Genomic DNA, 72089 nt, shown 5'->3' on the forward strand with positions numbered 1-72089 from the left:
ATGTAACTAGTTCCCGGACTCGGGGGGCTTGCTCTCCAGCAACACGGCCCCAACGGAAACTACGCCGAGCCTGAATGGCCCCACCCCCCGCCCCGCCCCTCCCCCCGCAGCCGGACCCCGTGCGCCCCTCTCGCGTGGAGGGAGTGCCCAACACCGCGTGCGCCGCGCCCACGGACGGAACACACATCACACGGCACAGGGCACGAACACACGAGGTAATTAATCCCTTAGCTGCCAAGAGATGGGCATCAGGGAGAAAAAGACACATCTGACTACGAGGCAGAAGGCAAGAGGAATAACGTAAAAAACTACGAAATCTTGCCTGAAAGCTGGTCGGGTAGGCTGGTCTTAAATGTGTTAGACGAATACAATCGGCACCTGAGGGGCCCACGGCACGAACGGCGCTGTGGCAGCGCCCTGGAGGCCCTGCGGTGGCGGGCGCCCCGCCCACTCCCGAGGCGGGACGGGCTCAAGGCGTGCTGCGCAGGCACCGCGGGCGGCGTGGTCAGCACTGGGACGCGGTGGCTCGCCCAGCGCGGCCCCCGGGGCCGGGACTGGCCGCACTCTCCCTGTCGCTGGCACTCAGGGCAGACAGGTGATTCCGGCCTCTCGCAAAAACGGGGTAGTCTACAGAGGATGTCAAACTCAGGGGCCTTCTGAGAACATCGTTTTTTGGTTTTGTTTTTTTTAAACTGGCAATTAGGTCAACGGGACAAAAACCTAGAACGTTTCTGCTCTGAGGTGACGCCCTCCACAGTTAGAGCGCACGTGAACACAGGAGTGGGGCCCTGAAGCAGGTGTGGGTGGACAAAGCCCCAAACCCAGAATACAAATAAGTGCAGAGACAAACTCCCCTTCCGGCGAGCAGTGAAACAGAAATGACTCTAACATTAATGTGCAAATGAAAATAGCTGTGTGACCTCCGTTCAATTAACAGGCGTGTGAGAGCATGCTACTGCCCGATAAAAAGGCTCCTTTCCAACCCTTTTTTTCTCAACTCCGAAAGTGCCCGCCGCCTCGAACGAACTGTGACCGCGTTTCGCCCGGTGAGCGAGGCGCACTGTGCAGAGACCGACAGCGTGAACACCACAGAGAACGACAGCACTCTGAAAATCCAGTTTATTTTCCATGTTGTGGACAGATCCAGTCAGTGTGGCCAGTTGTCTGCACGTGTAATAATTTATCAAAATAAGTCTTCCCACAACACTCTCTGCATCACCTCTGAAAACCCCGGTCTGCCAGCACAGCCAGAGAGCTCCGGCGAGTCGCCTCGCCCCCCCGGGAAGAGCGCGTGGCCAGGCCCCCGTGACAGTTCCCGAACTGCGGAGGCTGGAGAGCAGAGTGCACGCTGACAGGGGCGACTCGCGCGACAGCCGGGCCCGCGGTCCCCGCGCCGGTGCGCTCCGCTCCGGCGTCGGCCGACATGCTGCAGTGTCCTTTGGGGGCGGGGGGCGCACAGGGCGGGTCCGAGGGTTTTCCACGGCACGGGAAAGACACGGCTCTGCGAGCAAAGCAGTGCAAGCTGCCTTTGTTTCTTAAGACCTGGACATTTTAAGACAGAAGCTTTGCAAAACATTACACAATTTTTTATTATTAAATGAGAAAACCTCATCTGTTACATCGTCACATTGCTAGTCAGAGAAATGCTGCAGTGATGGAGGGGCCGGTGCCGGGTCGGCCGGAGTCCGCGTTCCCACGACACCCACGCACAGAGAGTCACGCCCGACACAGCCCAACACGGCGCTCCTGGCTCCTTCGTGCCGAAGTCCCCCCCCAAGTTGTCTTCTACTGGGGTGTCTCACTACGCAAGGTACAGCTCTCCAGCCGTGCCCCGCCCACGCCACGGGAGAGGCGCGCGGGCCGGCGGAGCCACGGCTCACACGTCGTCGTCGTCCGACGTGTCGCTGCTGCTCGTCTCCGAGTCCTCGTTCTCGATCGTGGGCCTGAAGGTGCAGTTCTTCCAGGGCCCGAACTTGAAGTCACAGATCAGGCCGTTCTTCAAAATGCCGTTTTTCCTCAGACCATTTTTCCGTAACTAAAAAAAAGTCAAAAGTACAAAATTAAATAAACTAATCTCCAAGAGTTACCATCAAACGAAGAACACTGGAGTTAAATGGAACCATGCGCACAATAAGGGCAATAAAACTGCGTCTGACCCTAGAAGTGCACAGGTGACGCCACCACCCCTGGAACCCTAGTCTGACACAAACCCTAGCCCGACGCAGGCGGTCGGTCCAGGTGGCCGGACAAAGCCTCTTGGGGTAGGAGCCGCTGCCCTCGGGAAGGCCGAGCTGTGACCCGCCCGGCCGCGGGGAGAATGGTCACAACTGCCCCCAGAGGCTGCCCAGACGGGACCGGCAACCGCTTGGCCCCAGCTGTCACTCTCCCGCCGGACCGGCCCGGGCCGCCGCGCCCTCGCCGTCCGCGTGGCTCACGCTCAGCAGCACACACAGGGCACAACCTGCCCAGGGCGCGGCGGCGGCACGCACAACCAGCATCAGGCAGGGCCCTCTGCTTGACCACGAGATGAAGACACTGGGGAAAAAAGTTCCTGTTTCTGAAAATGGAACGTTAAAACTAGGATTAATGATGGTGATAAAAACTGGGTCCAAAGATCACCTATGGGGGCAGGGACTGACCCAAAACAGAAACCACTGAAAAAAACACAAAGTTAGATTAATAATAATAATAATAATAATAATAATAATAATAATGTGCAATCTACTAATTCAGCCTTTAAAATTTTTATCATAAAGATGCTTGACGTTCTCGTAATTTTCATCAACATCTCCAAATACAACCCCTGTCAGACCCAACCCAGCTACCACAGCGCGCTAGCGTCTGGGACTGTTCCCAGACGTGGCCGCCCGGAGAGCACCCTGAGTCTTGGGGCCCGGGGTGAGGCTGAAGGCAGAGGGGTCCCTCCCACCACAGCCGGTCTCTGGCCGCCGCAGCCCTCGGGAACCAGACACTGCCGGCCCGGGGCGCTGCGCCTCGCTTCCCTGCTCCCCACCGGACCCAAGCCCCCGTGCTCCACCGCAGACGCCCTTCCTGCCTCCATCCCACAGCGCAGGCACCTCCTTTCACTCCGACCCACCGCCACCTCGCGGTCCTCAGGAACAGAAGCCACCTGTGCACCCTGCTGCTGCTCTCGGCGGGACGCCCGGGAAACCCACCTGTGTCCCTCCCTCAAAGGTGCGTCTTCCCCGCCCCCGAAGTGCCAGCCTTGCGTCCCGTGGCGCGCAGCCCGCCGCCCACTCTCCCCAAAGCCTGGAAGCACCTGAGGAGGACTGCGTGAAGACCGCACCCGAATCCCCACCTCTGACTTCCCCAAATGCCCGCGGCGTCCCCAGAACACCGAACTCAGTGGCGCGCTCCTCTGCATCCCTGTTGATGACGGGGTCCCAGCCCTCGGGCCGGGACTTCAAAGCCCTGCTGAGTCGAGCCCAGACCCTGCTCCCATCAGGGTCACCCCTCACCGTCGCTTCTCTACGTGAAGTCCCCGCTCGTCCCCACCGAACCGCCGCAGTGCACTCCCAGCCATCCCCCCGACTCCCGGTGGGCACTGCACACCCACCGAGCCGCCTCCTCCTCCCCGTGCACACGCGACGGCCGTGTCCCGACCCCGACCAGCCCTCGGGGCCTCCTGCGCCCGAGCTGGGAGCCCAGGAAGGGCCCTTCCCTGTGAGCTCTGCAGCGCGTGGCGTGGGGTGAGCGCGCAGTGAGCGCATGCTGACCTGGACCCGGGCTCTGCGGTCCCCAGAGACAGTCCACGGGGCGGGCAGAGGCAGTGGACGTGCGCGAGTGGGAGCAACAAACAGAGTCCACTCGTGTGTTACTTATTTACCGCCGCGTCACTCGTGAACGTTACTCCTGCCGTCCTGCAGACCCTTTCACAAACCGCACCAGACCCCAGTGATTCTTCAAAACCCTCAATGTCAGATGATGCCGTCACTAAAGTCACTGTGTCCATGTCTTTGTCACCGGCCAGGAAAACAGACGGACGTGCACGCCACTGCTTCCCGGCACAACGCGTGTCTGTCGGCTCGTCGTTGCCCTGCCAGGAGGGTCCCAGCTGCCGTCCCGGGCGCCCCAGGACGTCAAGCCCGTCACCCTGTCCCGACAACAGGACGCTCTCCTTGAAACCCCCCTCATGGGAATGGTGCCCCCTCATGGGAACACCTCTCGGGCCCTTTCTTCACGGTCCAAGCAAACCTTCCAACAGACACACTGGTACCTGCATTCGACGGGCCACACGACTCAGCCAACAAGAGTGACACCCGGAAGCGTGAGAACAGCTGATCTGATGCCCAGAGTGCGGGGGTCCGGTTGTTACGACTGTGTGGGAAGGCAACACTGCAGGCGCAGAGAGCGGGGGGGCGGGGGGGGCTCGGGGCTGGAGCTGGGCAGGGAGGGGGCGACCTCGAGGGGACGCTGGGACACTGCCCAGGACAGTGGCCCACACCCGTACACAGCCACACGTCAGTGGGGAGGCGACCCCGTCACTGTGCAGACGGGGCAGAGCGCGTCACCCCCCGGGGTGGTGTGGCCGCTGCGGGCTCTGCGGGCTGGCCCGCCGCGCCAGGGCGCAGCTCTGCGCAGCACGTTCCTCTGCTGCGTGCTGCAGGCACCTGTCCCAGGGTCGCCCCCGTCTCGGTCACTCCAGTGGCCCCATGTCCTCGCACGGGGCCCAGGGGCCCAGGGCCCCACCAGAGGTCGTGCGGCAACATGCTTGAAGACCCTCGGGCGGGTCTGGGAAACCGCCGCGCCCCCGAACCTGCAGGGCTGAGGGGGCAGCTCCTCGGGGCTGACACAGGCCGGAAGGGGGCTAACGGGGGCCGCCGGCTGTGCGCTCGGCCCAGAGGTGCCACAGGGGGACGGGGGCCTCCCGCCCAGCCCCGCAGGCCCTGGCCCCCTCCGAGAAAACCCTCCTGAACCTCGTCCCTCCGTTTCGTCGGGACACTCGGCTCCATCGGAGTCTGACAGGACCCCCCCACACCCCGCGCACACCACCCACCGCTGGCCAGCTGCTATGAGGCTTGTGACTGTACATCTACGTTTGTCAGCACTCACGCAGCTCTGTGCTGACAGTGAATTTTTGTAGGGAAATTATACAATAAATATGACAAAAAATCTTCGAAGCCATTAGCAACCATCAGCCACATAACTGTTCTGTTCTGCAAAAAGCAACACGGTTTGCTAAGAACGTCTGAATGAAAAGTTAAATTTAACTAGAAAGAAGGAAACGTGAAACTGAAATACAAGTAAAATTACAATTATGATTAAAACCATGACCTTGTATGTAGAAGACCCCAAATAACTGACCACTAAATACAGCAAAGATAGACACAAAAATCAGTTGCATTTTTGTAACAAACAGTCCGAAAAGAAATTAAGGAAACAATTGTACTTACAATAGCAGTTAAAAGAATAACATTAGTAATGAGTACAAGGAATAAACTCAGCCAAGGAGATAAAAGTCTCCTCCTTCCTAATGAACTTCACGAAGAAAACACCAGTAACTGCAAAAGGAGCCCGTACTCACGGATTAGGAGACTCAATACTGTGCAGATGTGCGCACCGCTCAAAGCGATCAGGATTCCACGCAACCCCTACCCAAATCCCAAAGGTCATTTTGGGAAAAATCAAAACCCACCACCCTAAAATGCCTACGTCATCAAGGCCCCCCGAGGCCACAACAGTCTCTGGGAGACAAAGTGGGCGCCTCACAACCCTGATCCTAAACCCTGCAGAACCTCGGCATCCAAACGGCGAGACAGCAACCTAACACTCACGCTCTGGACCCTGGAAACGGGCCCTGGCACACACAGGCCAGCGGTCTCCACGGGGGGGCCGAGACCCCTGTCTGCAGGAAAGCACAGGGTCCGACCAACGGAGGGGGAGACGGCGACCGACGCGCAAGAACGAGGGCAGCCCCTTAACTCACGCCTCGTACGGAAGTCAATTCAAAATGGACCAAAGATCTGAACTGAACTAAAGCTGTGGAGCACTCGGGAGAAATCACAGGGAAAGCTCCACGCCACTGGGTCTGGGGAGGATTTCTTCAGCACGACATCACCACCACAGGCAAGCAAAGAAAACTAGTGTCCTGGACTGCATCCAGATGTAAAACTTCTCTGCAGCAGAGGACACCACAGTGGAAAGGAGACCTGCAGAGCGGGAGAAAATACTTACAGACCGATTGTCTGGTGACAGATGACCATGCAGAACACACGAAGTGACACAACTCAGCGACAACAAAGCCCAGTTTAACAACAGGCAAAGGGCGTGAACAGACACTTCTGCAGAGACAACACACAGACAGACAAGCAGCACAGGGAAAGCTGCTCAGTGTCACCAACCAGCAGGGAAACGCACCATCTCTAGAAAAACGACACACCAACTTCCAGCCAAGACAGAGGCGCAGGCAGACACACTGTGCCTCCTCGCACAACAAAAGGAGAACAGCAATTTAGAAACAAAAAACACCCAAGCTGCCAGAAAATCGAACTGTATGCAAGTCCGACAACCGAGGAGTTAAACATTCATCTAGACCGGCAGGAGGGGCAGAGACCGACCGGCAGCTGGGGTGCAGAGGACTCTCGGCAGGGCGGTCCCACAATCCTGTGCAGATAAACCGGGAGGAACAGCTGGGGAGCGAGACGGACCACACAACCCAGGCTTCCAGGCAAGAAAATAAAGCCTCCAAACCTGTGACTGAAACCGCCCGTGGGGGTTGTGGCGTGGGGACAAAACTCACAGCCTCACAGGCAAGTTCGAGGAGAGACCCACAGGGTCACAGAACATACACAAACCCACCCACTCAGGAATCAGCACCACAAGGGCCCAACTTGCTTGTGCGTAGTGGGGGGAAGTGACTGAAAGCCGTCAAGAGCCAGCAAGCAGCACTGTTCCCTCCTGGACCCCTCCCCCACACATGGCATCACCAGGCAGCCGGGTGGGCTGCCCCGCCCTGGTGAACACCCAAGTCTCTGCCCCTCACTACGTACCAGGCATGCTGAGACAAAGAAAATTCCGGCCCAAATGAAAGAACAGATCAAAGCTCCAGAAAAAAACACAACTAAGCAACAAAGACATAGCCCACCTATCAGATGCACAGTTCAAAACACTGGTGATCAGGATGCTCAAAGGATTGGTTGAGTACGGTCACAAATAGAGGAAAAGGTGAAGGCTATAGTAAATGAAATAAAGGAAAATGTACAGGGAACCAACAGAGACGGGAAGGAAACCAGAACTCAAATCAGCAGTTTGGAGCAGAAGGAAGAAATAAACATTCAACCAGAACAGCATGAAGAAACAAGAATTCAAAAAAAACAAGGAGAGGCTTAGGACCCTCTGGGACAAGTTTAAACATTAACACCCGAATCATAGGGGTGCCAGAAGAAAAAGAGGAAGAACAAGAAATTGAAAACTGATTTGAACAAATAATGACAGAGAACTTCCCCAATCTGGCAAAGGAAATAGACTTCCAGGAAGTCCAGGACACTCAGAGAGTCCCAAAGAAGTTGGACGCAAGGAAGCACACACCAAGGCATATCATAATTACATTAGCCAAGATTAAAGAGGAGAGAATCTTAAAAGCAGCAAGAGAAAAGGAGATAGCTACCTACAAAGGAGTTCCCATCAGACTGTCAGCTGATTTCACAAAAGAAACCTTGCAGGCAAGAAGGAGCTGGAAAGTATTTGAAGTCATGAAAGGCAAGGACCTACATCCAAGATTACTCTCTACAGCAAAGCTATTATTTATAACAGAAGGGCAGATAAAGTGTTTCCCAGATAAGGTCAAGTTAAAGCAGTTCGTCACCACCAAGTCCTTATTATATAAAATGTTAAAGGGACTTAGCTAAGAAAAAGAAGATGATCAAAACTATGAACAGTAAAATGACAACAAACTCACAACTATCAACTGAACCTAAAAAAAAACAACAAACTAGGCAAACAACTAGAACAGGAATAGAATCACAAAAATGGACATCACACGAAGGGTTAGCAACAGGGGAGTGGGAGGAGGAGAGGGGGGGACAAGGTACAGGGAATAAGAAGCATAAATGGTAGGCACAAGACAGACAGGGGGAGGTTAAGAATAGTACGGGAAATGGAGAAGCCAAAGAGCTTCTGTGTACAACCCATGGACAAGAACTAAAGGGAGGAGGGGAAGGGAAATGCTGGTGGGAGGGGGAAAGGGTAGGAGGGAATAAAGCGGAGAAAAAATGCGAACTGTAATGGCATAATCAATAAAATATATTTTGAAAAAAGAGAAAGAAAAATGAGACACCACCTCTCACCCCCCAGGTCCGTCCATCCGTACAGAGGCCCTGAGCACACCCACCATGGGGATGGAGCAGGTGCAGCCACTGGAGAAACACAGTGGGGGCGGCCCCTCACAGGCGCACACACGAGTGTGCAGAAGCTGGCTATCCCACGTCTGGGTGCACCTCCTGAAGAGCTGAGACCAGGAACTCGAGGTCTGTGCACACCCACGTTCACAGCACCATTACTCACAACAGCCAAGGGTGGAAGCAACCCAAGTGTGCCCACCGTAGATGAATGCACAGAGAGCAGGACACGCACACAAGACTATTATTCAGCCTTGAAAAGGAACCCTGACACCTGCTCCGTGGGTGACGACCCCAAGTGACACAAGCCAGTCACCCAAGGACAACCACTGCAGGATTCCACCCAAGTGCGGTCCCTGGGGCAGCTGCGAGACAGAAGGCAGACCAGGGGACCCCTGGCGCTGGCGGGGCTGTGGTGAAGCGCTGTGGGTTAACGGGGAGGGTTTCCGCTGTTCACAGAGCAAAGACCTCGGGGGGGCATGGCTGCACAACTGTGTGACCACGCTCAACGCCAAGGACCTGTACATTTAAAAGTGGCTAAGTGGAAAAGCTCACGTTCTGTGTTTTGTGCCACAAAGTTTTAAATGCTGAGAAAAAAACATTGAATTCATCCTTAAATTTTCTAGTTGGTGTGACCATCTGCATTTTATTATCAAGTGACTACTAACTAATTTCCTCAAGATTTAATTAAAAACACTTCAAAGTGTAAACGTTTAACATGTCCATTTAGGGAAATCACTTCTGTGAGACCACATTAAAAAAACCGTAATGAACTTGGAAAACCATATCAACTTTCTGACACTAGTAAACATTTCCTAATCCTCTTTCTAAGAGAAAACTACGGAGACATTAAAGCAATTCTGGCCCATGACGCGACGTCCAGCAAGTTCCTACCGGAAACTGGGTGGCTCAGCCCCGCCCTCCCCAAGACGCTCCGCGAGAGCCCGCTGCGCCGACGGAGGACAGGCCCACTCGGGCCTGCTCACCTGCTCGCTGATGGCCCGGAACTCCCGCATCTCGTCCTCAGTCAGGGGGGCGCAGGTCTCGTCATTCTCGCTGTCTTCTTGCCAGCCCATCTCCTTCAGCAGCCTGGGGGAGAGGGAGGGGTCGGCACAGTTAGAGCTGCACCCTGAAAGACAACTCCACCCATGTCAGTGCAAGACACTGCAACCCGCTGTGCACCGAGTCCCCAAAACACACGGAGAAGGGTCTGAGTTCGCGCTCTGGATGTCTTTCTGGAAACGGACGAACAGGTGGGATTAAGGCCAATGAAGTGTCTCAGCGAAGACCAGAACGGGCTGCTCAGTGGCTTTACTTCTGGTGCCAGAGCTTCCCCGGGCTAGAAACTCAAATGCGCTGAATCCCTGTAACCAAAGCAAATGTGGTTCACTTCCTCATCTGCTCTAATGCCACCACCATCCATCCCACTGCAGGTGACTGTTAGGTCTCCTCCGCTGAGAAGAAAGGGTTGGGCTATGTCACCCGTTTGGCATGTCATAATTTACTGACCCACGGACACTGCCTCTTGTGCATGCCAGTCCTCACCCTCGACACGCAACTTAATGTGAGCGGGCAGCTGCGTCCCACAGCCGCAGAGAGACGGCTGTTTCCATCATCACGGTCCCTTAGGCCAACCAGCTTCTGTGTAAAACGACCAGCACCGTCCTTCTCTTCGCCGTCCCATCTTTAGAACGCCTCCGCCTTCGGCACAGAAGGCCAGCAGCGACCCAACCGCTTCCCCCGAGCCGGGCAAACCTGAGCACCTGGCCACAGCGGCCTCAGATTTCATCCTGATCTTACTGTGCTTTAATGACATGTCTTATTTGTTACTATTTATACCTATTTATCTCTCAACTTGAGCCTGCCACACATTCGCTACACTTTGCAGACTTTTCCACATTTTTAAAGCAACCCCAGAGAATACTGGTGCTCAGAGACTCCCAAGTAAAACTTAACACTATTCCTACGCTTCACAGATAAGACATCAACATCACGCAAGTAAAATTATCTGCACACCTGAGGCCGGAGGAGACAGAATTCTGGTTTTTTGCTCACCAGACCCTGCTGCCTCTGCACCAGAATGTCAGTCAGAGCCCATTACTACTCCTCTCCTCCCTTCTCCAGGGCAACTGCCCGCCCTCCCTCTCTAGCTTCGCTCCCTGGGGGATGGCAGCTCCAGCCCGCTGCCCCCCAGTCCAGAGTGGTAGGACGATCTCACTTCTTTTGCTACTACTCGTACCTGTTTCACTGTGAGAAACTGAACCTAACAATGCAAATGGAATGAAACAAATTATTTCAAGTGTTAACAAAAGTCAGGGATTCCCACCTGTGCATTTTTTCCCTTGGTTCCCTTATTCCCAGAGACTGCGGCTGTTACCTGTTTCTGGAGCAGCTTTCAAAACAAATTCTCTCGTGAGCCTCCCATTCCCCACAAGCAGGACTGCACCTTAACAAGGTCATCTCTAATTCCACAAAGGACCCCCCACTCTTGTCAAGACGCCCACCCACTGCCCCTGCACACAACCCTCAACGCCCCTCTTCAGCACGACCGCCCCGCGCCCCTGTCTGAGTGGGCCTCACCCTCTCAGGGCACTCTTGCAGAGCAGGCGGGCAGTGCTGGGGCCGCTCCATCCCCACTCGTGTGCCACACCGACACACACAGTGAACGCTCGGTGCTAGACACAGCACTGGGCGAAAGGGGCAAAATTTCTGTCCTCACAGAGCGGGGGTTCTTAACGAAGTTAAAATTAAAAATAAGGTTTTAAAGCATTGCTCTATAGTAGGTTAATAGCCCAGTTCCCTACTATACTAAAATTCAACGAAGAGTCAAGTCAATTAATCAACTGGGCTGTTAATGGGTCCTGCCCCACGCTGAACCTAGCCCCACAGGGTGGTAAGAACGTCCTGTTGATAAACAATCCAGTTTTACACAGAGCAACGCAGTTACGTAAGTAGACAACAAAAGCCCTCAAGCCCTTCACATCATGACACTGAACCATGTGGCTTATTTCAAGACCACAAGGAAGGTAAATCACTTCTGCAGAAACACCTGCTTATAACTGTGAAATCACGGAAAAAACCACAGAAGTCTACACTAGACTTGAATACATCAACTCGGAGACTGAATCGCTTACGAGTGCACTATATAAAATATGTAAAATGACAGTGACAGAGCAGAAAGTGCCCTTGAAGGTTCACAATGAGAAAGCAAACCACATCTGGGGACACCTGGATGGAGAGCCACACGGAAAAGGACGAATCGGGACCCGCGTCTCACCACACAGACGGAACATGCACAAGCGGTGAAGAAAATGTGATCACACGGACTTTGTGGAAATTAGGTTTTTGTATTTCAAAAGGCACCATTTAAAAACTGAATAGACAACTCACAGAATAGAAAAAACCTGCAAAATACATATATAAAAAACCTATACCCAAAATAAAGAAGGAACAACTTATAACCCAGTGAGATCAAATAATGCAATTTAAAAATGGACAAAGAATTTCAACAGGTATTTCTCCAAAGGTATACAAAATGCTCGTAAGTACACATGAAAAGATGCTCAACACTATTAGTCACTATGCAAATACGTATCAAAAACCACGAAAGACACCGTTTCACCTCCACGAGGACAGCTGTGATAAAGACAGGTGGTAACAAGCACTGGCAGAAACCTGCAGAAACGGGCACGTCCACGTATTGCTGCTGAAAACATCAAGTGTGCACTCACACGAGTGGTAAGTTTGGCAGTTTCTCAAAATGCGAGCACCTGCTCCAGCAACTCCACTCATAGGTGTGCACTCAGAACAAAAATGTGCCCCTGCAAAAACGTGCACACGCACGCTCACAGGAGCACCCTCCAGGGCACTCCGAGTGTGCACACCACCCACCACCCACCACCCAGCCGACGAACGGGGGCCACACGGTGCACGCCAGGCGCCAAGAAGGAACAAAGGAATCTGTGCCTGTGCTGGAGCATCGGTGCCGTGGGCAACGTCATGCTGAGTGACAGCAGCCAGACACGGAGGACAAAGTGTCGTAAGAGTCCCCTCCCACAGAACACCAGACGAGGCAGGTCTGCAGCTGCTGGAAGGAGCCCGGGCCTGCCTCCGACAGAGGCGGAGAGCCAGGAACAACCGCGCATGGGCGCGGGGCTCCTCCTGGGAGCGAGGGAAGCGCCGGCACGTCCCCGGTGGTGAGCGCAGCGTGACTCTGAGTGGCAGAATCGCAGAATCACACACCTGCATGCGCGAGATGCACGGGACTCACGGTGTGCGAGCTGCAGCTCCAGAAAGCCGTTAAAAAAGACACCACCACATTCCTGCAGGACCCAGTCCTGGGCCTTGCAAGTGCAGGAGAAAGCAAAGGTGAGTGCTAACCTGTGCTCTGCCTCAAGTGAACTTGAAAGCACGTCGGTCTGAGGACAGGTGGACGAGCGGACGACCTGCTGGGAAACCACCACAGCGTTGCCGTTCTCCTGCGGGATCTCGTGCTCATCGAAGTTCCGGTTTATGTCCCTCTCCTGGTGAGCACTGTTGCTGTTATGCAGGTTAAACGGGTCGTCATCCTGGTTTTCAGGGAGTGGAAGAAGAACGGGTTGAGCACACCACAGTCAAAAACTTGAACAGAGCCTGGCTAACCTCTGCCGATGAGGCAGAAACGCGGTACTCAGAACCATCACACCCGACATTCTCACAGGACGCAGACGGAGGCTGCAGCAGACACCCAACGACTCTGACTCCAAGATGCACATCTACTCAGCAAAGGCAATGCACCCCCAGAGGAAGGGAGGCGACGTGGGAGAAAGAAACATGTGTGGACAGGAACTTTTTGGGTTTCCTTTTGCACAGGAAACGCAGAGCGAGAAACGCCGCCCCCGCGCAGACAGCCACTGAGGCCTGCGCCCACGCGCAGCCCGAGGCCCGCGAGCGAGGCGGTCACCTTCTCGGAGCCGGCGCGGCTCCCGTCCTCGTGCTCCTCTTCCACGCGGTCCCGTTTCAGGGCCTTCAGGAACTCGCTCTTCTTGTCCGTGCGCGCCCGCGTCAGCTTGGTGAGCCGGGGCTGCTGACTGAGTCTGTCCACGGGCGAAGAGGAGTTGGAGCGATGGCACTGGGAAGAAGCCAGACACGCAATGAACAGGCGCACGGAGAACCAGTGTGGGTGGCCACGTCCGGCCGCCACCGCCCGCGCTCGCCTGCACTCACGGCACGAGACCGACTCCCCCACCCCGGTGCGTTCCCGCTACACCACCGTGGGAGTCACGAAAGGACCTTCTTATGCCCCCGAAACAGCTGCGGTCTCACCAGACCACTCTAAATTGGGAGTTCGCTATGTTTTAGATTTTATTTATGTTTTAGAGATAGCGGAATAGGAGGAGAATGAGAAGAGAAACATCCGTGTGTGGTTGCCTCCTGAGTGCCCCCTACTGGGGACCCAACCCTCAACCCAGGCGTGTGCCCTGACTGGGAATCAGACCAGCGACCCTTTGGTTCGCAGGCCGGCGCTCAGTCCACTGAGCCACACCGGCCGGGGTAAATACTATTTTTATTAGATAGACCCTAAAATTGTGTGAGTGCTCCAACAGCGCACAGAAAAGCAGTGTTCTAAACTGTGCTCTCCAGGGTCTGAGGTTGCGCTCATTCACACGGGGGGAGGCTTTCACCAGAAAGACTTCCGTGGAAGGGCAGGAAGGAAGAGCACAAGGACCACATTCTGGCGTCACGCCGTGGTCAGTGTTTCGTCTGGGCGGTGGGACACAACACAAAGCAGAGCGTGAGAGCGCCACGTCAGAGGCTTTCACCGGGGCAAAGAGCCGTGACGCTGGACCGGCGCCACGCCACGGCCGGCCAGCCGAGACTGCGGGTCCTCCCACCAGGCTCCAAAAGCCTGGGACCGAGAGCCAGTGCACGAGGGGCCCTGACGCTCCCACACGGCGCCCCGGGCACTTCCAGTGTAACTGCAGAGCCACAAGTGTCCTCTGACCATGAACTGGGCAGGGGACTCCCTGGTATGGACGTTCCAGAGACCTGGTCAATGCCCCAGAAATGCCTTGCTTACCAAGCATCTGAAGTCAGCTCGACATTACGCCTCTTTCCTCTCCCCTCCTCCCCTCTGTTCCTTGAATTGTGAACATCAGTAAAATTTCCATCAGCCCCCAAAGAAGATGAAATTATACAAATCCTCAAATTAAAGTCAAGGTTCAATCATACGCCTAGCATTACTCTACCCCAACTATCAAAACTGTGATTTTCCTAATACGGTATTTTATGTACATTTTGGGATATTTGGAAAGTTTCATTAGAACTTTAAAAAACTTATTCCTACTTAACATTCCAAAGTGTTAGCGAATACAGGGGAAGTATCTGAGTGAAGTTTTGAGGAACAACTACGTCTCCTTTTGATTCATTCATGTGATGAAACTATGCCTTCCGCTGCGAGCGAGCGGAGCACGACCACAAAGCGTTGCAGTCCTCAGGAGCGACGCTCAAGGCCATACCTACCTCCTTCGCGGGAGCTGCCGACGGGCTGAAGCTCTTGGCAGCTGACTTAAAAGCACTGAAGTTGCCAGCGCCGTATGCAGACTCGTGAGAGAAAGCAGCGCCCCCTTTATTCTCTTTAGTTTGGCTTTTCCACTGTGGAGGCTGAAGAGAAACACACACACACACGTTACTGTGCATCACACACAGATGACCCAGAGGAGCGAGAACACAGGGAACAGTGTAGCGGAGGTGACTGCGCGGGGCTCACAGAAACTGCTGTTTAGTATTGCTATTAATCACTCCCACCAGATTCTCTGGCATCTTCTTTTGCATTTCAAATTGGAAGTGTGGTTTTCAGATGAAAACATCTGACTACACTGCTACTTTTTCCGTTTTAGAAGCCCACAGATTTCTTTTGCCTAATGTCAAGAAAACACTAGTGGGAGTTTCAAAAAGCTAAGGCCAGAACACCAAGCAAACAGCAAATGAAAAAACCTAAGCAAATATATCTCAAATCCATCTAACAAAAGTGTTACAGATTTCATTCCCTACTAAAACGAGAACACATACATGGACACACACACACACACCCTTGAAATAATGACACATAACACACCAACTCTTTCTACTCAAAGGTCAGCGCCTCACCAAATACCCCCACACTTTGGTGTAAATTTCCTAACCCTGTTTTCCCGGAGTAGCTCCACTGACACCTGGGTGAAACGTGCACTTCCAACAACGCAGGACTTACTTTTGAAGGCGGAGCAGCAGGCTTCGGGACTAGCCCTTTATAGACACTCGGACCAGCCCCGTTCTTAACTGGCTGTGACGGAAGATTTCCGACTCCTGGGAACCCAGAGAGCTGGAAGTCTTTTGCGTTCCCTTTCTTAATGACCAGCATCCTTGGAGCTCTAGATTTAGGGTTCGGAGGGTACTCTGCATAAATAAAGCACGAGCAGGAGTTACACACAGTTTACCTTTTAACACAGAATTAAAGCACCAAATGCACAGCACACTCTAAGCCTCAATCACGCTGAGAAACCACCGCCGCCTCCCGGGCGACGCGAGCCACACTCCCCCCTGCGAAGCCCGGCTGACGCCCGGACAGGCCACAGAGGCACTGTGCAGTGCCAGCGACCACCGCGACTGCAGCTGCACAGTGGCCCTCAAAGGCCCACAATGTCCACACCAAGGTGAACTAGAGTCTAACATATTTTAATTACTTTTTTAATTGCAGTTTTCATCCTAATGGCTCTTAACACTGGGAATGTAAAGTATATAGTCCTTTTTTTCCCTTTTGAAAGGAGAATTGCCCTCATTTCTTTTCATTCTTTTTGATCTCACTTATAAAGCTGTTACCAATAAGCAGGGAACCACAGTTCCTCTATTTCTACTTCAGCTACAACTAATGAGAGAGTTCTGTTTCCACACCACCAGCCCACTCATTCCAGGCCTCACTGAGCACCGGACTGCACTGCCCTGAAGGCATCTGTAAGCTGCAGGGCGGCCGACCCAACCCCAGCTTCGGAAGTCAGCACAAGGACTGACAGTTGCTGACTACAAGCTTTCCTCAAGATCGCGGCAGTTGTCAAAGTACGAAAACCTACTCGCAGAGTGTAACTGGTGTGTCTATAGTCAAAGAGATGGTACCACGTGAGCATGCTCACGATGATCACAACAGACGGTTCTGAGAGCGTCAGCTCTGTGGAGCTCAGAGCACACCCAAAGGAGCCCAACACCCACGGAGGGACTCCAGACGAAGACTGGGAAATGCCATATAAGGCAGAAATAAAACTTTTTCAGACAAAAATTAAAAATTGATCACCAAGCAAAGGTCCTTATTAAAGTACATTCTAAATGACGTACTTCAGACAGAAGGAAGACAATCCCACATACAAGGCTGCAGGTACAGGAAGCAAAAAAATAGTATTTTTTACACACAAACTATCATTGATCAAAATGAGAAGTGAGAGGAGAAGGGGAGTGAAGAGGCAAGCAGGGCTGCTCCCTCTGAGTCTCGGCGTCGTTGGCCTTTCCTACAACTGGGCTCCTAGACACCTCGGAGGAGTAAGAAATGCGCTGGCTGCTTCCTCCAAGAGCCTTCGCCGCAGGGAAAGAGGAACCGCGAAGCCCCCACGATCAGTCGCAGAAGAACAGGCAGCGAAGGTGGAGACGGCCCAGGCGCCTGAAGGGGGGCGCGAGTGGCCGGGCGGGAGGGCAGCAGACCCAGCGCGGACGCATGGAAGTACGTCCGTGCTCAAGCACTAGAGCACGGAGCCGAGAACACGTGGTTCTGTTTCAGGTTTACACAATTTTGTGCTTGCTCCAACCTTGCTAGGTAATCTCTCCTCTATAAAGTGGAAAATAGCTCGTATCTCAAAGTTACGGCAGTATTTCCTTCAGTAAATCAGGAAAAAATGTCCCGAGGAGTCATGCACTGTATCTACCGTGATAGGCTTCCAATTATATTTAAAAGGTGTCCTCTGTCGGGAGTTTTAAGTTGACCCACGGGACTGTAAGAGGAGAAAAACACTACCAGAAATGAACACGGCGGAGACTGACTTGGCCCTGCACGTGACTGCGCCCAACACCCTGCGCAAGCCCGCCCGGCGAGGGACAGGGCCGTGTGTGTGGACCGGCGCCAGCCACACAGACGTGACGGGAAGGGCGGCGGCGGCGGCACCCAGAGCCCGGGTGGACTGTGCGTCCCGTGTGGCCGCCCCATGTCCCCGAGGACTGGCTCATCTGACCACAGACTGTTCCCACCAGTGCTCCTGACGCCACCCTTCCAAGGCAAGGGTTGAGGCTGTTAGGTTTCGACAGTATCCAATGTCTCCTACACTTTCTCCATTTACTTTGTCAACTGGGAACTATGTAGTTTTTGTAAATTACATGCAAAGATCCAAATTATTTGTTCTTTTAAAGGAAAAAAATGATGCACTGATGAAACGCCTTTAACCCAGAACTTGAAAGGAAGTTACTGACTTTGGTAAACTGCAAGTGCTGACGACCGCAAGCTCCCGGGCAGTTACTCTCACTGCGATCGAAGTTCCACCCACCTGCAGGCAGACGTGCCCTGGGGTTCTCCCGTCACGGCCTCCCTGTCCTCACCAGCTACTGTAACCCACCAACAACGGACTTTAAATGTCCCTTTGTCGCCCTGGTATTCCTGCTTTCCCAATTCCTGTGGCTGTAACAACCAGTTTCGTTCCCCCCAGACAGAGTCAAGGGGGGGGCGGGGGGGCGGCAGTGGCTCAAGTCTGTGGAAGAGGAGGAGAGCTGAAACACTGCCCCATGTGACTCCAAGCTGACGTCGTCTCAATCTCCCTGCTGTTCTTTAACTAAGCTCTCTGCACAGCGGCCACATGAAGTTCTTTCTGACTTCAATTACTTACACTTTACTATTTGACACATCACTAGAAATTCTCTCTTCTCTGGGGGGGAGGGGAGCCTTTTCATAAATCTACTAGAATTTCCCTGGCTTGCTGGATCTGAACAAGGGGATAAGACACCTGTAACGTGATCGAGGGTTCTACACGGCGGACAAACGTGGGTGGTGCTCTCCCCACGTGGGCCTCGGACCCTCCTCATCCCGCACGTGAGAGGCCGAGCGCCCTCTTCCCAACGGCTAAGGAAACAACCCGTGAGCCACAGAGCTCCTGCGGGGCCCACACCTGACCCGGAAGCCGGGGCACTCAGGCACAGCGTCCCAGCGCTGGAGAGCAGAGAAACTCGACCACTGCCAGCCAGACACTGCAAAGCGTTCCCCAGGCCCAACCGAAAGCGCCAAGTCCACGCTGAACCGGCAGGGCACGGGCCTGGGAGGGTGCACGGCCCCAAGACATCGGGCCACCCCCCCCTCCGCTGTCCCACCGACGCTGGCCTGAACTGAGGCTCCTCGCCACCCTAACACAAGACAAGAAACAACTCTGCCGTGTGAGCAGAGCACACAGCCCAGTGAAAGGGGGACGGGGGACGGTGCCACGCTGATGGGGGAGGGAGCGCGGGCGTGGAAGACACGGCACCCCAGCTCCACGCTGGGAGACCCTGTGCCCCGGCAACTGCAGCAAACTCCTACCGTGAACCCTGGTTCTAACAAGTAACCTAAGACTGGGCTGTCGGAATCTGGGTTTGAGTTTCCAGTGTGACGTACACGTCGGTCCTCTCTGACGGCAGCAGGGGGCCGCCGAACAGAGTTTCACCAACGCAGACCTGACGTGCAGGGCGGGGAGGGGGTTTCCCACTCACGTGGAGGACAGGCGAGAAGCGACACCCTCTAGAACGGAGCAAACTCTCAGGACGGACGTGTGACGGGCCCCGCTCCGACCACACAGAGTTCCCTGTGTCATGTCCTCTGATCAAACCCCACGCCCTCTCCCTCCTCAACCGTGAACACAGGCTGTGCTGCCTGTCTCTGCTTTACACGATTTTAACAATATTCCCATAAGAAAGATATTAAAGGAAAATGGAATCATTTCGATACATAAACAATTTACCAACAAAATGTGTTTACAAAGAAATTTGATAAAGGTTATTCCCTTCTCTTAATTCTACTTACAAAGTTCCTTTTTTTAAAAAAGTGGGTTTCAACATGATCTAACTCATTTAATTAAATCAGGTCTGCATGCTTGTGGCTAGCATCATTGGAATTCTCTAGAAAACAACCCATCTTTAAGAAGTAGTCACCAATTTGCTTTGAATTCAAAGACAAAACTCTTAAAAATTAACCTTGATGCTTTCAAGTAGTAATGTGAAATAGCAAAAATTGTAAAACTTCCTCAAGTTATAAAAAAATACACACAAGTATGAATGCTGAACTGAAACAAAATTAAGCTCTAAGTTAATTACTAACGACCCAAGTTTTCAGTATTTAGCATCTCAAGCACTGCGCATTAGCCTCTGCTAATCCGGTCCTGCTGACATGCTGTGTCAACACAGACACAGCCAGCAGGACTCCTGAAATCACAAAAATCAGTTACTAATTATGTCTCCAACTGCTGACAAATACATAATAAACACATGTCACTGTATCTCTTCGCCATCCCCCGAACACACCACACAACTCAAAGTACGATACAATTCTCACAGGCGCACTGGAGTGCCCTGGGTTTGTGTTTCAGGTCGCCCCGGTCACGGCAGGGAGGCCGACCGAGGCAGTGCCAAGCCTGTGCCCCGACCACGGTGACCCTGCTGAGGGTCAGAGCTGCCTCAGTCACAGACACGAGCTGCGGGAAGGTGCTCCTAGCAAATCTGACCCAGTTCTGAGCAGAATTAAATGTATGTAACTGCATTTTAAATAGTGCGTTACTTTCCCACAAGGTTATTTTTTAAATTGGGATATTATATTTAGACTCTTTCTGATCTATAAAGGGATAACTTCAGGGACAAACTGTTTTTATTTTTAATACTTATTACATTTCCATTATTAAATTTTTACTTACCTGGAAGGAGGCAGCACTAGAAAAGTTCTACTGAAGTCTTTCCTAAATTTCTCTCATGTCTTCCTCAGGAACATAATAGCTATTTTAAATGTTGCAGTGGGTACAACAATATTTGGGAACCCAGTGGGGGAAGTGAGAAAGGAATAATGAAATGCAATACAATGAAAGTTTCATTGTATTCCTATGGGAAGCACTGGGAATTTCACAATTAACCATGCCACAATGAACAATCTTTTTTTCTAAAGCACACACTTCTCAGTAATGAGTACATTTTCCTTTCAAACATCTTTCCCACTAGTACTCAAAATCCTTATACCAACCCTGAAACAGTAAAACCAAAATCTTCATATTAATAAACCGCACTGTCAATACTGTCAAAGATGCATTTGACTTTAAATCATTTCTAAAAATTATTACATTAACCAAGGATCGATATCAGCACATCTACAGGAAGTTTTATATGACAAATGTTCACTGACATTCTTGATTTTTTATTTACTTTCATTCTAATCAAATTATCCAAATTATTCCTAATCTCTTAGAGATTCTATTTAACACCTTCCAGGTGGTTCTAGATTCTTATGCAATCAGCTGTTCCCAGAAAAACTGAAGAATAAGGAGACATACCTAAGAGAGGAGCTGGGGAGGATTTTTTGGTTGGGAATGTGTGTGTCTGGGCGTGTAGGCCTGGGGAGAGTGGCAGAAATACTAATTTGCAATACAGAAAACACAACGCCATTCACATGGTTCTAACAAGTGTCTGACCACCCCCACCCCCACCCTCAAAAAACCCCTCAAATAAACCTGGAGATCAAAGAGAAACAAAACAATTGCCCAGAGTATCACCCCATAAACACAATAAAGAACAGCACAGGAAGTGGCAAAGTTTAAAATAATGCCTTCACTGCTGGGCCATTATGCTGTCGTAGCCACAATCCTTTTGTTCTGGTAAGTTGATTTTCAATAGGAAAATATAAATGAACATGAGTACAAGTTCCAAAGGGAATGTACATTTACATCACTTTTGAATTTGGTATCAAATAATTAAATTTATTTTTCAGATATCAAGTCTTATTATGAATTTTCCATTATTTTAAACTTCACTTAAATCTTAAAAAAGCTAATTTATACTGAGTGCAGTTTAATACAAAAGGGACTTATTATCAGAAAAACTGTCATTAAACTCTGACAATCAAAAAGGCAAATTAATTTCAAGCACAGACTACTTCCATAGGCAAATTCATACAATTGTATCTAAATACTCTCTATGGATAACCATTTTCATAAGTAAAAAGATTAAATTTGTCACACTGTAAGAAGGAGTACTTATTCTTCCAGTTAACTAAATTTGCAACTTCTGTAAAACTAAAAATTAATTTAAGTCTTTCCTTTAGATTATTGGGCTGCTCTCAAAATGACAACCGTTCATTAACATAAACTTACAACCATTTTTTAAAAATTCATATGTGAGTATACTTAATGGTACAAACAAGGGCAAATCAATTATTTCTACTCAAACTCTTCTTCTATCCCCAATATCTTGTTTTAATGGGTAATTTCCACCTTTTCTGTAACTTACTTATTAGCACATCAAACCATACTGTAATTTAATTCTAGCCTATGTATTTTAAAAACACAGAAGTGAAACCTACAAATAACATTTTATACCCCTCAAAGATAGACAAAAGATTACTTACCCCATACACCTGCAGCTAAAGACTTATTCTGATTTGGTTCTCTCTCATACTCAGGATTTAAAGATGGCTGAAAGAAAATTGGAATCAAAATAATACAAAAAATGTATAAGCTTTAATGTAATCTCAAAGTCATAGTAAAAAACCAAATGACATAACCCACTCAACAATTAAAGACAAATTATAATCACAAACCTACATTTCGGCTTAGCCCGCTAATCATGAAAATGGTTACTACCTGTACTCACTCCCAGCAAGGAAAAACAAGCAAAGTGTCAGAAAAAAAAGAGCGAACAAAAGAGAACATAGTGGTATCAATCTGAGAAAACCCCTTTGTCAGCAGAAGGTCAAGGGCAGGGAAGAGGACCCCCAATTCTTGTTGTTTTCATGACTGGATGGTTTAGTAAAAAACACACTCACTATCCTCAGAGCAAAGCGCACATTCTTATTTCAGCGAGCGGCGCTCAGGACACTGAGAGGAAACGGAGCTGAGCACTGCGCGCTCTAGAGCTCATCTTCAGATGCGTCCACCCTCTAACATCCTAAAGGCCCAGCAATCACATCGTGTCTGTTTGGTGTCACACGGCAACACAGCCTGCCATGCCGTAAAGGTGCCTAGCATGTGCTGAATGAAACGAATCCTAAGGTGAGTATTTTAATCACCACACCAGTGAGGGAAAGGCACTCTGCGGCATCGCCACCAGAAGCCCGCAGAGCAGGCGCGCGCCCCGGCCCGGCCCCCTCCCCCGACGCACATGGAAGAGGACCGAGGAGGCTGCGGCGCAGGGCGCAGGGGTCTTCTCACGGAGGCAGTGCTGCCAGGTGTGAGGGGACAGGCCCGGACTCCAGCGCCAGGGCTGCGACGGCTGACGCCCACCGCAGTGGAAGTGGGGGTGCAGCACCGTCATCCTAGCCATAGTAGTAATAGCAGCGACAGCAGCAACTGGGTTTTAGTGAATGCTTGCTACGCGCCTGGCACTGTCTGCCAGTGACTTTCACTTGTGTTACTCCTTTAACCCTCTCAGCACTACGAGAGCACGCTACTGTCACTCCTGGTTTGTTCATGTCACAAAAACTCCATTTTGTGCCAACTCACAAGTGGAAAAAACGGACTAGAGAAATGGAAAGCTCAGTGATTCGAAGGTTAATTAATGGACGACAGAACCTAAGCATAATCTTTGTTCTTCTCTTTCCCTCACCACTCCCCTACCCAGGAACCCATCTGTGCAATTCCTTCTCTCACTTCAACCCTCCAGCCAACCCTCGCCGGTCCCAGCCCCCTGCCCAGACAAGCCATCCTGTTCCCCCTGAACTGCGGCCACCGCTTCCCAACTGGCCTCCCCGCTCTCTCGGCAAGCCACTCGTGTTCCAACCTCTCCTGGAAGGGTCTTCAAAGAAACGAAAACCAGCGCCCTCCCGGACTCCGCTTCTCTCCCGAGAGACTTCAGCTGCCCCTGCAGTTAAACTGAGGTTCTCCCATCACGGGGACCAGCCCTGCTCAGGGGGAACCCTGTCCTGCCTCTCCACCCCGACGGAACACTGCTCCTTGCCCCACAGAAGCCTAACTTCCAGCCCTTAAACCGGACAAGCTTGCTCCCACCCTCGGGGCCCGCCCACCAGCTCTTCCCCTTTCTCCAGTCTCAACACGGCACTCGCCCTCCCGTCCCAGATTAAAGGACACTCCCAGAGGAACCTCTCCTGGTCTCCCAAACCAAAGTGGCCACTCAGTGACTTCCGGTCTAAATTCTCCGCAGAACACTAATTATTTTTTCTGTCCGCATTCTGAAGGTCCTCCACAGAACAGAAACTCAGCAAGAGCAGGGACCTTCCCTGTCTTCCTCACCTGTGTGTTCAGATGGTCAAGAACAGCTAGACTCGGACGCCAGGCACACACATCGGAATGAAGACTGAGCATGTGCACACACACACAGACGATCAGGAATGAATCACAGGGACTAGATACAGAGCGTACACTAGATCAGTTTTTATGCAGCTTGAGAAAACGGCGTTTAGAAGGCCAGCCACATGGTGAGATTTACCAAAAGGAAAAATATTAGCAAAATTTTGTTTTTAATTAGTTCATGCTTGTTTTTAGTAGTGGAGCTGATATTCCTAATTATTTCTGACCTAGGCTAACAATTAGTTTGCCTTCCCTGACCACAAAAAAACTCGAGAGACAGTAGCTGAAAGAAAGGAGAGCTATCCTGGAATTAATTTAGGAGTATACATGAATAATCAAGTGTGAAGAGACACAATCTAAGTAAAATGTACTACTGATAAAATATTCCTTCCAAAAATTTAACAGATTTTTAAAGATATTAAGATCCATTTGCAAATAACCCACTGAACTCAGGCATTATTTCTAAGAGAAATTATTTCCATTTCTGTAAGAAATAAAACAACACAAATTTATCAAGACCACAGGGTGAGGGAGACTCAGGAGGAAGCAGGAGGAGGGGAGGAGGGTGAGGGGAAGGGACAATTACGCACAAAAGCCTTTAAAAGAGCGGACTTGTCCAATGCGGTCTCCACAGGGAAGGAGCTGGGCTGCTAGAATCTCCTGCCGCCCCCACTGCCCCGCCACCTGCAGAAACCCCACCTGGACCCCAGCGGCAAGGAACTTACGAAGTCCTCGGCCTCAAACTGCCTGCGCTCTCTCTTGTCCTCTCTCCTGCCGGGGTCGCTGTCAGGGGTGCTGTTCTCGTGCAGCCCTTGACTTTTCCCAGGGTGGAAGCCGCTGCTGCGAGAGCGGGAGCTGCCCCCGCCGTGGAACCCGCCCCGGTGATTTATGTTTTCAGCTCCATTTCTTCCATGCGTCCGCCATCCGTTCTTCTCTTTCCTTCCAAAGTTACCTTTTTTGATCATGGAAAGTATTATAAATTCAAAGAAGATAGTTATGCCTAAAGAATGAGTCGCAATCAAAACATTCTTAAAGAACGTAAGAGAGCCCTTAAACCCTACCATCCCTTAGCACACTTTACCTCCGTTAGGACGTCCAACACCAGAATCAAAGCCATCTGAAGAGTTGTGTCGTCGGCGATTCACATCATAACGACTCTCTGTCCATGAAAAGTTCTCAGAATGCTTCTCAAAATTCAATGAAGACTGAAACAAATTATAAGCACATGGGTAAACTGATATGTGAAACCTAAATATAACCAACTTTAAAAACTAACACTCTCTGGCTTATTTTATTTCCAAGAATGTTAAATGGTTAAGAAGACTCTGCAGTGGTTTTCGACATGTCTGCTGACTGGTCACTTGCAAGGTGGACTCCGAGGCTGGTGTACTTTCTCAACCCAGTGAAAACAGGAGCACTGTCCTCGCGGAGCTCAACAACCTCTACGCACCCTGAAGCTTCAAAGGTAAAATGGTGTGAGGGAAACAAGGCAAAATACAGTGCATTTCTCTTGTAACAAAATGTAATAGTATGTATCACACACTGCTTGAATTAAATAGCTCAAGGTTTTCTCCGATATTAGAATATTATAGCAAATAAAGCTACAGTTCTATCTTAAGTTCTCTAAATTTATTTCAAAACTCCTTCTTCCCCAAAACAAATGTTTTCAAAAATTATCAAAAGAACATGTAAAAACTATTTTTAAATATTAGAACTGTATAATAAAACAACTATGTATGAAAATTGCTGGTTTTCCCCAATATTAACCCTTTAATCAGATAAAAACACCATCCAAACTTCGCACTGTTTTAAAGCCCTGACCGCTTCTCTCAGCTGCATTAGGCACCACTTTCCTCCAGGACAAGGAGCGGAGCTCCTCCCTGTGGGGGAGCCCCCCCCCCCCCGCCCCGCACACCCAGCGGGGCCCCTCCCCCACACTGCCCCCCGGGGCCTCTCAGTGCCAGGTCCCTGCTTCTTCCGGCCGCATGCTAGGTGCCAGGCCGTGAAGGACAAAGTCCTTGACTGTCACGTGTTGTCCCCCAACACGCACGAAACAGTACCAGACCAGTTTGCCAAGCTCGGACACAGGATGAAAACCCAAGCCCTGCACCAGGGGCCCTGCGCTGTGGCGATGCGGACACGGTGCTCACAGAGCTGACAGTGTAGGAGGGAAGCTGAGAGTCCCCGGCCCAGACCCGGGCACCTATCAGGAGACTCTCCAGGACCTGCAGCAGTCGTCCTCATCCAAGTGGCAGGTGGGAGTAAGGGCCCCTCACTGCTTAGCAGCCAATGGCAAAGGGCAGATTTGAAACAAGTACCAAGAGGGGCTCTGGCTGAGCTCTCCCGCTGAGTGGGCGGAGGGACGCCTCCGTGTGACAAGGGGACCCAGACGAAAGGCGCGGTGGCCGCACACACTCAGGGTCTGGTCGTTAAGGCTCAGCTGCCGCCACCTACTGGAAGCAAAGCAAATGCAGAGCCCGCTTCCTGGAGTGACTTCCCTACCACTCTGACCTCAGCTGCTGTTACCAAAAAGTCAAGTGTGCACCACGGAAGGAAAGGAGAGAGACACTCTCACAGCTCCCCTGGACACAGGCACCCAAGGCCCTGTGCTGGCCAGGCCCACGGCGGGAAGAGCACTAAGCCCAGGGGTGAGGAACACGGAGCCGAGAAGCGTGGGGCACAGCCGCGAAGGGGCGGGGAGGGCCCCAGCCTGCCAGTCTGCTGGGAGCAGGCCGTGCACAGGGGAGGAGGCAGCACCGGCCTGGCTGAGGAGCCCTGGGGAGAAACAAAAAGCCCCCAAGCCACGCCATCAGTTCCCGAAGGGCAGTCTTAAGCTCCACCGGCACCTTCCCCCGTCCCAGCTGCACCTGGAAGCCTCGACCGCAGCCCTGACAGCACACACTGAACCCCTCAGTTCCTGTGCCCACAGCAGGAGTCGGTGCCCCAGTGGCTCGACCTGAAACTAGACCTGAGCCGCTGGAGCTAGAAGACCCAGCAGGAGGCCAGGGAAACTCAAGTGATCGTGCAGGTGGCTTCAGGCACATTCAGTGCACTGCTGTGCTGTGCAGGTGGTGCTACTGTGACAAGCTTGTCCCGAAAACTCTCCCACTGAGGGTTAGGGTCGCAGGGGGACAGGTGCAGCCCTCCCATCGTTTCCAGGTCCCCAGAACACGGCAATGGGGAGGGAGCTGAAGGTGTGGAGGACGCGGGAGGACCGAGTCTGTCTCCCAGCCCAGCAGTGCCACCTGCCTGACACGGGCACCAGGCACACTCCCTCCGTCGAGGAGATGTGGTTCTTGCCCTGCTGCGGAGTTCTGATCGAAAGCAAACACCTGAAACTAGGGACTAACCAGAAAAAAGGGCCCCGCAGGACTCCTCTCATCAACTGAAACGAGTGTGCTCAAGGGTGCAGCTGACCTGGCCCTGGGGACACCTCAGCCCTGCAGGAACAAGTGGCAACTACCTTCCGGGGTAAGAAACCTTAACTCCTTCCCTGCTACCTGTTACAGCCACTGGTTCAGGAAGGCTCGCCAGTCATCACAGTTCCTCTGAATGTCTGGGCCTTGTTCGCTGATGGCTCGACCACACGAAAGGTGGCGGCGTCTCCTGGGCTGCAGTCCCCACCAGCCCCCACAACTCTGAAGACCAAGTAAGTGCCAGTAGGCACAATGGGGTACAGTGGGAGCAAGGACCCTCACCTTACCTGACATTGTCAAGGCCCAGACGTTTTACATCTTTCTGGCTCGTACGGCCCCTCCAACCTGTCCGTACCTGAAAAGCCAGACTGGCAAATCAAAGACTCGATCTCTCTCACGTGGCACTACCACTGCCTGCCGGCATGTGACTTCTGCCAGAAGCTGGTACACATGGACACTAGGGACTTGCATCAAACCTCTGACCACTTCTTGGAGCGATCAATGGCACCTCACCTTGCTGGGACTTCTACAAGTCACAGTGTCACTGCTGCAGTCTGACTGGCTAACTTGGGTCATACTATTGTGACCCTCAAAATTAACCCATGTCATGCTTTTGTGGTCATTCCAGACCACTAGCAGTCATCTTAGGTCAGAAAGGTCTCCCCCACAACAGGCCCGCATTCCATGCTTCCTACTGCCCACTGTCACCTGGTGACATGGAGGGCTCCGATCGTCTCCTCCAGAAACCTCGCAGAGCACCGTGGACGTCGGCAGCCCTCGTCCCTCACACACCACCTCAGTAAGGGAGCCGGCCAGCCGGCGAGCGCCACCCGGCCCGGCCGCAGAGGCCATCCCCTCCGCCACACCCTGAACCGCGGTCAGGAGAAGTGACAAGTTACAAGACTACCTGGACCCACCTTAGAAACTCCGGGTCCTGGTCTGCTTAATAACCTGGACGTGATGCTTCTGTGTCTGCCCTAAGTGCACACGGAGGCCAGGCCAGCAGGTCTGTCCTGCGGGGCAGACGCAGCCCTGCACCCGCAGACGCAGCCCTGCACCCGCAGACACGAGGATCTGCGTGAGCACCGCCCGCCCCTTCCCACCCAGCCTTCCCCAGCAGTGCTGCCTGTGAACCACGGTGAGAACTGGACTGGTTCCCTGAACCCTGTGTAAAAATGCCCTGTCCCTCTCACGTCTAGCTCCTCAGGATCAAAACTCTGGGAGCACGGGGATTGTTTTTTCTCGGTGGATCCTGATCTCTCGGAATGGGACAGACACAGAGCTCTCACGGCAGCAGAGGGAGTGCCTGCGACCCCAGCGGGTACTGGGAGGGAGAACAGGGAACGCTCTCGCTGCCCCCTGAGCCGGCCCTCAGCTGCTGTGCGGTGCCCGCCCAAGAAGAGAGCAACCGTGGGCGGACACACACACACAGTCCACCCTGCACGCCGTGTCTCGTCCTTCAGATAGAAATGCACACGGTCCTCCTTAACACCTGAGTGGTCTTAACGGCAGCAACTGTCAACCAGCGTGCTACAAGCGGTGTCAAACACGCAGTGCCTGACCAGTCAGGGGCACTGACCTCTGTTCCCTTAGACTGTCAAACAAAAAATCACAGCACCAACACAACTGTTCTGCTTGAATGAATCAAAACTATACCTATTTTTTTGTCAGACAGGCAAAAGATGTACTTTTTGGTCTGCTGCAGAATTTTAGAGTAACTAGTTTGTGTGTGCCCCGAGACAAAGAGGTTGAGAGCTGCTATCTCAGCTATGAGGCCATGTATGCTGACACTGTAAGTGTCGCTTAAGCAAAATGACATGATAGTGACCCAAATCAAGTTTAACAATATATCCCAAACTGACGTGATCTGGGTCCCTTTCAGGTGACATGTTTGTGCCACAGAATGTCTTTTACTGAGGATGAGAGCTGCTTTTTGGCCCATCTACTGCCTCTGCAATTACAAGTAATGACACCAAAATCCAGGTCAGTTGAAACTCCCTGGAGAGGTTAACTAATAACAGGGTGGCCTTTCACCATACACCAGCGACTAAAACAGCCACCTGCTGGCCCCCCTGAAACTGATTCACAGTCGGGAATGGACTCAACCCACCGCCTCGGTTTTGATTTATTAAGTAAATGCTATTTATCAAGACACATTAAATGAACTCGGTTCTATCCTCCGCTAACTTCATCAGAGTGGCTGGCAGAGCGATACACAAGTGAAAACACAAGTTTGGCCAAGAACACGCAGGGCTAACGAGCAGATTGTTGGGACACTCGATCAGAACATTCTTCACTGCCTTGTGCCAAGAGCGTGAGACCTTGACTGCTCTCTGTATGGCCCATATCTAAGGGTTAAGTTCGCAGCAAGCAGCACGAAGAAATAGGTCATGTCCTTCTCTGGGACGAGAGCAGGCTGATGACGAGGCGGTGGATTCACCACTCGGTGCAAGGGCAGCATCCGTGGGGGACACTCCACACAACCCCTGAGGGTCTGGGGGTGGGAAGGCCAGTGCTGCCTGCTGCACCGTGAGTGACGGAGCTCTCCACCTCCCACCGAGGGGTCTCCAGTCTCCCACCAGCCCCGGAGGCCAGCTCACCAGTTTGCAAGACGATAAAATGCCAGACCCTCACACACTGACACACAGCTGGCACAGTAAACTAGGGATAAGAAATACAAGTAACAGGACTGAAAGGTAGATAAAAAACTGACAGTGTTTGTGAACAACTATTTGTCCATGTTAAAAAATCCCAGACATCTCGGGCTAAGAACCAGGCTGCTACACGCAACGCTGACAAGGTGCCTGCAGCAAGGACTTCAGGTTTTCTGAAACAGCAACAAGTAGGTACCTGAATACACCTAGCCAAATACACGAAGACTAAAACAGAAAAAACATGGAACTGTGTTTGAAGAGATTAAAATGACATATGCACATGTATGTGTGTATGTACATACTTCCTAAATCAGTATGAAAAAAAAGACCCAATAGGAACAGAGAATGCGAATACGCCATTCACAGAAGTGTGACCCAATGTCCAAGAAGAGTAAAGATGAGTCTCGTAACAAAAGAATGGCAGAAATATTAACTCCGATAACATGAAAGAACTTGAGCAACAGTATCAAGTACATACTCCGACCCAAAACGCAGGAGTCGAGTGCGGCACACCACGTGGAAGAGAGCTGACAGTGTCTAATCAAGCCCCAGCGACCTCCCTCCTCACTCCCACCTGCGCTCTGGAGTCGGGCCCACGGAGAGACAGAGTCCGCCCCACCCGGCGAGTGCTGGGGCCAGGGCCCTCCCCTGAGAACTGCCATTGCCAGAACTCGCAGGTGAACAAAACCCCCAGGTTACGTTCTGCGTGTGTAAGGAGTGCCGGCCCGGAAGGCAGCCGTCCATGGGCACAAGGAAACATCACAAGGGTCTGCAGAGCGGTGCTCTCTGCAGTGACCCACGGTCATCGACAGTCGGAACCTCAGTGGACAAATGAAACGTGGTACAGAAGCACAAAGCAGAGCACTGCACCGAGCCTCACACGGACACACTAGATCTGCAGACATCAACATGGAAAGAAACTCAGCCACAGAACGACTGTAAAAGCAAGATGCAGACAAATCGATGGCAATCATTCACATAAATTTTTTAAACATGCAGAACCAAAGTATTTACCGATACTCACACATGCAATAATAATAGAAGAACGAGCACTGAGACCACCTCTGGGGGGAAAACGAGGACAGAAAAAGGACTGTGGAGAAGTCAACAGTGCACTTCAACTTCAACTCTACGCACGCCGTTTTACTTCCCAGAGGTAACACTAATACGCCAAAATGCCAAGATGTGGCTATCGTGGGGGTAAGTGTTCATTCCATTTTTCTTATGCTTCTCTCTAGGAAAATATGTGCAATATTAATGGCAAACAAATCCCTCAATATAAAAAGAACTATTACAAATCACTAAGAAATGGATTATGTGAACAAGCAGTTCTAGAAACTGTTCCTAACACAGAAATATGCTCAATAGACCACCATTTTTCATTCAATTCCACAAAGATTAAAAATGTGCAAACATCCAGTACTGCCAACACTGGGGGCCCCTGGCATTTTGATGGGGTTATAAATTGGTACAACATTTGCAAAAAGCGATTGGGCCAGGCCATCCAGCCCCTGGAATGCACTAGACCCCCAGGTACTCACTGCACAGAAATGCTGGAGACGCCACCCCTAAAGGGAAAAGGCGGTTTCATGTGTTTACTCAGACCAGAATAAAAATATATTCTGGCATATGCGTAAACGCATCCTGGTACTCACTTCTGCAAAGTCGTCTACCGCCTAATGACCAAGAAAAGAAAGTCACTGAACTGCTACCTTCACAGGAGGAGCACAGGGACTCCTGCCCGCGCTGAAGCCCTCCGGAGCAGACTGCACATCTCTCTCGGCCTCACCCCTCACCCGCAAACGAGGGAGAACAGGTGTCTCCTCTCGGGGCTCCCGCCGGCCCTCGAGTCATGAGTTCTACCAGTGACTGACTGGCATGTGGTGATGTCTCAAGAAACGTCAGCTGCTACGATGTGCACGGAAGAGACCGTCTCTACCCCTCTCCCTCACTTCAATTCCTTTTCTGGATTCCCCAGAGTACCTGAATCAGTAACAAAAAACTCTACACAGCAAACCAAAGTTTGAAAACAAACCAGGCTACCAGTCTGACTGAAATGTCGGATCCTCTCATGGCCGAAAGTTTAAACAGCATGCATTTCCCGCTCAGGCTGACAGCACTGTCCCCACTGGAACATACAGTGTTATTCAGTGTCTTTAAAACGTCACCACGAGAGAATCAACAAAGCACCACTGCTATACTTCAGCCATACACGTGACAACAGGATACTGAATAAGGATGTGAAATGTACTGACTGGATGTAGCAGAATCACACGTGTTTTTATTATTTGGAGCCAAAAAGATAAAAAACGCTCCCAACTTTTCTCCTCTCTCCCACAGCATGTCTACTCCTCACACCACACCCCTGGCGGCACCCTCTTCAAAGGACTGCACAGCACGAGGGGGCCTCCGCCCCACGGCCCTCACCGCCCCGAGCTTCTGAAGCGGGCGATGCAGAGGAGAGACATCTATCCGCACAGGGCTCATCTGAAAAGGGGTCTAAGTCTGTCAGTATCTACAGCCTCTTCTGCTCAAGAACAAAAATGTTACTTTCCAAAATGCAGGTCAGAACCTGTTAAAGAATGATGAAGTTAGTAACAATTTGCACTTAGAACAGAAAAGAACGAAAGGCCACAAGGGAAAATATTAGTGCACCACAGGTCTGTGTCTTTTTAGTGCCCACAAAAACGTTACAAGAACTTTCCTTCTCACTGGGTCCCAGTGAGCATCTATTTCAACAGCCAACGGGTGCCCTCTGCCAGACATTATCGATGCAGTTCAACATTTCACCACACGATGGGGCTAAAATCCTACACAACTCAGGAAGCCACTGAAGTGCAGCCTGTTCTGGAAACACCTTACCCTTAATTCATGTCCTGGTATCGTCCCTTCAAAGAAATAAGTGACTTTCATTAAGTTGAAATAAAGAACCCAACAGTAATTACTGTTTGTTCCACGTAGTATACAAGTTAAAAGGGCTCTGACAGAAAACAAGAGGTTAATTATAAAGGAGAATCCATGAATAGTGATTTTGAAATAAAAGGGTAAAGACAAGGTATAAGTCATACAGAATAAGTTTTTAAAAGGCATTACTAAAAGGCTGTTTGTGTTTATCAAAACACCGTTGGCCATGACTGGTGTGGCTTGGCTGGGCACCATCCCACAAAGTGCGAGGTTGCTGGTTCAATCCCCAGTCGCAGGTTTGGTCCTGGTCAAGGCAACGGACTGATGTTCCTCTCTTACATCAATGTTTTTCCTGCTCTTTCTCCCTCCCTCAATCTCATTCTTTGAAGACAGCTTAGGTGAACAGCGGGTGAGAGGTTAGAATAAGCAGCCCCAATTCTCGGGACCATCGTCCCTGTGCAGGAGGGCCCGTGAGCAGAACCGGGGTCAGGCTCTTGACGGCAGGAAGGGTTCACCACACATAAACAGAAGTCAGTCTTTGTCAACATCGAACTAACATCTGAAAAAATTATTCTCAAACTTTATAATGTTTTGCAACAAATATTCCAGGTGATGGTAACTGCTATTGATTTGCTTAAAAATGAGAACCAACGTCATAGTTATATCAGAGAAAAAGGACATAAAGGGGAAACAGGAAATTCATGTGTATCCAAGCTCTGAAGTAAGCCTGGGGGAAAAAAAGAAATGAACCCACTGAAAAGATAGATGAGCGCAACTTAGGGAAGAAAATGAAAAAGAAAATTCCAGAAACCAACATAGAAGAGGAAGAGGGGTAATCAGAGCATCTATAACTAAGTGATCTCAGTGGCTTCATCAGCGGAAGTCTCCATGCCCTAACAATCTCAAACCCTCTTTCATGGTAAACAAAGTGTTTAATCGCTTTACAGAATGCCGAAAACTACTCCTATGGGAAAAGTAAAGAATAGGAAATATAGCCTGGATTCTAATCTAAGCTCACACTAATTACATGACAACAGACAAGTCAATCAACCTTCCAGAGACTCCATCTGTATCTAAAAAGGTCAACCGACATGACCAATAAGATCAACGTTCAAACATTAAATTCTGTTGTCTAGGAATTCTGTCGCTCCAGTGCAGCTTTTCAAGATACTACGGGCCAAATTTATTATGATCCAACAAGTCTTCAGAAGGTAGCAACTGTCCAAATTACACAGCGACCCCCGGAACAGCTGTTCCCCACACGGTGTGGTGCACCACGCCTGCACTGGGCAGAGCTGTGTCACAGGCAAGCGGAGGGCAGGGCCTGCCCCGCCTCCACCCCCCCCACCCCTCCCCGTCCCTCCGTGTCAGGGGAACACAAGTGGCAGGCAGCTCGTCAGCACAGCAGAGTGAGTGACCCCAACCAATCCCAAGGTCCCTCACACAAGCTGTTCTGTCTTGGTGTTTTAGTAAAAGGAACAATTCTCAGATTAGTGAGTCCTGATACGTACAACTATTGCAAAGTCCTCCTCGCTCCTGAAACTTTAGCAATGTACCACTGAAAGTCTCACTGATCATACAAAAGAGAAGTCTTCCAGTTATATGGAAAGATTTCAAAAACCTCCACTTAAACAAAATGTTAGGAAAGGCAAGTTATCAGAGAAATAACACAGAAAAAGGCAGGGTGCAACACTAATCCAATACGGCTTGAAACAGTGCGTGGAACTCTGATCTGTACAAAAGACAACTTTGAAGTGAATGGTTTCATGCATTGATCCAACATTAAAAACTGACTTTTTAAATAATAAAAACCAACAGATTAAATATAAACTAACTTACAAAGCAATACAAAAAGTACTTCTCCACAAAACTATTAAGCCTTTACATTAGCCACGCTTGGGTAGAGTGCGAGCAGCAGAAGCAGACAGACAAAAAGAGGAGAGAGACGCGAGAACGGGTACCTTTGTTGATGATGGTGGAGTGGGAAAATTAAGCCAGGCTGGAGCAAAGTCATGCTGCGCCATTTAGGTCCAGTCTCTCCGCCTCAATGAAACAGGGCTTCAACACCTCATGGCAAGTCCCTGTCACAGAAATGGAAGGGTTAGACCTGTAGCTCCTGGCCAAAGTCATCTTCTCATTCTCTAGCTCCTGCAATTACAACGCTCCCACTGCTTTAACATTCCATTTATAGCGAAATTCTACACAAGGCGAGAATAAAGTGACAGAAGCTAGACCAGTGGAGTGAGGGCAGGGCCTGCGGGGGAGGGGAACGGCCACAAAGGGCAGGAGGAGACCCCGGCGCCAGCAGGTGTTCTCTAGGGTCGGGGTGTTGGTGGCATCAACGTGCACATTCGTCAGAACTCATCGAGCTGCATGCTAAAAACTGGTTGATTTTAATGTAAAAACTTTACCTCAATAAAGCTTATTTTTAAAAATGACTGTGCGACAGCCTCAGCACAAACGGACGACACACCAAGTGTCCCAAGAAGGCACAACGAGCTATTTAGGACGCCTCCTTGCCCCCACCCTACACGGAGTTTGAACTCTGATCCAACTCCCACTCTGCAGGAAGCTCCACCCAGACAATGAAAGGACATTTTGAGGGAGGTAATCCAACGAATCCAGATCACAAGCGGTTCTGCAGGTAGAATGATTTAGTTTCTTCAACAAATAAATAAATGGTTTGAATAGGCAGAGCAATCAAATACCATGTGTGGGCCTTATATATACATACCAATCCTTACTCAAGCCAACCTACCCTTAAAAATGAACATTATGACATAATAAAAAAAACTTGAACATGACTGAATATGAAATGGCATTAAGAGATTACTCATCATTTTAGCTGTCACAATGGTGAGATGACAGCACAGAATAGAAAGGTACACACTGATGTCCTTACAGTGAACACGGACACAGCTGGAAAGTGCTTTACCATAACCAAGGACTGCTGACTAGGTTTACACTGAAACACAGCTGTGCACACGTTTATAAACATTGGTTCGAGGGGCTGGAGAAGAGTGTAGAAACACTCCTCTCTCTACTGACATGAATGGTTGGAATTTTCCAAAATTAAAAGGGGTTTACAACCACCACAATAGCTGTCTTAAACACAGGGCAGGGCAAAACTAGGTTTACAGTTCTGATTATGTGAAACAAGAGTGTATTCTTATACTGTTACTTCTTATTGTATTATTTTCCATACAAACAATTGTAAACCTACTTTTGCCCCACCCTGTATCTGAGCAACAACTTATCTTCCGCATTCTAAATGCAAGTTTCTGGGAGCCTCTCTCAACTGCATCAATAAGCCCTACAAGTTGCCAGCCCAATCTAAACATAGTAAATTCAGTTTTTTTAAATAAGGCCAAAGCCAAGTGGGCAACTATACACATTCAATAAAGAGCTTACACTATTAGTCAATGAAGAAATCAAATTTTCTAAACATCGAAATATCCAAGTTTAATAACAATGTCTTATACTTACAAATAATCTCAAGTGAAAACAATTTTAAAAACAAAATGATCAGTACTACTATCAACCTTCATTTTGCAAGTCTTCTTTCAAATATAAGTGCTATGTCCATAATTTTTTAAAGTCCTATCAATACTCTAAATTACTTTCTAAAAGAGTCTCAAGATGTAACAGAAATATTCTACTTCAACTATCCCAAGCAGTGCTGGTCTATTAAAAGGCAGGTAAGAGTGGCCAGAAACAAAAAAACTGATATAACTAGTTAATTCACTACGCTAAATGTTTAAAAACTGCTCATGAGAGCCAGGGATAGAAAAATATTGACACAATTCAAAAACCTGACAGAATTAAAAAAAAAAAAACCCACTTATGGAACAAACAAATATAAGATTTTAAGAGCATGCCTAATCAAAATGAACTATATTAAAAAAAAATCAGAAATTCTAATTCCACTACTGTCTTATGTTACTTTTTTAAGTCTTCTACAATAAAAGTGAAACCTACAATGTTTTAGGGTATATGAAGGATTTTTGTTATCTATTCTGACATTAAGCTGAACACTAAATATTTGTGATGTCTGTGCATTTGTGACAGACTGTTATTTTCCCAACTACTTTGTGTTGAAACTCTGAAGATTACAGTTCTAACAATGCAACGTGAATGGGAAATTATAACCGCCATCAAATCAAAGTTCACAGGAAACTACACATAACTTAAATTAACCAATAATTTAAAGCTAATGATTTTAAACAGGATCTCATCCAAAATGATGGTTATGTGAGAAGTTATAAACAGAAATCACTGAGACAACCATTAATATTACCTATCCATTTCTGCAATTTCTTTAGGAATTTTAATTTAAATGTAGTTCTTAAAGAATAAGATACCAACAGCTAATGGCATTAAGTGCTCATGTTCTGAAAAGGTACAGAGCAAACTAGGTGCTATCACGGCATTTACGCAAGAGTGTGCTGAGATCAGGATGTGCCACCCCAAAACACGCCTCTCTGGCATTCGAGCAGTTCTGAAGGCATTTGAATGACCAAAATTCCATTTGTAATAGCAGAGCCTCCCAAAACAATGATCGATCAATCCCCTAATCTTCATGAGGCAACTCCAACTTTCTCTCCCTGGGAGACCCCCCCAAGAAGAAAACAAACAAAAAAAACCACAGCATATCCCCAAGATTCTCCCACAAACTATCATTTCTCCCATCAATTCTCCTAAAGGTCCATTTTTCTACCCTTTCAAACGTCATTTGCTTTTCCATTAAGTTCCCTTTTCCCATCCTCCCCGTATCCTATGAGGAGATCTGAAATCCTAACCATCTCTTTGCTTTACCCATCTCTGGTACTCCCAAATGTGAGCAATGAACCTCTCCGTTTTCTCCTGTAACCTATCTTCCGTCAGTCTAACACACAAGGCCCACACATGGAACCTTGGAGGGTGCAAGGAAACAGAAATTGTACTCCCCTGGGTAAGTAAAGGCAAATGAGTTTCAAAAGCTCCACCCAATTCATCTTGACTGTGCTTTGTGCCGTCTGATTTCATTCCACCTTCCTTTCCTTGTGTGAATGTTACGGGTTGAACTGCGCCCCCAACCCCTCCCAAATTCGTATGGTGAAGCTGTAACCCCTCCTTGTCAGAATGTAACCATCATTTGGAGATAAGATCTTCTGAGAGACGACAAACTGAAAGAACCCCGTTAGGGTCCGTCCTACTCCCGTCTCACGTCCTTCCGTCACAGGCCCGTCGCGCGCCCTCGACCCCATCTGTCTCCCGGGCACAGTGGAGGTCTCTGACGCCCACTGTGGGGCCCGGTATTTCAGTTCCAGAGTCAGCAGAGGAAACATTCTCCGAGCTGTGCTGGTCTGTGCCAGCCTCTCGAGGGCCACGGGAGCAATGACAAGGGGTGGAGGGCACTCACCTACCCCTGTATGGCATAAGCTGCCCCTGCCTGGGACAGAGGTTTACAAATGATTAGACAGCGCAGCCGAAGTCTGAGGGGAAAGACTAAAAGAGAATTTCTTTGGGAAATTATTCACTGCAAACAACTCCCTTATACCAGGTAACTTGGAAACCCACACAAATGCCCAGGACAAGATGGCCACACAGAAAAAAACCTGAAAACCCTGAGCTTTCACCTCTGGATGGTCTTTCAGGTTCAGCAAAAGCAAGAAGTGGAGGCTAAGGCAGAGTTATAAAGGTGTGGCTAAGCATTACAGAAATGCCCCAGTAGGCCAACATGAGAGTTATTTTCCTTTCCACTTTTTAAATTCCATTTAGACTCCAGTCATGCGTCTGCCCGGTCATCAAACAGATCACTAAGTGAACACAGTAAAGATGGCTCTTGTTCAAAGAACTCGGAGAACACCAGTTCCATGCGCAGCTGAAATTAAACTGCTATTGCACTGGAATTACTTTCTGTGACCAGTGAATCGACCCAAGTCGTATCAAAGGATGCAACCTGAGAGCGGGGGGGAGGATGAATGGTGACGCAAGGAGAACACAAGTTGGGGTGGGGAACACACAGTACAATGTACAGATAATGTGTTACAGAACTGGACACTTGAAACCTATTACTACATTAACCTGCATAACCCCCATAAAAAAGTAAAAAGAAAAATGGACCACAACCTGTCTCAGCTGTGAGGATTTGCAAACTTTTCACAAGCAACATACTGATTCTGATGTAAATTTTTTTACATCTTTTTATCTTTTGTTCATCATATTTTCCCATCAATTTCTTTAAAATTCTTCATTAAAATATTATTTTACCTAAAAGCAACAACAAAAAAAGAACACTAGATGACCACAACCTATGGGTCAGAGACTACCCCAGCCAAAGAATACAGACTTCACAGAAACAATTTAAGAAAGTCACTGAATGAACACACAACTACAACCCACAGCAAGTAGCCATGAGGATAGGAAGGGGGTGGGGGAGAGTGTTCAATTCCATAGTCTACAAAGGACAATACTCAGAATGTTCAACTTTCTACATAAACAAATAAAAAAAGCATGCCAATTCACAAGTAAAACATTAGCAGAAACTGCCTCTGACTACACACTGACCTCCACTGTCTTAAGGACAAAGAGCTAAAGGAAGCCAGTAGAACAATGTCTCAACAAACAGAAGATCAGAAGAGTCACAGAAACTACAGAAAGGAACCAAACACAATTCTGGAAACAAAGAGTGCACTGAGATGAAACTTCAGTAGACAGTTTAAACAGCAGATTTGAGCCTGTAGAAGAATCTGATACTTGAAGGTAGGTCTTAAAAATTACAGGCCTAAGGAGCAAGAAGAAAGCAAAGAGCAGAGATGAAAAGACCTGTGGACACCATCATGCATACCAGCACATGCATAATGGAAGTTCCAAAAAAAAGCAAAAAGGTGGAAAGAATTATCTAAGGAAATAATGACTAGATATTGGTTTATCCAATAAGGTTGGTAAAAATAAGATGTTTTTCATTTTCAGCAATAACTTCACTGAACTACGTATTCACCGTTTTGTTCCACTGCAGTCTTTCAGGCAACTTCATACTTCCATCTTCCCAAAACTTATCTCTTTGAGCAAAGAACTGTTCCAGGTGCCTTTTGCAGTCTTCTGGGTCATTAAAATTTTTCCCATTAAGAGAATTTTGTGAAGACCAAAACAAACGGACATCCGAAAGGGTGGTGTCTGGTGAAGGCTGCAGAGTAAGAACTTCCCAGCCAGGCTGTGCCAGGTTTTTCCCGGTCATCAAAGGAACATGCAGTCTTGCCTTATCCTGAAGAGAGATCATGTGTTTTCTGTTGACTAATTCTGGAGGCTTTTATGTGCTGCTTTAAACTGGTCTGATGAGGAGCAGTGCCTGTTGGAATTAATCATTTGGTTTTCCGGAAGGAGCTCAATAGAGAGGACGCCCTCCCGATCCCACCAGATATACACCACCACCTTCGGATGAAGACCGGCTTTGGTGTGGCTGGTGGTGGTTCCTTTAACTTGCCCCACAGTCTTTTCAGTTCCACATTATTGTAAAGCATCCACTTTTTATTTCCCATCACAATTTGTTTTAGAAACGAAACGTTTTCTTCACGTTTCAGTAGAGAATCACATGCAGAAATACAAAGTTTCTTTCACTTAGCTTACATGGAACCCAAATATCAAAACGAGCATAACAAAGCTGGTGCAAATCGTTGTCAACGCTTGATTTGCATGTTTTAAGTATGTTGGCTATAATCCTGAATGGTAGAATGTTGATTATTCTCAATTAATGTCTCCATGTGATCACTATCAACTTCACCTCGTCTACCAACCGTGGAGCATCATCCAGCAAGAAATCCCCAGCACCAAACTTTACAAACCACTTTTGACACCTTCCATCAGTCACAGCACCTTCTCCGTACACTGCACAAATGTTTGTCTCAGCTGCATTTTTACCTTTCTTGAAATAGTAAAGCATAATATGCCAAATATGTTGCTTATGTTCTTCCATCTTCAATATTAAGATGGCTACACAAAAATTCACAAATTTTGGTAAGTTTTTTAAAAATGCATGCTGACATGACAGCTCTCACAATATAATCTAACAAAAGTGTTTTGAATGAAGTTAAATGCAACTAAACACTACTAGAGCCAACATACGGAAAGAAATGAACAACCTTTGGCCAACCCAATACCTACCAGATTCGGTAAACACACGAACGTATGTATCCAAGAGGCTAACCAAACACCAAGGAAGTGAAATGCAAAAAGATCCACTTCTACCTGCCATCCTGCACCCCCATATGTACACACTTACTGCTCAGCCATTTCCTCCCCAACAAGATAATCAATCGATGGTGAGCCCAAAGAGACCTGCCGAACTGCAGGCCCAAGTGCGCACTGGTAGGAGAGGAACTGCTCGTAGAGAGAAGGTGGTTCACAGAACGGTGACAACAGGTGGTGAAAACCTTCCATCCCCCTTACAGGAGGCATAAACAGGATCTCTAGCACCAAGTAAGTGAATATGCCCACAACCAGGAGTGGCGACGCACTCAGACAACCCTCGGGTGCAGGCACCACTGGCAGTGAACACCTCCACCATCACAGACACTGAATGCTAACAGAGACAGAGCGGCTGATGAGAAGGCTACCTAGCCTCTTCAACCACTGCCGTGCAGTCAGACTGGAAAGTGGCATGATGTCACACACAGAATAGGCTGAAGCATCCATGGAAAAAACTGCTAGAGCTAATTATTCACCTGTGTTGCAGAATACAAGGTCAACACAGAAAATCTAGTTGTTTATCTACATGTTAGCAATGACAATCCCAAAGAAACTTTAGAAATTCTATTCACAGTAGCATCCAAAAGAATAAAAGACCTAGTAATAAAGTTAACCATGAAGGTATAAAACTTTTCACTAAAAACTACAAAACACTGATAAAAAAAAATTTAAAAGACCAATAAATGCAGAGACATCCCACATTCAAGGACTGGGAAACAATTTAAGATAGCAATACTGCCCAAAGTGATATAGATTCAACTTAATCCCTATTAAAATTCCAACAACCTGTTCTGCAGAAATAGAAAAGTCGTTCTCAAATTAATTTGGAACTACAAGGGGCCCGACATAATCCAAAACAATACTGGGAAAAAAGAATACAGCTACAAGACACAAGTTCCCTATTTCAAAACTTACTACAAAGTTACAACGATCAAAACAGTGTCCTCAGTCCAAGAAGTCGTACACATATGGCGAACTGAGTTTGACAAAAGTGCTAAGACCATTCTATGGAGAAAAAAGAAAAGTCTTTTCAACAAACAGTGCTGCGACAACTGGGATTCTGAGTCACACCATATACAGAAATAAACAAAAAAAACGAATCAAAGACTTAACTATAGAAGCTTAAACTGTAAAACCATCAAAGAAAAAAATAAAGCTTCATGACCTTGGATTTGGCAATGGATTATTAGAAATGACAAACATAAGGAACAATGGAAAAAGAAAGTTGAACTTCATGAAAATTTAAAACTTCTGTGCAAAGAATATTACCTACAAAGTAAAAAGACAACTGACAGAACAGGAAAAAATAATTTGCAAATCACATAAGGTCTATTATCCAGAATATGTGAAATCTCAAGAGTCAACAACAAAAAAACACAACCCAGTTAAAAAATGGGCTAAGAACTCAAACACACAAACCCCACCCCTAACAAGAAGACAAAAAAGTGAAATTTGAAAAACAAAGGAAAAAAGATAAACCAAAAAGGGGGGAGAGAGAAACAGACATACAGTAAAGAATGAGGATTGGCAAATATGTAGAGAAACCGGTTCCGGCACATTGTTGGTAGCAAGGCAGGCACCATTGCATGAGCGCAAGCACCATTGCATGAGCACATGCACTGTGCGGCCCTCACGTTCACAATGAGTGAGAAAAGCAACAAACGTGCACCAATTTTGCGTGAAGCTTGTACATTCCTCTGCGGAAACGATTCGGATGATTCAGAAGGCCACAGCTATGGGCAACTGGTGATCTGCAGTGTCATCCACACAATGCATCAGCTCAAGTATCACGAGCCCCCCTACAGCCCCAATTTGGTGCCCCAAGACTTCTGGCTTCTGCCAAAACTAAAATCACTTTCGAATGGGAAGAGATTTCAAGCCCTTGATGAGATTCAGGAAAATACCACGGGGCAGCTGATGGCAATTGGGAGGACTGTGTGAGGTCCCAAGGTGCCTGCTTTGAAGGGGACTGAGGCGTCACTGTCCCGCAGGTGTGTACCATGCTTCTTGTATCTTGTATCTTCTCCACTAAATGTCTCCATTTTTCATAGTACATGGCTGGGTTCCTTCTGAACAAACCCCTGAAAACTTCAGTGGAAGAAGGAATGAAGTAGTGAAAAGCATGCTTCAAAAGCATGCAAAATCAAAGAAACCAAGCACAAAGATTACCTACTGCCAAACTCCAATTATTTGAAAATTACAGACCAGGTAAATCCAGAGAGAAGAGGCAGATTGATAGTTACCAGGAACTGTTGCGAAGGAATGGGGATAAACTACAAAATGGAAAGATTTTTATTTTGGGGTGATGAAGACGTTCTGGAACTTGATAGAAATGTCGGTGTCACAGCACTGTGAACGCACTAAATGCCACTGAATTGTACACTTCAAAATAGTTACCTTCATTAGATGTGACTTTCACCAATAAAAACATATAGTAAGAACACTGTATTATAACATAACCCCTTGAATAAAAAGCCAAGAAAAGAGAAATATAAATCTACACACCAAAAAATCTGAGAAAACGTTATTATACAATTTCTAAACACCTCCCCCCAAAAACACTTATATGATGTTTCTTCCGCCCTGCGCAGGGCGGCTCAGCTGGTCGGGGCGCCCCCGGAACCGAAGGGCGGGGTCCGGTGCGCACACCGAGACTGCGGGTTCGGCCTCTGGTCAGGGCGTGTACGGGAAGCTACTCACCCATGCTTCCCGCGTCGACGTTTCTCTCTTCCCTCCACGCCCAAAATCCACTAAATTATTTTCTTACTTTAAAAATGCGTACCGCGCGTTTGCGACAGCCTGAGAAATCCTGGTCAACAGATGAAAACGACCGGACTGAGACAGCGCACCAAACGAGCCCAGCGGGCCCGCCACGGGCGCCCAGGGGGCGGGGGCCAAGGCGCGGCACTCCGCCCGCCGCGTGCCACGGCCGCCCATCCAGCAGCGCGGGCCCCAGGGCCCGCAGGCCCGAGAAACCTCGCACGCCGCTTCTGGCACGGCCCACCGGTCACGCGCCTTCTCCACACACCGCGCAGACCGTCCGCTGCGGGTCAGCAGCGTCTTGACCGCTCTCGAAGTGACAAAGGGCGCTGTACTACTGAGAAGGCTGCTCATTCCCTTCCCCCTCAACACCGAGAGGCCGCACGAAAGCCCGCCAGCCCCGGTGGGCGTCCACACCACGCGCGCTGACACGAGGCCACCCAGCACATCTAACCACAGCGTTCTGAACGGGGCGGAAGAGGACCGAGCAGCGCCCCCGGGGCCACGGTCCGGAAAAACCAGACCAACTGCTCGGCCCACCGAGCAGCCACCGCACCCTGGGAGGGAAGAGGCGCCATGCGAGCGGCCGTCCAAACCATGGACACACAGGAAACAGCGCAAGAAATCGCCCAAATGCGTGCGATTCCCCGAACCCCGAGAATAAAGAGCCCCTCCTCGGGACCGGCGAGAGCACCCCCCGCCGGGGAGGAACGCGACCAGCCTGCACCGAGCTCCTCAGGCGCCCCGAAGCTCTCAGGGGAACGCGTTCGGACCGTGAAGCCCCACGGTCACGCATTCTTACCGCCGGGAGGAGGAAGGCTGGCACCCACGTGTTTCAGTCAGCTAGGCACGGTTAGTGACCGCGCACCCGGAAGAGAGAGCGGGAAAGTAAACCGCCGCCAGGACGGCCTCCCACCCCGGCCAAGCCGTCCGGGTACGGCGCGTCCGTCCCGGGCAGGGCGTGTCCGCAGACGCGGGCCGTGGGCGGCCGGGAGAAACCCGCCACCCACTGGGGGTCGCTCCACACTGGCTGCTACCGACACCAACCTCTTCTGGCGCCAAGAACGCCCGGCCGCGGTCACCCACTCCTTCCTCGCGGCTCCACCTCCACCTCAGAACCTCAGGCAAAGGCGCGCGCGCGCACATATATAGGCAGACGCAGGAACGCGCTAGGACGCACCTACGCACACACGCATGGACGCATGCGCACACGCGCAGTCCAGATTCGGCGCGCGCCTCCGGGGGTCGCCTCCGCGCGCGGCCACTGCCTACCCCCGGACCACGCGGATCGCACCCATCCACAGCTCAGGTCTGCAGGTGTCCCCCAGCTCTGTTCAGACGAGCAGGCTGCGCGCAGAGTCACCCCTCTGGACTGAGGCCTATCCATTTTCTCCGAACGTGGGCAGGGCGCCCACAGGCCTCAAAGCTTCGTGCACCTCCCTGAGGGGGCGGGAGCGGGGTTCCCACGCATACATACCTTAAAGAGCCCCCGACACATCAGGTGGACATCACTCTCACCTCACAAAATAGGAGCTTTCAGCTGTGCCTGCCAAGCCAGGGTGGGAGCTGCAGGACCCACGGAAAGCGCGGCTCTCCCTCTCCGAGGCAGGATGACACCAGCAGCTTCGGCCACCAGGGCCCTCACCACTGGCTTCCCACTCACCTAGCCGCCTTTGTTCCCTAGCAGATTCCTGTGCTCTCATTACATTCAGTCCTGGGAAGCCTAATTTAAAGGACTACGGTGAAAACATTTTCACTCATTTTTCTCCAGTTCCAAGTTTTCATAAAAGGAAATCATACTAATGAAGGAGACCAAAGAGTAACTCGTGAAAAATCTGAAACTACCAGTTAAATTAAAGGAAAAACCTAAGGCAATTAGCCTTGCACTGAAAAGCCCCTCGGACACCTTCCCAGGCACACCCAGTTTCCGAGGGGCCTCCAACAGAGCCGGCGTTCGGCGAACCGCTGACCTCACCCCCACCTGAAGGACTCACCAGGGCAGCCTGAGACGAAACTTCTTGCAGACTAGAACTTTAGTAAAGAAACCCTCTTGCAAAGGATCTGGAACATGTCCCACAGCTCAAACCTCGAGGATACTGTTTACTGTGTGTTCACAGAACTCCCAAACAAACTCTTTTTGAAAACAAAAGACTATTTATTTTTAGAGAGAGGGAAGGGAAGGAGAGAGGGAGAGAAATATCAATATGCGGTTTACTCTCACATCCCCCTACTGGGACCTGGCCAGCAACCCAGGCAGGTGCCCTGAGTGGGAACTGAACCAAACCAGCGACCCTTTGGTTTGAAGGCCTGCACCTAACCCACCGAGGCACAAACTCACTCCTGACCCATGGATTTGGGAACCTCCCACAGCGGCTAAGTGACAGCTCAGGGGCATGGCAGGCAGGCACACCTCTGCCGAGGCCAGGGCGCTGGCACACAGACCTGCTCTAGAGACGAGGACCCCACCCCTCGAACTCGAGGTCAGCGGTTTACAGTCCAGGTCTGCACCCCCAACTTCTCATTTCCAATACAGAAGTGCCGTCATGTGTTTTCCAGTACGCTCAACTGTAAATTAGGAAACATGAACATTTGAAGCCACTCAAAAGACTGTTCTATAAATTCAAAACAGCATTCTTTTGCAACAGGTTTCTTCACATGCCCATAAAAAGTTTACTCTTTTAATCCAAATTTCCTGTAAGTTTTTAGAAAACAAAAAGATGCTATCAGGTTTAAAAATAAAGCAAAAAGAAAAAGCCAAAATCCATCACATGTATTTATCACCTACTGTTGTGTAGAAATGACACGAGACATATATATCAACAAGAGTCCACAAATAGTTCACACATATATGGTCACCTGATTTTCAATACAGGTATTTCAAAGTGACTCAATGGGAAACAATGTCTTCTCAACAAATGGAACTGAGACAACTGGACAACTGGACTCCCCCGGCCCCCAACCCAAAAAAAGAACCTCAATCTGTTCCTCATATCCAGATCTATGGTAAAATGTGAGCTAAACTACAAAATTTCAAAAAAAGGAGAAAATCCTGTGACCTTGGGTTAGGCAAAGGTTTCCTAGGACACAGTAAAGCACATATCATGAAAAAAAAAAATCAACCAATTTTACCTCAAAATTTAAAATGTCTCTTCTTCAAAGCACACTGTTAAAATTAAGACATACCACAGACTGGGAGACATTATTTGCAAAACATCTGTCTGATACCTTTGCATCCAAAGTACAGGGTGGGGCAAAAGTAGGTTTACAGTTGTTCTGATGGGAAAATAACACAAGAACAAACTGTTACACGTCCTCCCAAATGCACACCTACTTTTGCCCCACCCTGTATATATTCCTTCGACTCAATAAGACAGCTGCAATTTTTCAAATGGCAAAAGACTTGAAGAGACACATCGCCAAAGCACATGAAAAGATAGATGCTCAGCATCATTATTAGGGAAATACAAATTAAAACTACAATGCAAATTCAAACTACACACTCACTAGAATGGTAAAAATTAAAAGACTGACAATATCCAATACTGGCAAAAACAGAGAACTAAAACTATATAATGTATACATCTGGTGAGAATGCTAAAATGGTTCCTCTTGGAAAAGAACTGAATGCACATAATTCATGTAACCCTGCAATCCCACTGCTAGGTATTCAACCCGCCAACCCCAAAATGAAAACATTCCTTCACACCAAGTCCTGTATGCACATGTCCGAAAAGGGTTCATTCATTCACAAACACTGTGAACAAACAAAACGCCAGGTAACCAGAGAACGAATAAGTAGTCGTTAGTTGCACATCCATACAACAGAATACCACTTAACAATAAAAAGAATGGTTGTAACACATTCAACGACAGGCATGAAAGAAGTCTACATCAAACAGAAGGCTACACACTGATTCCCTATGTGCAACTTTCTGGAAAAGGAGACACACGACAGAGAACAAGAGACAAACTGATGGTTTTGGGGGTGTGGGGAGGGGTCTATCTGAACAGGATGACAGCAAGGTAACTTTCTGGGGTGCTGAAAATGTTCTACATTCTCATTGTGGTGAGGTTACACAACTGGCTTGTCAAAAATCTTCAAACTTTTACACTAGAAACAGTATATTTATTGTATGTACACCTCAAAAAACGTAATTTTAAAATGGGTTCATACCCCATTAAAAAAATCAGCAGACACTTACACAGACCAACTATAAAAAAAACGTCACTTTCCACTGTGAAAACACACGGTTACTAGCGCTCCCCCACACGGGCCCAGCTTGGAGATAACGAAGGTTCGGTTCCAGACCATGAGAGAGTCCACGGCAAAGCAAGCCACGCTGTGTTGCCAGAGGAGGGCCTCGCCTTCCGCTCCACGTGTCACGCGCACACACACATCTGGGAAGCACGATGAAGTGAAGCACACCAAAGGTGTGCTGGTGTTACTTTGACCCTGAAACTTATTTTCTCAAGTCTATGAAATTTAATAAATTTATCCTATAATTTTTCCTCTACATCAAGGGCCCACTCTGCTAACCCAAACTGGATGTTGATTTTTACTTTCAATTAACAGTAGAGAGAAACTAATAATTACCATATTCTGCCGTGTATATGCGCAATTAGACCAAATTTTAGAGGGAAAATAAGTACGTGCATTATACATGGGTAGTACTAATTCGGCATCTATGTAAATGTTTTTAATTCTTTTCTTTATGTTTACACATTAAAAGTGTAACTCGAGAAAGCAGTAACAATACCCATATGCAAAGTAATACCCTGGAATATGATCATTGATTTCGCTTCTAAATATAAATAAATAAATAATTGAATAAAGAATTAAAACAAGATTTTTCTGAAAAAACACATGGGTGCAAAAAACACGGGCACGCATTATACATGGCAGCGTGTTACACACAGCAACACACAGTGCTTTCCTTCTGATTGTTTCTAGGGGTATGGTATCACCACACCACAAGACAGCCTCAATGCTGGCTAACTACCTGTTCAACTATACTGACAATAAACATTATAAAAATAAAGGAAAAGTATCCTAATTAATAACTATATCGTTAATTGGCCTAAGTTACTTTTCTTCCATTAAGGAGAGATGTTCTTAAGAACACTAGATGACTGATTTATGGGGGGCAAATGACATCTGGGGGAGGCATGTTTGTCTTCGAGAATGCTCATAGCTGTGCCGTTCCATACTGAAATCCCTCTTCCCTTTTCTCTGTTCTATTGCAGCTGGGCTTGACTGTGACCTCACAGCCCGGGACAGTACTTGACTCCAGGACGGTGACGGGGGCTCGCAACAGTGCTTGCCGTGGAAGGGAGGTGGCTCTGTCCTGTCTCTGAGCCACCGATCTGGCGCTGTGCTGTCTGTTGTGGCAGCCAGTCGCCACGTTTGTCGGTTAAGTTTACACTAAAAGTTAACACTCAAAGCTCAGTTCCTCATCCGCACCTGTGGAGTGCAACATGCTCCACGCTGACTAGAGAGCCCCAGCGACGAGCGCAGACACAGAGTCCTTCTGTGGCCTCACCCACCTGCAGGGACAGCAAACTCTGGGAAGGTAACTGGGACCGAAGAGTACAGGTAACACAATTCAAATTCTGGCTCTGTCCGTTACTGAGGACCTTGGGTAAATTATTTAATCTCAGACTGAGTTTCTTAAGACCACGGAAATGGAAATAGCACTCATTTCACATGTTAATAGGGAAAAGTAATTCCTAAATCGAAATACTATATAAACATTAGTTATGAAGTAATCCAAAAGGAAAATATTCCTGACGGAGGTCAAACTCATGTGAAGGGTGTATTAGAGACAAGTTACAACTGTAACATCATCAGGAAAATAAAATGCAGGGTCCAGCACAAATAACACCCCTTTTCTATTATAAACTCTTATTACAAAATCATAAGCATGTAATTTTGCAACATAACAATATTACACTCAAGCACACCATATGACATTTGAGGTGAAATGTTAAAAAAAAACTATAAATTATTACACCCATATTATTACCCAACCAACTACCCTCGAGCAGGTGTTACTCTTCAGGACCCCGTATTTTCTACGTTCCTGAAACAGAACAGTATTTTCTTTCCTCCTACCACCACCTTAAAAACTGTAACCGTGAGCCACCACGGCTGGGCATCTAGACTTTGGATACAGAACGCATGCATTCAGAAATACCACTTACTTGGTTGTGTGACCTTGGTGAGCAACTTAAAATCTGCCTTCTCTCTCTCATCTGTAACATGAGGTCACCACTAGGACCTTCTCACATACAGTGTGTATGAGACAAATACTTAACACACTTGTAAGGCTTAGAACGCTGCCTGGAACATGATGAGCAATAGGTAAACACCAGTTATTAAGATCTGCTCATCACTATAGGTGTTGATGGCCAGAACACAAAGAACTCCTACAACTCAACAACAAAAACAACTGGATCTGAAAAATGGGCCAACAACTTGAACAAACATTTCTCCATAGAAGGTCAATAAGCCATGAAAGAACATCACTGATCATCACGAATCATTAGGAAAATGCAATCGAAACCACAATAAGGTTACCACTTCTAACTCAATAGGCTGGCTGTTTTGAAAAAACATGGAAAATAATAAACATTGAAGACACAGAGAAACTGAGTATTTGTGAACTGCTGACCAAAAAATGGTACAGCCACCATGAAAAATAATATGGCGGTTCCTTACAGAATTAAATAGAGTGACCACATGATCCAGCAGCAATTCCACTTCTGGGTATATAACTGAAAGAATTAAAAGTAGGGACTGAAAGAGTAAAATAGGTATTTGTACACCCATGTTCACAGCAGCATTGGTCGCAGCAGGTGGAAGCAACCCAAGTGTCCATCAATAGATGAATGAATCGACAAAGTGTGGTATATACAACCAAAGGATTATTGTTTTAAAAAGGGAAAATTCTGGCAGAGAAATTGTTGGAGCCGGCAGCCTAGGAACGGGGTGAGACCTTGAGGTTTGCTGCTGAGGGTTCTGAGCGGAGTTGGGGGTCAAGTGGAATTTCCCCGACTGCCTCCAGGAATGACCCCCTCCCCAGGTTTAGGGCCCCGCTCCGGGAGCAGCCTGAAAATCTGTGCATGCATACACTAGACAGGGCCAGAATCAGGTCCGAGACGTTACGCATGTGCAAAGGTGGTTTGTGGAAGGTGAGAATTGGGCCCGCGGAATTGGTACCCTCTTCCCCGGCCACCAGCCATGGGGCTTAAACCAAGGCTGCAAGACCACTGGGGTTCTCTCTATGCTTTGCTTTCGAGTTTCACCACCACTCCTATCCCGACCCGCTAAAACAGACCTGGACTGACCCCCCCCCACCCACCTTGGTGTGCACCTCAGGGAGAATAAACCAAGGGCCGGGGAAGGAAGGGGATACAGACCCTGCCTCAGTCGGCCCGTAGAGTTGGGGCCCTGCGCCCTCTCTGCAGGAGTCAAGGTCCCCAGCAGTATTCTCCTGGGCGGTGCAAGGAGCACGCCTGGGGACAGGGCTGAAAGGCTGGGGGAAGAGCAAGCAGAGAAACTGGGCAGGGGGAGCAGGGTCCACAAGCAGAGCTCCCCAAGTGCCCAGCACCTGAATTCTGCAGAGTTTAGGAGCTGCGGGGGAGGGGGGGGGCGGGGGCGCAGGGGTGTTGTTGATATTAGGGCAGTTTCTAAACCACTGGACCAAGTTACCATCCACTGAATCTTCCACTAGACGTGCAAATGGGGGGGGGGGGAGAGACTGGCTGGAATTCTACACTTTTCCCTTCTTTGGCCTGAAAGTAAAAGGGGTGCTGCTGCTGAGTGACCAGCCAATGGAAAGAAAAAGTGAGCAAAGAACCCCTGGTTTCCTGCTACTTTGTATCAAGGCCATTAACTTATGGGCTATGAGTGAAATTACTGGGGTCCCTGAATTCCCTGAATGGTATGTTTTGTACATTTTTCTGGAGCCCATAGGTTTTATCATATTCTCCAAGATGTCAATGGCCTTCAGAAGGCTAGTGAGTTATCAGGGTCATATTGACAAAAGAGAGGCTTGTGTCTTTCTTGTGTCTTCCCTAGCTTATGGGACCTGGAGGGACCTGCTGCAGTATAAGGAGGTGAGGCTGGCCAGTTGGAATTGTGAGCCTCAGGGAGCCTTATTTCTCCTTTGCAGAATCTCCTTGCAGCCTCTAAGCTTACCTGGTCGGAATCCTTGGATGAGACTGTGGGACCAAAAAAAGGGGAGACGGGGATTCTGACACCTGCTATATATATCATGCATGAACCTGGAGAACATCATGTGGAATGAAATAAGACTGTCCCAAAAGAGCCAACAGTGCACAACTCCACCCCCATGAGACACCTAGAGTAGTGCAGTTCCAGCAAGGACAGCCAGGGGCGGGGGAGTTCACGCTCACTGGGCACCGTGTCAGCCTGGAAAGGTGAGGAAGTTCTGGAGGTGGACGGTGGGGAGGACTCCACAGCAGTGTAAGTGGCCTCAATGCCTTTAGACTGAACCATGAAAAGTGGCTAGGCGCGTGCTCCCTGCCAGGGGCAAGCTCACTCCTGAACCTGTCTCCAAGGCCCCTCTTCTCTCATTCTCTCACTGCCCCGTGAGCCAAACAGCCCCACCTGGGCTCTCTCCTGCTGCTACTTCTGTCCTAAGTCCTTCCTTGTTTCGCTGTCCCCAGCTTTAATAAAAGATAAAATTTAAGTGGCTAAAGTAGTAAATGTTATGTTTACTTGCTCTCACACACTGACTGGGAAATTAGTACAAAAGGGGGAGGCACCTTACCTCCACATCTCATACATTAGCTAGAAAGGTATGAAGATCTAAACGTTCTAAATTCATTTAAATTCAGGACACACTTTCTTCTCTAAACTTGCACAACTTCCTATTTGCAGGGTGAAAACTTTGGCTAATTATGGTGACAACTACTGGTTGTGGAGGATGGTCTCCTACTGTGGTTGTTAGTACATCCACAAATTCTCTCGACACAAGGGAGTGCAACACCACTGCCCTCGACGGTCATCTAGAGTTAACAACTTGCTTCCAGGGTGGAGACGGTGACCTCTGAGAACAGACAGGTCAGGAAGGCTCTGACCTCTTTCCTCCACCACTTGCTCTGGGAGATGCAGCTGCCGCCCAGCAAAGAAGGTCAGGCAGCTCAGTGGAGAGGCCCACGAGGGTCAGGAGCTGAGCAGGCAGCATGCACAGGCCAGCCGATGAGGATACCTGGAGGGAGCTCCTTAGCCCGGCAGGCTCCCCACTGACTGCAGCCCTGGCCGCTGTCCTCAGATGTGCTCAAAGACCTGGAGGGAGCCAGAACCCCTCAGCTCAACTACTCCCAAACTTCTTACCCACAAAATCGTGAAAGAAATACTATTTTTAAAGCTCACTCAATAAAAGTATATATATTTATGTTCACTGAAAAGCAAACTAATTTCTTTTACTAGTATGCACATGTAAAGGTAATTTGTTCCTAACAATTTTTTAAGAATTTTTAAAAATCTATTTGCGAATTCTGAGTTCAAAGGAAACAACCTATTTGACCAGGATGTTAACTCTTTGTTCCTGCTAAAAATGAAAAAGGTATGAGCAAACTCTTAAATATGGTTTTAAGAAAAACGACCTCAAAACTGAACTAAAGGCAGAAAGTGAAGCGCAGAAACACCGCACTCCCCAGGCTGTCCGAAGAAGACGACTGAGGAGCGAGATACCGAGTGGGACGTCTTGTACAGAAAGACGCGGGAGCCAGCAAGTCCGTGAAGGGACAGAGCAAAGGCCCGTAAATGCTGGGTGCAGCAGTTGACAAAAAGGAAAAAAGCAAGCAGTAAAAATGGAGGGAAAAAAGAGAAGACCCAACCACTAAATGTTTATCAGTAATTCCAACATTTTGTTTCTCATGCGAGTCCTCCTGAAAGTAATGGGGCTGGTCCCCAGAAAAACACGTAAGCACCCCTGGAACTGTCCACTCCGGAGAATTCTCAGACTGCACTGCCTCCCACAGCCACTCACGCAGCGGAAAAGAACTGACGTTAGGAACCCGACACAGTGCAACACAGGGGGTTGGGGGGGACACGTCTCCTTTCCAGCTCACTCCCGCTATGTGTGCCAACCAAACACACAGCCAGGGCTGCTGGAGCAACAAAACCAAGCACTGTACTTGAGACAGGTTCCCTGGCCACAGGAGACACTGTGGGCAGAAGGGAGTAGAGCTAAAGGCAAAAAGGCGAGCTAACAGGTGGTTTTCTTAGCTAAGACCCAAGCTAGAGTAAATGCAACTGGAAATGGGGAGGCAGGACACGAATGGTATTGCTGGTGATGCCATTAACAGACACGAGAGAAAAAACAATGCCAGAGACTACGATAAATACTGACTTGACGTTAAATAGAATCTTGAAATATCAGAGTGAAACTGTTTATCTATTACACTCTAATTAACCAAAACCATTCAAATGCGTTATTTCCATCGGTTTTATGAAGAACTAGGGCCAAAAGAGGTTAGGAGAATGTACAAGGTCACATGGGCCCTTTTCTAGATATTCCAAATCCTAAACCAAAAATATTCCTAATCCCCAGACATTCCCTACTTTCTACATCACAGCAAGCGCCTAGATCGAAATGGTTACCTAAACATTGCCGTCACAGCTTGAACAGAAAAGGTGGCTGCATCAAAGACAATTAAGTAATCTGGCCTGGGTTAGCTTTCTATCCTCCCTTGCTAATTTCACTTACAGACTAGAAATTCGCATCCTTACTCCCTTCTCCTTAGCTCTCTGATTTTTATTTTCTTCTTTCCCCCACTCCTATTCTTTCCCTACTATGTTCCATTGCTCTTATTTCCCTACTATTCCCCCCTTCCTTGAGTCTATCAGCAGCTTTAAGCACAAAACTCCATGCAGTCACCTCAACCAAAAACCGGAGAAAACAAAGCCGACACACACTGCGCTCCAAGCCTGTGCAGACAGCACAGGTGAAGGAGCTCAAGGTAACCTGACCCCACCGTTTCTGTCGGATCCCCACTTCCCCCACTTCCGCACCTGTGCCACTGTTACCAGTGCCCCTCCTAGGAGGGCGGTAAGAAGGAAGATGTGCCCTGTGAAGCCCACAGCACAGCACGCAGCACACAGCACAGCCATCATCTACGAGCATCAGTCACTCTGCTGTTTGTACACCTAGAGCTTGGCACCGGAGAGAAGAAGAGAAGGGAAGGCAGACAGGAGAAGAGAGGTGATTCTACAGAGATAAGCAGGTCACTGTCCCCATTACACGTGGTACCGTGTACTTCAACACCAAGAAAACAAAATACAATAAAGTATCTATCAATGGGGCTTGAACACCTGCTGTAAGCAAAGGTCACAAACGTTCAAGGATTACAGTTAAGCGTTAAAAATACTGTTTGGGGTAACATCAACAGGAATAATTTAAAGGAAAATAACCACAAATGCTATGTTATTTGGCTCTCTTCTACGAGTCAAGACCATTCCTTTCCAATTCTTCTTAACCATGTTTAAGACGCATGTTCTCGGGAAAGTAACTTGAAAAGCCATTAAATTGAGGAAAGCATGAAACACAAGCTCCCTGAAGTGAGGAACAAGGGAGAATGTTCTCATCACATTTTACATAAATCAAGGTGGAAACTCAATTAAAAACACCGCACAGCGTTCTGACAGAAAACAAAAACCTCCTGGTCCACGTCAACAGAAGTGCTGAACTCTAACCCCCACTTCAGATCAGAAAACGAGTGTTGCACGTGCACACCTGAACACCCGCACGCTGGACCCCACCACCTCTGCTGACCCAAACAGCTGAGGAGGGTCAACTGCATGGCAAAAAAACTGTTGTTACAAAAGTAAATGACCCACTGACACGTTACAGACCATCTTAGCCAAGTGTTCAAACATTAGTCTTTTACCTCGGGAAGATAATTAAGTGAAAGAAACCCTAACTTTAGCTACACTGATGTGTTCACTAATAGTAACTGCTTAAAGAATTTTAATGATTTAAAGACATTTCAACTGAATGTCTATAATTCTCTGAAAAAAAAAAGCAGTAACTCATGGTAACTCAAAATGCGACTCAATCTTGTGAAATTACATTAAAAGATAATTCATTCACCAAAAGGCTTTCTATTACAGCAGTTAATATTCACTCTTTCTTAAAAAGCTTTATCAACTTAAACCAACACAATGTTTCCAGGAGAAAAAAATGATACACTCTTCCTTAAAGTCATTTTAAAAGTCCTTAACACATCGAGCTCAGCTCCTCTGCTTCTGTTCCTGGTCATGACTTGACTTTTGGAAACAGATCTTACAGAATAATGTGAAATACAACCACTGCGACTAATTGTTTCAAAAACGTAATTTCTAACAAGCTAGTTCGTGAAAAGTCAGATTAAAAACCAAGCCCCACATTATGGTGTTTTAAACATGAAACAATTTGCCGGGTTTTTTCCAACCACTCTGTGAATCCTATGAAGCCTAAGGCGGACAATGACCACATGGACTTTGTCTTTCGCTTTAGGAACACAAAACTTAAACTTTGGACTGTTTGGTCTGCATTTAAATTTACTTAACAGTTGTTTTCAAACTGTCCAGGAATCTGAAGTCAAAGCAATTTTCTCGACAAACCGAAAGGCTGCCAAGAGCAGCGGGCTAGCCTGGACCCTCCTTACATCACAGGAAGGGTCGTTCGCCTGGCTCCCGGGTGGTACTCACAAATTCCAGCAGGACCGCACAGGAAGGTGTTGGGGTTTTCTCTGTTATCTTTGTGTTTTCCAGTTTGTTTTTTTATTTTGTATCCTCTGAAATAAAATTCGAGTTCTCTAAAGACACCTGACCTACGACTATCTGACATAGATTTGCTCCTTCAAGTCAGCTACCCATGCTTCCGCTGTCGAGGGTTCCTGTGGCAATCTCCGCAACCAGCCACGTCCTTGGATGCAGGAGTGCAAGGGCTTCTTGATTATTCCATGTACTTGTCACTGTTGTACTTATCCACTCGAGATGAAATATCCACTTTATGAGCCGAAAAGCAAAAACGAAAAGAAAACGTCACATCGGAAGAGCATTCCTGAACATCAGCACTCGAGACGCAGCTATCTCGACACTACCATGCTGCTGGGAAACGGCAACATCTTAAATTTCCACGTAAATAAAAGATAAAAGGAAAAAAACTCTGTGCTCTTTCGAAGTCTTCATTTAGAAAGGCAGTCCCATTATGCCATGAAGGAGGCGGAGGTCAAAAGTTCCTAAAAGTTTTAATTAGGATAAAAATAAACTGCCGTGGAACTTCAGCACGGTTTAAACAGTGACTGGAAACTTCCGAAACCACCCCGCGCACAAATCAAACATATCTTACAGTTTGGGCTGGAGACACGAGGGGGTGGGGGGGGCGGGGATCGCCAGCAGCTGAAACGCTTCAAGCGGTTATATAATTCGTTTGAACCAAACACTGAGGACAGCCGGGTTTCTGTTCAGGTAGCCTGCGGAGCTCCTCACTACTATCAATTCACTTCAGAGACGACGCTCGCCAATCTCAGTAAACTTCTGGGGCAGAACTGTCCAAAAACACTGTAATTCCAAAATGGCCACTTGAAATATCCGGGGCCTTTTTCACAAAACCTAGAAGATGATCTTCACATCTGAGTAATCCGATCACCTGTAAAAGTTACCAAAGGGAAAAAAAACAAACTTGAATTACAGACTTCTGACGTGGAACTAGGAATTAACCCCGAGTTCAGGCGCGGACCTGCGGGGACGCCGCCGGGGTCTGGAGGCGGCGCGCAGGGTCCGAGCGGCCGCGGGTCGAGAACGGAGGCGGCGGCCGCGGGGCGGGGGCCGCACCGATTCCGGTGGGAAGGGGCGCGGGCACCTCGCGGGCACCTCGCGGGCTTACATAAGGAGCCTCGCACTTTCCGGGCAAACGTCGCCACTGCGAGAGCGGCACCCAGCCTGACAGAGCATCTCGCCTGTGTGCTCCATCACGGGCACGGAGACGGGGCACCGACAGGTGTGGGGCCGAGCTCTCGCCCATGTAAGTTGGGGAGAGCCGCTCCCGCGGGCCTGCAAGGACCGAGGGCGGACGCGGTGGACCCCGAGGGCGACAGCATGCCCGCACCGGCCTCCGCGGGCGGCCGCCGGGCGAAATGCGGGTACCGGCTCTCTCCACGCAGGGAGCGGCTTCCCCCGACGCGTCCACCACGAAGAGCCGCTCAGACCGAGGGCGCCCAGCACCCCGGCCGAGGCCCCGACCTCACGCCCCGACCGCCCGGCCCCAGAGCCCGAGGGGGCGGCAGCGCGCGGAGGGGAACGGCCCCTGCCCCGCCGCCGCCGGGCCCGGCCGCAACCCCGGCCCCGCCGCCGGGCCCCCGCAACCCCCCGAGGCCCCCGCACCCCTCCGCGGGCACCGCGCGCCGCCAACGCCGACCGACCCCGGCCCCGACGCCCACTCGGCACCCCCGACTCCGGCGCGGGAACCGACCACCGCGTTACCTTCTGCCACCCCGCAGGTGTCCCCGGCCTGGGGTGCCCGCTCTCGGTCCCGGGACGAAGATCTTGGTACTTTGAATAATCCCCTTTTGCCGCTTTTCCCTCCCCCACAACCAGTCTCCGTCCCAAAATGGCGCCGACCCGATCCGCAATGTTCTGGGCCAAGTCTCGCGAGATGGGGGAAGGTGGCGACGCGGGGAAGGAACTGGAGGGCAGAGGAGAAGGGAGGGAAAGGCGGGGCGCGGACGAAGTGGGAGACAGGGCGTGGAGGAAGCGCTGCGAACGAACCTACTGGGCGGGGCAGCAGGAGGAGCGCTTCCACCACAGAACCTTCTGGCCCGAGCTACAGCTCACGCCCCGGCCGAGGACGCTCCGCCCTCTACGTTGGGAGGCTGGGGTTGGGGCCGGGGCGTGGCTACGCCTGGGGCGGGGCTTCGAGGAGGCCGCGGGGGGGCGGGGGCTCCGCGCGGTGACGTCAGCAGCAGCTGGAGTCGGGGATTACCCCCTGCTGCTGACGTGCGCCCCCTGAACAATCGGGAACGTTCTGAAGGAGGGGAATTCCCCGCCGCTCCCGCCCGAGCCCCCTCCTCCCGCCCTGGCCCCGCCCGGGGCCGCCGGGGACCTAAATGGTGGGGCTGCCGGGAAGACGAAACTGAAATGCTCGGCCGAGAGGTGGCCAGGCAGCAGGATGCGGGGGCAGCGGCGGCGCGCCAGTCGCTGGTCCGGCTCCGGGCCGGGCGGCGCCGGTCACGTGCTCGCGATAGGAGCGGGCTGCGCAGAGCCGGCAGCCGGGCGCCCTGGAGTCGTGGTGCACACCCGCTTGGCCTGCGGGAGCGGGTGCTGAGGCCTCGAGACTTGCTCCCGAGGAATTAGGCTACGACTCCCCGAGGATCAGTAGGGATAGCGGACAACGTCGGCGAGCCGATTGTCAGGTTTACCTGTGCTGAAGCTACACCGCCCACGCGATTCCTTAAATGAACGTCGTGTAGTCACTTCGAGTAACAAGGGAAGGCCCCGCCGCCCCACATTTAAGTTAACCTTTCCAGACGAAGCACCTGTGTGCCTGGGGGAATGTAGGGAAAGGAAAGCCTAGAAAATAAGTCCACCCTCCGAAAGCCACAAAAGTTTTCTGCCCAGAAACCTGATCATCCCTTGACACATTCAGTAGTTCAGTGGACTACTGAAAGCCTCCTGGAAGAATGGTTGAATGTAAATTCACCAAAAACTACAGCTCCCACTCTTTAACCCTTCATGGGGAAGCTGGACATGTTGGCAATTAATGATGCCATGCCTCCGGCTGAGTGCAAGGAAAGAGAATTAACACTTGCTGGAACCCTCTTCCTCATTTTGTAGATGAGGAAACTGGTTTATGTCAAAGACTGTGCTTCCAGTTACGGAGTTTGGGGCTAGGGGCCGCAACTTCGCTGTGCCAGGCAAACTCAAGTCTGTTTGGCTCCTAATCTCATTCTTTCCACCGCACTGTGCTGCTTCCCCAGAAGTGACTTACGTATTAGGACAGGCCCTATTTCGAGAAAGAGGTCAATATTGATCATTTGAACACACACAAATTGTGCTTTTCATATGGCAAAGGACGTTACCAAAGTTAAAAACACAAGTACATTAGTAAAATGTAGGAATGGTTGTAATGTATGAGTTTAATATTTAATTGTATAGACTCGGTTATTATGCCTTCTAATATTTAATTTACAAATATATCAAGAACTCTTACAAATCATTAATGAAAATAAAAGCAACTCTTTTGAAACATAAAAGGATATCAAGCTAGTCATATATCTGTCAATAACTAAAAAAAAAGTTCTTTCTCAGTAGAAATAAAACTAAGCGTGTGAACCCTGAAAAAGAAGTGACCACACCTACTATGAAAGGCTGCTAGTGTCCACCTTGGCTCAAATGTTAAAAAAAAACAAAAAATACAAAACTGGACATAGCACCCATTTCTGTAAAGGGACCCCTCAGCAGAACACTCTTCTGGGAGAAGCGTGCGCTGTATTTCTGCCACTGGAGACAGCCTTTATAAAGGAGTTCCTGAAATCCTATTTCAACCAATAGGACCAAGTTTTTTCCTCATCCAATCAGAGGGGAGCTATATTCATCAGCTTCTTCACTAACCAATCAGAGAGACTCCATTCTGCCCAATCAGGACAATGCCTTTTGGTCCAATCAAAGTGCAAGGGTTTGGATCCTCATTTGCATGATGACAGGCCAATCAGGGATGGGTGGGGGAGGGGCGTGGCCCTCTGTCTATATAAGTCGGCTTGTGTGCTGGCAGAAAAAGGAGAGTTTCTTTTTCTGCTCTCTTGATGTTGGAGAGTTGTGCAAGACCTTGTTTATTGTTGCTCCTAATCCTATTGCAGGAGGTTCAGATGGTCAGTTCTTCATCTGTCTGTACCACTGGACTCACAGATCCCTGAGCACAGCGACTAGGTCTTCATATTTTTTCATAGCCCCTAGTACAGTTTCAGTCATGTGTAAATTCTCCCGTGTTTGTTGAATGTGTGACTTCCCTACCTTTAACCTTGTTTTACTCATGTGTTACCTGAGTTCTCAGAATTTCCCTTGCATTGAATATTCTGTACAAATGTTATTCCCTTTAATTATAGATTGCTTTTGCCCTCCCCACTCTCTACTTTGTAAATTTGTATTGTTATTCCTAGAGACCCTGTTCAAATAACACTCAGGTAAGCAACTATCAGATAAAGCTCAGAACTTCCTTCTCTGTGCTCTTATATGGGTATATACTCACTTTTATCACTATTTGCCATTTTTTGGAAATATGCCTATTGATTTTACAGAGAGAGGAAGGGGGAAAGAGAAACACTGATGTGAGAGAGAAACATGGATTGGTTGCCTGCCTTAAGCATCCCAAATGAACCCTGACCAGGAATCAAACCCCCAATCGTTTAGTGTATTTTACTGTATGGGACAGCACTCCAACCCACGGAGCCACACTGGCCAGGGCACTAGTTGCCCTCCTTCTGTTCCCCTTTCTAGATGGTGAGACCCTGGTCAGCAACACTTCTTTTCATCCCCTCCCCCTACACCAAAGCTCAGCCCGAGGAAGGCTGGATGGACGCCTGAAGCATCCAGAACTAACCAGGCTCTGGTCCCCGGCACCAGGGCAACCTGACCGGCCTCCCCAGCACCTTGTCCAGGTGCAGGGTTCTCTTCTAGTTTCTGTTCGCTGCCGACGGCGGTCCCGCTTTCGCACTCATGCTCCACACGGTCCAAATGAGGCTCAGGTGTCCCACCTGGAAAAAAAACAGAGACACACTGCCTTTCTCCTTGGTGGAACCAAAAGCATGTGCATGCTTCTCTTTCTTTCTGGCAAGTTTCACAATTTGGGCTGGTCCTTTCAATGGGTCCCTCTCCTCAGTGGGTTTCCAAAGGGCTGATTCCCTGCCCTGTTGGCCCTCTGTTGTGTCCCCAGCACCTGGCACAATGCTGGACACAGAGTAGGTATTGCATAGACACTACCTGGGCAAATAAGGGACTGGATGATGGGAGTGGAAGCATTTTGAAGAGAAATGTTTAAAAAGAACGCTGCTCTGCAAGAAATAAAGTTTTCTTTTAAATTAAAAAAAAGGTGTTATGTAAAACATGAAAAATGACAGAGTGTAATTTTAACTTTGTAAAAATCTATGTCACCCTGGCCAGTGTGGCTCAGTGGATTGAAAGCTTGTGAACCACAAGGTCACCAGTTGGATTCCCAGTCAGGGCACAAGCCTGGGTTGCGACCTCATCCCCAGTAGGGGGCGTGCAAGAGGCAACCAATAGATGTTTCTCTCACACATCAATGTTTCTCTCCCTCTCTTTTTTCCCCCTCTCTCTAAAAAATAAATAAAACCTTAAAAAAAAGATATGGGTCATCTGTAATCATGACATCTGATGATAACTTTTTTTAAAAAAGATTTTATTTATTTAGTTTTAGAGAGGGAAGAGAGGGAGAGAGAGAAAGAGAGAGGTAGAGAGAGAGAAACATCAATGTCGTTGCTGGAGGCTGTGGCCTGCAACCCAGGCAAATGCCCTGACTGGGAATCGAACCTGCAATGCTTTGGTTCGCAGCCTGCGCTCAATCCACTGAGCTATGCCAGCCAGGGCTGATGATAAATTTGATCAATAAATTTGATACTCCTTTATTTCCATTTTTCAAGCATGAAGCTTGTACATACTTGTTGGAGAAAGCTTACAGACACAGAAGAGCATTCACGAATTAAAGTCACCAATAATTTGCCACCCAGAAACGATGGCTGTCATGGGGGGATGTGCCCCATCCACACAGTGTCTGCGTGTGGCCACCGTGTCGTAGTGTGCACACGGCTTTACGCCCATGTTTCATCAGCTCTGGTTCTCAAATTCCCCATTTTTCAGTTTTTTTTTAAATTTTGTGTCCCACTTTTTAAATTAACATAATGTTTTAGTTCTTCATTTAAAACATTTCATACTAATCTTTATGATCTCTTTATTTTAACACAATAAGGATGGTTACTAATTTGAGCCCCTTTTTTAAACTGCCTTCCACAAGGAAAGGTTCCTGATCCTATGAAAGTACACCGAATTTAATCCATGGTCATAAATTTAACTTTACTAAGTACTGTCTCCCTTTTAATCAATTTTTTTTAAGATTTTATTTATTTCATTTTTAGAGAGGGAAGGGAGGGAGAAAAAGAGAGAGAGAGAAACATCAATGTGCGCTTACTGGGGGCCGTGGCCTGCAACCCAGGCATGTGCCCTGACTGGGAATCGAACCTGCGATGCTTTGGTTTGCAGCCCGTGCTCCATCCACTGAGCTACGCCAGCCAGGGCTTGATCAGTTTTTAAATTGCACATAGAACTGACCACCATGGAATTGACCACTTCTTAACAGAAATGGATTGGTTAGCAAATATTCTTCCGGGCTCCAGCGGCTCTGGGGGGCCCAGCTCCCCTACCTGGCCCGGCTCTGTGCCCCGCTCTGCTGGGGGCTGTGAAGGAAACCACTAGCGTGAGCACCACTGCCAGCAAACGCTTTTAAATGCCCTTTCCCATGTGTGGCTTCCAAAACGCAGCGTCTTCTGGCGTGGCATTTGTCACCTAAACCCACAGCGGAGACACACGCACGTAGGTTGTCGTCGACGAGGCGGAGTCCCTTTCGTGGCGTTTCCGAGGCTGGTGGTCGCTGCAGCACGTGGCGCGCTGCACCACCTCTGGGCGCAGCACTCGGGGAGGAGGAGGAGCCGGGGAGGCGTGATGGCCCCGCCCCCTGCGCCTCGTTGCAGCCTGGTCCTGGGAGGGGAAACCGAGTCCCGAGCTGGGCCTCTGGGTCCAGTAAGCGCGAGGGACACTGCTTAGGAACCTCTCTGCGGTGGGGTTTCCTATTCTCTCGGGTTCCCGCGCTCCCGTGGGGGTCCCGGCCGCCACTGTTGACTCCGAAGGCCCATTTCGTGACGGGAAGTCCGCCCTGGACCAGAGACCCCGCGGCGCCCTCCCAAGGCCCTCCCTGGCTGCCGGGCAGGAACGCCCCCCCCCCCCCAGCACCGAGCCTTCGCCTGGTCGGCAGATGGGGGGACACAACTGTTCAGAAGCCGAACGACACGATCAGACCCCATCAGGGGACACCAGGCATGGAAGTAACGCTGAAGGTTTCTCGTCTGGATGCCTAGACTGAGTCTGTGGGTCTCAGAATTACAGCAATCATAGGTCACTTCTGTTCCGGGGAGCCCAGAGGCGGGGGCGGGGGGGCTCCCCCTCCTCCGCCCCCGCCTCACCCCCAGGAGGAGGCTCCAGGCGGCAGACCACGTGCTGGGCAGAGGTGAAGTAGCGAGTTTGCGGGCGGAATGCACGCGAGCACGTGCGCACGGAGCGGCGGGGAGGCACCCGGCCGCTCTGAGCGCCCTGGCTGTCGGGACCTGAGGGGTTCTGTGCCTGCAGCCGGCTTCCAGGTCCCCCTCCCCCCTCGCCCACCCCTCCCTCCCCTCCTCCCCCCGACCTTGGGCTGAGCACACGGTTTGAAAGGCTTCCTTTCCCAGACACTGGGAAAGATACACGCGGGGGTTCAAGGGCTCGCCGCCTCCTGCGCTGCCACGGTTTTCCTTCTGACGCTGGGGACACCTGGCAATCTTATCCGACCGGCTGCGGGCGGCGGGCCAGCGGGGAGACTGCCCCCTCCCCCTCGGGGCCTCGGGCTGCTGTCCGCCCTGCCTAACACTTCTCCTTCCCCGAGACGAGAAGCTGTGTTCACGCCAACCGGCTTCGGCCACAATTCATAGAAATTAATATGGGAAGACGCACAGTTTATGTTATGAGAGCATCTCTGATTACATTTTCATCTTTTTAATTATGAGAATAGTGCAAGCTTTTTATTCAAAATGCAAACCAGAGGAACACACATGAATTAGAAGTCCTACTATACCTCCAGAGTCACATTTTTGTTTGTTGTGATCCTTGCAGATTTTTTTTCCTATGCATACATGTGTCATACACACGCATACATCTTAATGAAACTGGTCTACACATTCTAGTCTGCAATTTAATAATACACAGATCTTCCCACGTCAGTGCACTTGGGGCTAACTTACTATTTTTAACAATTGCGTAACAATCCTTGAAAGCATTTACTTTGTTCATTTAACCAGTACCTTCTGGAAGAACTTTTAGGTTGCATTTCATTGTTCTTCCATGAACCATGGCAGTCTGTGAATTCAGAGTGTGAGTGGAAAGGAAGGGGTGGGGAATGCTGGGGAAACTATGGGGGCAAGTCTGTGGGTGAGTCGTGGGGGCAAGGACGCTCGTCTGAAAGGAAGATCTGGCAACACTATAGTCATTCACTGGGCACTTATGATGAACCAGGTCCTGGTTAGACGCGAGTCAAGCACCATTTCTCTCTCTCTTTTTAATATTTTATTTCTCTTTAGAGAGAAGGGAAGAGAGAGAGGGAGAGAAACATCAGTGTGTGATTGCTGTCCCCTACTGGGGATCCAGCCTGCAACCAGGCCTGTGCCCTGACTGGGAACTGAACCGGCGACCCTTTGGTTCACAGGCCGGCACTCAATCCACTGAGCCACACCAGCCACAGCACCATTTCTCTTAATAGCATTACCATTTTTACATGAACAGGCTCAGGTCAGTCTGGACTCCACTGAGCACTGGGAGGAGCACAGGCTCTGGAGTCAGACCGGGGCGGGAGTGCCGGCTCGGCCCGGACGGGCGCGCTCCCTGCGCCCGGTGCTGTTGCCGTGCGGTCTGCAGAGGCTGCAGAGACGCCTGAGCAGAGTCCGGCCTCTGGATCCTCACACTGTGTCCAGTTTGTTCGGTGCTGCGTCCTCCAGCGCCCGGAGCAGCAGTGGCCACTCGGCATCTGCCGAGGGAGTGAACTTCAAAGCTTCGTGCTGGGCGCTGCCTTGGGGGCGAGCACAGCTGCTCTGCACTGTCCTTCTGAGAAGCAGCCTTTTGGACCCGCGCCGACAAGCCAGACGGGACGCCGGAGGGAAGGGCCTTCGAGGCAGAGGCAGTGGCACCCCGAAGGGGCAAGGCATTTCCAACGATGCCAGAAGCGACGGCCACCCCCAGGCTGCCGGGAGCTCGGGCGTGACTGCAGACGGGCACAGATACCTGTCCCAGGGGCCTTGACCCTGTGCAGGGCCGGCAGGTATTTGTCCTGAGCGCTTTGGAGAGGGACACGATTGGTTTCATGCTGGGCAAAGGGCCTCCCGTGGTCCTCTGGGGAAGAGGGCAGAAGACGCAACTCCAGGGAGGGAAGAGGCTGAGAGGCAGGTGCCCATTCCGGGTGCAGGACCACGGTGGCCGAGGCCACACTGGCCGTCTCTTGGTGCTGCCTGCGCAGCACCATCGTCCTCCGTGATTCCGGCCTTGGGCTGTGCCTTCCGGCCAGAGCACCTGTGCCCCTGTGCTCACTGCCGCCCGTCCACCAGGCGACCGGGTCTCACAGCCTGATGTCCCTCCCTCTGTCGGGCCGTGGCTGTGCGTCAACCAGGTGTCTGCAGGGGCTGGGCCTCGAGAGGGATCAGGTGAACAGGTGAGTGGCAGACAGGGACAGGGTCAGATTCGGGGGTGGACAGGGAGCACGTTACGTCTAAATGTTTGTGAGGACCAGGCAAGAAAACATCGGCGGTCAATCGGTCTTGTGGGGGGTGGCTGTGGCCCCCGAGTCAGGACCCCGGGCCGAGAAGTTTGGGAAGATGGTGGAGGCGCTAGTCCAGGGCGGGACCTGGAGTGGGCACCAACCTCAGACCACGAATTCAGGCGGGAAGAAACGCAACGCAGCCGAGTCTCCGGCCTGAACCCGCGACCTCAGCGCTCACCCAGGCACTCGGTGGGAGGCTACCGAGAACGCTGGGCAAGGAAGGCCTGCTGGCCTCTCCGCACCCCCGCTCCCATTGCTCTCAGAGGAGGCCGGGCCGGTCATGTGACGTGGCTGTCTTATAAACTGGGAACTCCAACCCAAAAAATACGGAAACAAACAAGAATAAAACAAAAAGGCAGAATAAGAACCGTGCTCTTCACTCTTGGAGTCACTTTCATCTATTTCATTTGTTTGTTGCGTCTTTCCTCCCCTGGTATTCTCTCCTGTTACTCTCTAACTCTCTTTCTCTCCAGCCAAAGCGGTCACACCTGTTTGACACGTCTCTCAGGAGCCCCACAGGAGCAGACGCACCCATAAACCCGAGCGTGACTGCCGTTCTCGAGAAATAAGGAGGCGCGCCCTGGCAGGTGTGGCCATCCCGGCGGCGTGGCCTCCGGCGCGGTGCGGTGTCGCGGGTGCACGAGCCCTGGCCCCGGCCAGGCCTCCGGGAGAGGCAACCAATGGACGTTTCTCTCTCACGTCCACGTTTCTCTCCCTGTCTGCCTCCCTCCCTTCCCCTTCTCTAAGAATAAATAACTACAATTTTTTAAAAAAGCAAGAGATCACTTTTGGTAGAAAAAATGCGTTACATATTGGAATAGGTAGTTTGAGGCATGGCCACCTTTAAGCCCTGAAGCTTGGGAGGAGTTTAAAGGGGAGACCTTGTTTTTAAACCGGGACTTCGTTCTTCTCTGCGCCCCCCTTTCCCGACCACAGGATGCCGGTTTCCTGAGGAAACCCATTCCGTGGGGTCCCAGTGGGGTCCGCCCCGACCCGTGACCTTGTTCCAGGTGTGGCCATGGGTCCCAGGCCTGCCCGCGCGGCGTGCTGTTGCCCAGGCAGCAGGGTGGACGTGGGGTGCCAGCCGGCCCCAGCGGGCAGAGCCTTCTCCGAGACTGTGCTGCCCGTGTGTCCACTCTCTCTCCACCGCGGGCACTGACATCGAAAGGGCGCACGTCTCAAGTGCCCCATGGGAAACCCTGCGATTCCCACCTTGCCCGCCTGGCACCTCCCGGAGGGAGACGCCTCAGAGCTCTCACAGCCTCTCAGTCCTGGGACCTCCCCGCAGCAGGGACCGCCTCTGGACTCCCCCACAGGGAAAGCACAGCGCTCGCCTGCATCGCCTTGTGTGGGGGTGCTGCCTCGTGCGGTCTAAGGAACACCCGTGATGTCAGCCTGTTGGCCCTGCGAGGTGCCGGGTGCCAGGCCGTGTTTTCGTCCAGCCGTGATGTCCAGGATCCCCCGAGAAGGACCTTCGGTGTCTGGTGACGGAACTGACCGGCACGAGCCGCCAGTCCCGGGGGGAAGGGTGGCCGTTCTGTGTTTCTCTCTTTTTGTGTCAACACGATGGCTTGCCCAGCGAAGAATCAAACTCGCCTATTCTGTCTAGAAATAAGGTTCCCTGTAAAGCCGGATCCCTTTTGTGGAAACTAAATAGAAGAGGAAGCAATTTACTCCGTCCGATTTTCCTCCGCCAGCCGGGGCACTGGCTCTTTGCGCTTCGGCAGAACGGAAAGGGCACCCGAGAGAGCCGGGAAGCCTCCCACCGTCAACACCCCTTTCCGGGCCGAGGACAAACCCGGCTGAACTTCCAGGGGCGCGAAAGGGTGCAGGCGAAAGGAGGAACCCACTCGGGTGGGGAAGCCGGTGACTCAGAGTGAGAGGGAAGCAGAACTGGAATGAGCAAATAGACGTGGGTAAGAGAGAAAGAAACCTAAACCATACTGAGAATTTTCTTTGTTGTTCTTTGCTTTCACTTGCATGCAAAAAAAAATTATTAACCTATAGAATAATCATTCATCCATTTAAAAAACTGTCCTATAAAGTCTACTCTGCCCAAGGCGCCGGGCTAAATGCTGAGGGCGCTGCAGCGAGGAGTAAGGTGCCGGTGACTCCACCTGCACCTATAAAAGGAGAACTGTGGTCCTAAGATCGAAAGGGACATGGGTATCAAACACCCACTGCCCTGTGGCCAGGGACAGGGACAAGTGGACCAACACAGGCCAACGGGGGAGGATTCTCGGGCCATCCCTAACACTGGACACCCGGCCCAGGCCCCGGCGGCTCTGTGGTGACTATTCCTGACACCACAGCTGACCGGCCACTCAGACGGCGCTGGGCTCGGCCGGCACCCTCAGTCAGGTGGGGCCTCAATGAGGCAGCTGGTCTTGGCTTGGGAAGGACACCTGGAAGGGTGTGGTGAGTCCGCAGAGAGGTGAGTCTCCAGAAACTGTCAAAGACCAACCAGGCCGGACAGAAGCGGGAAGGACAGACTGCGGTCCCTGGTGCCCTGCTCCAGTCGGGGAGACTCTGGGGCGAACCAGCTGACTGTCCGTTGATCCGGAGGGGACTGGGCGTCTCAGAGGGACAGTGATGAACTGGGGAGGGGGAGGAGGCTCAGCAGAGTCAGGGAAATGGAAAGTGACAAACATCGGCTCTTCCTCGGCGCCGGTTACGCAGGTGGCTGCCACTGCCGACCGGTACCACGGCTGCCCTCGGACCCCTCGAGAAACCCGAGATCGTCGGGAAGGGGACCGAGGCGTTCTTCCTTCCGGCACCAGTCAGAGCGATGATGGGTCGGAACTCAGCGCATCGGGCGAAACCCAGAGGCACGGACGGACGATAGTGTGCGCAGCAGGAGATTCAGGGGCCGGATCTCGGGGCCCAGCGCGGCCCTGGGACAGGAAAACAAAGCCCGTGCTGCCCAGGGGCTTCTGGGAGCTCCTGGTCCACAGCGTCGAGGGGCTTGAAGCGCCACTGGTGCGCAGCCAGGTGGGCTGGCCCCGCTCACAGCGTCCCCTCGAAGGACCGCGGAGCCACTGTGGACAGAGCAGCCCCAGCCCCACCGGCCCTCGGGGCCACCAATCCCAGTGCCAGGGGCACAGCGAGGAAAAGGGATAGATTGTGAGCACACGGTCTCTGCACTAGTTAAACCATAACAACAGTCTGCCATCCGGCAAAACAAAATCACAAAAACCGGGACGGGGGCTGGTCCGTGGGACACAGATCTGTGTGTGTTAACTGCCCTTGTCCAAGGTCGACGCCTGCCTCCCACGGAGCCCGGGGACGGGGCACCACGTCAAGGCTGGCCAGGACCGAGAGTCGGTTCTGGTGGCACCTGGACTCTCCCAGGCAGACGGAAGGTCGCCCCGGGGTGCAGCCTTGACCTGCCGGAGACTCTGTGTTTGTTCAGGTCTTTCTTGGCCAAGGTGGAGGCCGGGTCAGGAGCGAGCTCAGAGGCGCCTGGCGAGAGGCTGGTCCAGGAGAGAGCCTTGGTCACACGTGGCCAGCTCGAGGGGCCAGCTCAAGCCCACAACCGTGGTTTTCCAGGTTGGCATTTCCTGAGTGGGAGGGTTCAGGAAGCATCTGGGAAGGTGCTCTGGGGCGGAATCAGCCCCTGGAGTCTGTCTGGTCCAGGGGGCACGGTAGCGGCCCTCTCGGGCCCTTATCCGTGTTTCCTCTGCCCACGCCCCACGGAATAAACCAGGCGCAGGCGGCGCAGCCTCACCGTCGGGGCCCGGGGAGTAGAAAACAGAGAGCAAAGGGACCTCGCCCCTCCCCCACCAGAGGTTTAAAACCTGAAAAGAACTGAGCAGGAAGGAGGAAAGGACTCGGGTTGGTGAGAGCGTAGAATGTAGACCGCTGGGCTGGCCTGGCCTCTCCATGGTCTGACAGGGACCATGAAAATACCACAGAGCGCGCCCAGGACCTCGTCCTCAGACAGACAGACGGAAGCCATACCAGAGACGGGGCTTACGCGCCCAGGCCTGGGAAGAAGGAAGGCGGTGTGTTCCGTGTGCACCCCACCGAGTCTCGTGAAACCGCTGCCTGTGAAACTGCTCAAGCAGCCACCCCTGAGGCAGGAGACAGTTGGGGAGGAGGAAACTCCAGAGCTGCCCCAGGGCTGAGATAAAGGGCGTGGATACAGGAGGGAGACCCTGCTCGAAGACCGGATGCTCCTGCTCTCTGGGAAAGCGCTGAGTCGTGGTGAGCCGTGCAGCACCTGCGCAGAAGACGCTGCGCGGCCCTGCCTCACTGTGACAGTGTGATGACACAGTAGCCTTGTGGGCGCCCTCTCCCCTCATGGGCGGTCAAGGGAGATCACGGGAAGACCACATGCACGGCAGCTTTCGAGTGATACAGCTGTCACAGGTGGGCACAGGTAACCAGGTTCTTGGGGATCGGGACAAAGAATTGAACCGAACACCCAGAGTTCAGACCAGAGAACGGGGGAGCAGACCCACTCCAAGCAGAAATTGGTGACCCTGTGGGCTGGAGGGACTCTAAATATTCCTATAGGGTGGATCCTTCCTGGCTAGTTTTGGCGGGCTCTCACTGCGCACGTGCAAGTAGTTGTATCACTTTAAAGCTACTGCACGGGGGTCTGCCATGATTTTCCCTGATCGGCCGCCGGAGAAGGGGTCACTCAATGCTACCAAATGGACCCCCCTTCTCCTGGGGTCCTCTGTACTAGGTTCACCTTGCCTGCCGCCAGGGAATTATAGCTCTCCATGTCAGCGATTGTTGAAGAGGAAAGGAATTATTTATTCAAAAGTTATACAGACTTAAGTGTAATGACTTGGTGTCTTCATTAAGATCCCAAAGTCCCCTAACACACGCACAAACACACACAGTCCTTCCTTCCCCCCTTTGCCCGGTCCGGGGCACTGCATCTCAGGAGAAGAAACAGAAGTCCGTGGCTCAGGCAGCCCCTGGTCCTTCCCAGTAATCCGTGCTCAGCTGGCAGGCCTCCCGAGGTTCCCGGCACCATCAGCTGTGTCGCTGCTGTGACCTCCAGTCCTTAATCCGAACCTACGTGGCACCTTCTCCTGGCCCACCACCAACCAAGAGTCCTTTCACCCCTTTCCGTCCCACAGCGTCTCTCCTGAGTTCCTCCAAACTGCTGAGAGAGAGAGCCCCGCATGGCTGCTACATCTGCTTTCCAGCTCCCTGAGCTGCGTGGCAAAGGCAGCCCCAAAGCCGCGTGGTTCTCCCCTGCTGAGGCCACGGGGTTCCTCTTGTCGTGGCTGCGCGCCTGGGTTCAAATCCCCGCGCCAATCTCCCTCTGCAGCCCCATTTCCGACTCCTCCCACAGTCGGCTGCACCTGCCCGAATTCCCGTGTTCTTCCAGCTTCCCTGGGCCGCCACAGCGAGTTTGGGCAGGTGTGGCTCCGTGGCATGGAGCCAATCACCTTCAGGCTCTCACACAGGTGTTCTTAGGACTATAAGACGCACCGGACCATAAGCTGCATCTAGGTTTTAGAGGAGGAAAATAGAAAAAAAATTTTGAAGGGAAAAATGTGGTAAAATATTTAATGATCTGTGACCCGGCTCCACCTCCGCCCCCGCCACAGTGAGCCAGGTAAGTTACACTCAGACTATAAGATGCACCCCCATTTTCCTC

The 72089-nt window shown here is 50.2% G+C and overlaps 1 protein-coding gene across 2 annotated transcripts; it reads right to left on the minus strand.

Annotated features, from left to right (window-relative positions):
* Positions 1-1104: 1104 nt before the first annotated feature.
* Positions 1105-58537, minus strand: GPBP1 (GC-rich promoter binding protein 1). 2 transcript variants are annotated; one of them, XM_045839892.1, is made up of 13 exons: positions 58330-58537; positions 56554-57496; positions 34808-34927; positions 24954-25077; positions 24598-24824; positions 21976-22042; positions 20906-20965; positions 15589-15773; positions 14859-14999; positions 13300-13467; positions 12738-12925; positions 9344-9446; positions 1105-2035 (listed from the first exon to the last, which is right to left on the minus strand). In XM_045839892.1, the coding sequence occupies exons 3-13, from the start codon at positions 34868-34870 to the stop codon at positions 1877-1879; spliced, it is 1485 nt and encodes a 494-aa protein (XP_045695848.1). In that variant the 5' UTR covers positions 34871-34927; positions 56554-57496; positions 58330-58537; the 3' UTR covers positions 1105-1876. The 2 variants fall into 2 exon arrangements, with proteins under 2 accessions (XP_045695848.1, XP_045695849.1); XM_045839893.1 differs by lacking the exon at positions 20906-20965 and having other exon boundaries at positions 58330-58533.
* Positions 58538-72089: the final 13552 nt, after the last annotated feature.

The sequence above is a fragment of the Phyllostomus hastatus genome, unplaced genomic scaffold (assembly GCF_019186645.2).
Source record: "Phyllostomus hastatus isolate PE091 unplaced genomic scaffold, TTU_PhHast_1.1 phas_contig_329, whole genome shotgun sequence".
In the NCBI taxonomy this organism is placed as follows: domain Eukaryota; kingdom Metazoa; phylum Chordata; class Mammalia; order Chiroptera; family Phyllostomidae; genus Phyllostomus; species Phyllostomus hastatus.

Coding starts and splice junctions, on each gene's coding strand:
- GPBP1 (XM_045839892.1), bottom strand. CDS start 34,870: ATGGCGCAGCATGACTTTGCTCCAGCCTGGCTTAATTTTCCCACTCCA. Junction 15,000..15,588: donor CTGCTGCTCCGCCTTCAAAA/GTAAGTCCTGCG, acceptor GTTTCTCTTCAG/CCTCCACAGTGGAAAAGCCA. Junction 13,468..14,858: donor CGGCAGCTCCCGCGAAGGAG/GTAGGTATGGCC, acceptor GCTTCTTCCCAG/TGCCATCGCTCCAACTCCTC.